Genomic DNA, 72,089 nt, shown 5'->3' with positions numbered 1-72,089 from the left:
ACCCTCAGAAACCGAAACGGTTTCTCTCCTTCGGATGTTATGGTGACCCACGTCGCCCAGGAGCAAAAACCGGTGACCCATGTCGCCCCACGGTGACGTGCCAATGCAAGGACTGGTGCTCCAGCCGGTTGACCGTCGGCGATGGCGACCCACTGGATGCTCAACGGCTTGACTGAGCAGAGATAAAAGGGTACGACACCAGCAGCGACCCATGTCGCACAACGATGACTCGCATCGCCTGCCGATGACCCACACCGGCGGCCTGCTCACGGCGGAACCTCCATCGACCAAAAAACCCAGCTCAACGGTTGAAGAAGTAGGGAAGAGAAAAGGGGGTTTTCAAACCCCAGATGTCGACCATCCGGCGATCTCCAACCCCAGCAACATATCTCTGGTGACCTCGACATAGGCCGACCACCTTGCAACCCGACAGCGCAGGGGATCTCAGGCGATGACCCATGCGGTCAAGGGACTTCATCGGCGCGATGACCCATTGGTTGCTTCTTCCGACATATCGCTCCACGGCAATTATCCTGATTCCCCGACGATGGTTGTCGACTCTGCAGCCCCATGGCCGAAGAGAAAGGGGGTTTTTAATCCCCAAATTCTATGCATTGCCAGACGGATGTCGACAATCCCCCACCCCACCCCTCAGCGACGTTTGCGACGACGCTTCAGGTGATATACCCAATGACATCATGAGGCAAAAATCTGGCAACCCCCCTGCAGCTCGACGGCCACAGGTAAAACCCTCGATCTGTTTTTTTTTTTAATGAGGGTCATCAAGGCTGCTACCGCCACCGGGTTACGGTTGCTGAGAAAAGCAGTCACCCTACGACGACTGTCACCATTGTTCGGTGACCAACGTCGCCCTACATCGACAAGCAGTCACCATAGGGTGGTTCTGTCACCGATGAGGGTTGTTGCCCCATGGCAACAGTCTGTCGGGAAACTTTGTTGCCCCACGGCGACAGTAGCCATTTACTGACTACCAATGTTGACGAGCTGCCGAGAAACACTGTTGCCCCATGGTGACAGTTTTAGTCTGTTGCAGTCACCTCACGACGATAGACTGCCGGAAAAACAATCACCTCACGATGATTGTCGTTGTCAACCTGCGACTTAGGTCGCCCCACAGCGACAATCACAGCAAACGCCAGTAGGCTCGCACGCATCCACGCGCAGCAGTATGTATGATGGTGGGCCCATAACCCATTATTGGAGTTTGCTTGCATCAACATACACAGAAAGTGTAGCTGAATATGTATCCGCTGATGTCACAGAATGTGTGTGCGGGTATCCGGCATTCTCCTCATCTGATTGACGCCCATGATGAGCCCAGGCCTTAGGTCGACGGTGAGCAGAACCCTATACCACGTAAAGCCGAATGTGAAATTTGGGTAGGCCATTGCCACGAATCTCTCATCATCTTCGTAGCAGCCAACCCTCTTATATAATGAAGAAAGATGCAGTTGCTTATGTAACTATCACCCACTATCTCCTCATTGTATGATCCACTAATGTGGCCTACTAATGGTGTCAAACTGGGTCACCTAAATAGGTTGAACATAGATCCATTATGTCCAACCTAAGGTATAACGTGGCTTGGTAAGAATGATTCACCTGCATCCATGGATAGAGCACTAACACTCCCCCCCTCTCTCTCTACTAACGCGTAGAGGAGGTTTTCACTAATATAAAAAATCAGTTAGAGAGAGCTCAATTATCGACACATTTCCTTAAGGATTTCCTTGAATCAACGTCATCGGAGGATTTGTCCTCTTTCTGACTTTCCGTTTCCCTTTCTATGAATCTTTACAGCTGTCAGTGTTTAGCTGTTTGACGCCAACTTTTTTATTGTGTCTTGGAGCTGGATCAACCTTGGTGAGAGGTCCAGAATCTCGTCCTCTAACAAAAACTGTGGGTCCTCCCTAGACCCCAAAGGAGGCCGCTTCTTTGTCAGTTTGCCTCGTAGAAAGGGGCGTTGCCCCAAAAGAGCTCTCCACGTCTCCCTATTTTAAAGAAGCCTCAATCTCTCTCTTACTTTCTTCCTTCACAAGAAAAAACCTTGTTTGGATTTTTTTTCCTTCTTTATATTTTTCCATATATACAACATGGTCAATGGGTCCACACATGGACTTGATCAAGCCACACCTCATTCACAAGACGACTACTAATAATGTAATCACGAAAACTTATTAAGAAGAACAACATCCTCTTATTCCTAGCGTATCCTTGAATCCCTAACAACAAAGAGGTTCCATGAATCCGGAGAGAGCTCTTAAATCCAAAAAAAAAAAAATAGAAAATTGAGTTTTCTCAATAATCAAATTTCATTTTTTATAGTTAAAGGACTTCGATCCATATATAAGATAGAAACCTCTTATCCTACTTAATGTCTAATAAAGATATATTTAAATTAAGTAAATGTATGATAATTTTATGAAACTGATCTACCTAAACTCATGCAGCACAATTCCGACTAAGAACCGATCAAATTAAGTAGCGATTCATTTAAGAAACTATCAAAAGGCCTAGCGATAAATAAAATGTAAAAGACCTATCTGTAATTATTTGAACTTATAAAATCTGAAGTTTATGCAAAATAAAAGGCAAACTCCCATTTAAATTTTGAAACCAACCCTTGAACTTTTTACTTCCTAAAACTTCAATGAGGTTCTTTGTCTTGTCCTGCATCACTAACCTCGAATTGAGAAGTTCAAAACAAATGAGGGTGTTTTTTAAAACATATGGGGAAAATTTCATTAAGATATTCCTTAGAATATTCTTTTACAACGAATCTTTCGTAGACCTAGGCAGTGCATTAGCTAAATTGATACACATTTCTTTTATCTAAAAATAGATTGTCTGGTAGGACCAGCCTTTCAAAAAAAAATAGCACCAGAAATGCCCAATGACATTGGCTTTTTCCCCAAAAAGTGAACCTTCTGCTGCCCATTCAAGCGTAAGATGGTACCCAGTATTTTTATTCTTTGTCTCAATTAAAAACTGCTAATGATACACTCCTGGGATTTCCACCGTGGCGTCTTTATTATTAGACCATCCTTAGTCACAGAATCCCTATCCTGTCAAAGGCCTTGATCTTCGCTGACTCGGAGAACTCAGGTAGGGATGGCAGTGGACCAGGGGAAAGCGGGCCCCACCCCGCCTTGCCCCCGGGGATGAAGGGCATGAAACGGGGATGGAGGCGGGGACGAAGGTTAAAATCCATCCCCGTTCGGAGATGAAGGCGGGGATGGACTTACACTTTTTCTCGCCCCATCCTGTCCCCTCCCCGCCCCATCCCCAGTCCTTCTAAAGGATGGCAATAGACTACGGGGAAATGGGGCCCCGCCCCGCCTCATCCTTGTTTGAACCGGGGATGAAGGACATGAAACGGGGATGAAGGCGGGGGTGAAGGTTAAAATCCATCCCCGTGCGGGCATGGAGGTTCTAATCTTGAGACGGGGCGGGGGTGGAGTCCTTGTCCCCCGCCCTGGCCCATTGCCATCCATAGTAGCAGGCCAAGACACCCACACTTGAGAGTACTGGTGGCAAAATCTGACCCGACCCGCCAACCCGCTTCTTAGCAGGGTTTGTGTCGTAAACGGGTCAATCTGCCTAACCTGTTTATTAAACGGGTCGTGTTCGTGTTAGGGGTATGCCAACCCGTTTACACGAACCCGTCAACCCGCAACCTGAGTCCCGCCAAATACACGAACATGAATCATATTATGGTAATCGGGTCCCATCACCAAGACCGGCAGGTTCCTGAGCGAGATTTCGGCTGATGACAGCCCCATCGGAACTCTAATCCCCCACTCGAAGCTGACAATGGTGTGCTTCCTCACCGGAAAGGCGCTCCTCACGCGGATCTCGACACCAGAGAATAGGTCGTTGATCATGCAGGCAAATGATCCCAATGCCACCGTCGATCCATCGCGTTGCTCGACCGCAACCACTCCTCCGTTCTCGCAGAACCCTAGCCGAAGATGATTGGCCGATCCTTCGCCGCCGTTCTCCTCTAAGAGGCCGTTTACCTCCAAACCCTCGCCCATTTTCTGGTCAAAGAAGGCACCGGGATCATCGGAGAATCCAATCGGCGGCGATCTGGTCGTCTTCTTGATGGAGAAATCGTCGGCCTGGGGGCTAAACCGAACGAAGAACTTGGGGTCGCGGTCGCCGCGGAGGAGGTCGAACTCGGTGCTCATGGAGAGCGGGGAGGCAGCGGGGGAGCCGAAGGGGCCGATGCTGGTCTTGACGACGAGGCGGAAGGCGTTGGAGGGGTCGTTGGGGCGGTACGAGAGGCGAATGGAGGGACCGACGTCGAAGGCGGTTGTGAGGCTCATGCAGAGCTCGTCGGCGGAATCTTTGGCCGAGACCCGTTTATTAAACGGGTTAACCGTGTTGTGTCGGGTTACCCGTTTAATAAATGGGTTGTGTTCGTGTTTGCCACATTCGACCCGTTTAATAAATGGGTCATGTTCGTGTTGAGGTTTGCTGACCTGACCCGATTGCCACCCCTACTTGAGAGTCAGTCATCAATGAGGCCTTTGACTGGATGGTTATCTAATGGCCCGCTTTGCCCACATTAATTTAGAACAGTTGGGGGGGTTTCAAAGATTTGGCTTCCAGCCTCATGACAAAGGTGTTTTATTTAGGCTCTGTTTGGAAACTAGTAGCCGGGATAGGAGCTCGCGCATTTTGGTAAAAACTTGGTCAAGCTACCTTGACGGTGGACGTTTGGAAACTGGTAGCTGGGATGGGTGTTTATGCATTTGGGATGAGAAGTGAGGTCCTCTCTCTTCCTTTGTATTTACATTAAAATATGGAATTGATAGCTATCTGCCAACCACTTTTTCCAATGTATAATCTCCATCCGACAACGAGTTTTCAAAAGGAGCCTTAATTTCTTGATTAATGGCAGCGATCTACCATTCTCATAAAAGAATATATTTGAAGAGGACATTTCCAAGGAACCTTGATTACTCGAATCCCCATGAAGCAAGCATAGATGAATTGTTCATATCTACTGCCCAACAAAATGAGGAAAACATACTTGGACGTCAAGAGCTTCATAAACCAACAAGCAAATGAAGCCGCTCGCGAAAAGCTGGGTGTATAATAGAAAATCATTTTCTTTAATCAGATAACAATAGAGTTAAGGCTAGACAGCGGATGAGTTTTAAGATCCAGCTAGACAATGCTGACTAAAATATGCATATATATCGACTCAAGCAACGCCATCATCGCTGTTAAGTTCCGCTACAATTGAACTGTTTGAAATTGCGATGTTAATCGATCGATCGAGGTCTAATCCGTGATACCCTTTCTCGTGATGTTAAGATTTTTTTTTTAACCCTTTTGTCCTATAACACACATTTGAAACATTCACATGAAAACAAAACAAGAAAGAGACTAGAGAATTAACTGTGCATGCTGCAACAATTTACAGAGTGTGAAGAGGAATTTTATCCAGTTGTCTGCAAAGGAAAATGGTTTAGTAGACCATATGTACCATCCATTTTAAAGATGATTGGTAGATCGACAAGAGGATAGGTGCTGCAGAGCATCCTGAAGATCCGAGCTTTGAAGACGAATTAGACCCAAATATAATTTTCAAGATCCAATCCATAATGTGATCCAGAGCAGATCCAATCGTGCAGGACTATCATGATTCAATTAGATCTCTGCCAACCCAGACACATTTTGATTATCGTGCTACAATATATGAGATATTTTGCATCTTTCTCAGAGATTATATTTTTATTATTCGATTTTATTTAGGCATGTGAATAATCACGCTAAATATATTTTTATTTGTAATCTTTTTTTATTCTTTTTTAGGAGCCAGATTCTATAGATCCGGATAGTTCTAGTGTCATGTAGGATTCTTTTGTGGCACTAGAGGGTGTATGAGAAATGTGGATAGTTTTTATTTTTTTTCTTTCGCATTTGCATTTTTCTAGTGCATTTTGGTGCAGGATGCAATTCGCTGCACAATTCGGATCTGGATCTCGATCCATTTCAGTAGAGCCCTAGTTGACGCCACTTGGAGTGAACCATTTTGGACCTTATTCAAATCTCAGCCTTGACTAATTCAAGTCAAATATGGTTGTTGGTCTCTTAATAGCCTTAGCTAAAAATAGCCTTTCCAAAACTCATTTTTTGGAGCAAGACTTGGGAATGCCACACCTCCTTTATGGTGGCTCTACCCCAAGCTCCAAGGCCTTTATGAGTGGAAGTCGACCAAGAAAGAGGGAGGATGATTCTATTTGACAAAAATTATGTTGTGTGGCTTATTCATTTCAAGATTTTTTGTGTGGCTGGTTTGAAGAAAACTCCTTGAGGTGAAGGTAGAACTCAATCTCATCTTTTGAGTATGGAAAGTGATCTTTTGAGAAGATCGACCTTGGTGTGGCTGTGTAACCAATTTGTTCGTGAGTGTTGAGCTTCAAAGAGGGTGCTTGATCTGCTATTCGTGAATCCCCATTGGTGTTGGTTGCTTCCCAACGACACCCATTATCATCTTCATTCCGGATAACTAAATCACTGGTTCATTAGTTAGAGTCCATTGTTATTTTTTTCTGTTTCTTGTTGATTGTGCTTGTAGTTGTAAGTCGACTATTGGTTGATTATTAGAATGAATGTTTGAAACATTTTTGTTATCAAGTAGTTTTTCTGTTCACAAAATATCTAGTTCATATTGCTATGGCATAATTCGGTTTCTTGTCAAAACCCGGATTCCCGAATCCTAAGTTGTCAGGAGCATTTCCAAAAAAATGATCGTATTGGCCTTGATATTGATTTGTTTCCATCGTTCTTTAGCTTCTCAAAAAGCTAAGACAATTATCTACAACTTTATAGTTGAGTCCATTTCGTGAATCGGCCGTTTGTGTTCCTGAAAAGTATTGTTAAAGTATCGGACTGACAGGAATCCACTCTCACTTGTTTGTTTCAGAACACTCCTAGTGGTGTTTGATATTTTTTAATTATCTGGAGATTCCCTACATGAAAAATTGTTTTGTTTGATTATGTGGAAAGCTAGAACCTAGATCTAAAACTTTTATGTTCAAAGTTTTGGTTGAATCGTTGTTTAAGTGTTCCAAAGTTTCAATCAATCTACTGTTACTGAAATCATGATTTGAAATCGTAGGTTTAATATCTTGATTTTAGTTTATCGAGTTTTCTTGATTTTTGGAAATTTCCTGCATGTTTTGTGATTCTGAAACTTGGAATTATTAGTTGAGATCCTGATTATTATTAGCTCTATTCTGACTTTCTCTTAATTCCTATGTTTTCATGTCGAAAAATCTTGCAAATGTGAATGTATGTGTTGAAAACCTATCACATTTATCATCTAGAACACCTACTGTTTTTGGTCGTTCAAAAATCTGTAGCGATTCGTAGAGAGCTCAAAAAATTCCAATCCTTAGTTCGTTGGAAATGTCTGGATCTGACCTACATTTTTTTAGTTGGTGGTTTTCACAAAATCTACTGTTTAAGGGGTTGAAACCCCCTGCAAACAGACTGTCTGTGGAATCTGAAAGTCTATCATAGACTTGCTTATCAGTCCTGATTCTGAGTCTGTGTAACGGACACCACTGAACCGAATCCAGTGATTTCAGATTCGTTGGAAATATGTGTGAGTCGCACACAACTTTTATTTGGACTGCATCTATCGAATCAAAATGTTCGGGTCCCGAAATTCCATTTTCCCAAAATCCTCTTCGGAGTCATTGTCGTATAAGCTTCCGCGCATGTTAAGATCTGTTTGGATCTTGGATCATGAATCGGTGTGTACCGAATCCATATCGTGTTGTTGCATCATTTTGGTATCAGAGCTAGGGTTACCGGATTTTTTAATCTGACACAATTCTTGGTGTTGTGGGGAGTCCAAAAAAAATTAGGTACCATTCACCATGGCGGGTCGAATGAGCAGTCGAGGTCAAAATAATTTTAATAGAGAAAATAATGAACGTGATCATCGATATGAAGTGCAGGATTTGCAAAGACAACTTACCTAGGCTAATCGCCGAGTTGAAGATTTAACTCGTCAAATGGCTGAAAATGCTAGAGTTAACGATCGACGAGCTGAGCAAAATCCACACAGTTCTCGAGAAACTTGTAAGACTCATTCATATGATTCTGATGATGACTTCAAGTCACACTAACGAATTCCAAAGAGAAGAGATAGCCTACAACCTAGGAGATCCCATTGGAATTCGGGCTTGTGATTTGATATCCTAGAATTTAAGGCGATTGAAACTTCTGGAAAATTTTTAGATTGGATTAGCGAAGTTTGTGAAATCCTTGAATTTAAGGAAGTCTCAGAGGATCATCGTGTGTGATTGATATCCCTCAAATTAAAGAGTTGAGCTACAACCTGGTAGTGACAGCTCAAGCAAATGCGCAGACATCAGGGATGTGCCCCGATTGAGCGTTGAGAGCACATGGAGCAGAAACTCCATGCTCAATTCATTTAAACTATGACCGAGAACTTTATCAGAAATACCAAAGCCTTAAACAAGGAACCCGTTTGGTGGATCAATACACCAAAAATTTTTATGATCTCATTGCTTGGAATGATATCCGTGAAAGCAAAGAATAGTTAGTATCAAAATATATTAGAGGTCTGAACTTCCAATTACAAGATATGCTTAACTTCGTTGAGTGTTGGACTGTGTCCAAGGCTCATCAGAAAGTGTGTCATACTACTAGACCCTCAATGCGGACCCAAGTAGTCCCAAGTGGAAAGGTTGACCCACCCCAATGTGACTAACCTGTCTTGGGTTACGAGTCAGAATGCTTCGATAGAAACCCAATCTCGAACTTCTAGTTCCAATACCCCCATCAAGTGTTACACTTGTGAAAAGTTGGGTCACAAGTCCACTGAGTGTCGTGGCAAAGCCTTGTTCATTGAAGGATCGCATGTTGAGGACGATTCTAGATTGGATCCCAAATCCAATCTTGTTTATGATCAAGATCTTGAGGATTTTGAGGAAGATCTCGAAAAGAAGCATGTGGAAGAGGTGTTGTTGCCTAATAGAGGTGAAGCACTCATTTCAAGGAGGATATGTTTAACCCTGCGTCAAGAAGTGAATGACCATTGGCTTCAAACTCACATATTTGAGTCTGTGTGTACCATCAATGGAAAAGTATGTTGATTTATCATTGACTTTGGTTGTTGTGAAAACATGATTTCGATCGAAGCCATGACCAAGTTAGGTTTGAGTTATAAGACTCATCCTCGTCCCTATCAGATGTCGTGGCTCCAGAAGAGCATTGATGTTCATGTCGACCAGCAGTGTTTGGTCAATTTCTCGATAGGCAACACCTACTTTGATCAAGTTTGGTGTGATGTGCTTCCTATGGACGCGAGTCACTTTATTTTAGGAAGACCTTGGCAATATGACAGAAATATCATACATAATGGTAGGACCAATGTCTATTCCTTCACTTTTGAAGGAATAAAGATCAAGTTGCTTCCTTCGAAAGATCCGCCTCCTTTGTCTTCCGCCTCGTCATCCGTTGTCCAATCCACTATTCTAGTTGTCATTTCTCCATCTTCTTATGTTATCCCCATTTCTCCTCATGAGTCCCTTAAAATCGCTGCATCTCAAATCAAGGGACCCAGTGTGTTCATCGTGAGGCATGAACTTCAGGATTTGTTGAAATCCCATTCTGTCATGAAGGATTCCCTAGCGGACCCTTCTCCTGAATTCAGTAGTGATCCTATCATTGAAGTTAATAAGGAAGTCGTGAAGGAAACCTCACCTGAATTTGAGGATGTTCCTATGAGTGCATTTATTTCTGATCCAGCCTTTGAAGCGATGAATGCAGAACTCACCCTCGTTAGAGAGACCAATGAGTTGTCTAATCTTCCTCCGCTTTTTGATATAGAAGATCGTAAAGAGTTGTCTCACAATATTTTTGACAACCCTTTATTCATGGAGAACCCCAAAGGTTGTCTAAGCTTGGTCGAGGACAACTCCATCTTTGAAAATCTACTCTTCGGAGAAGTTGGTGAAAGCATCAAAGATGAAGAGACGCTTGTATATGAAGATGTTGTTGATGACTTCACACATGTCAATTATACCCCTATTTTTTAGGCTGATGTCGAAATTGAAAAGCTCAATCCAAGCCTTAGTGAGTTTGTGGACATCCTTGTCAATGAACCCAGCATTTTTGAAAACTTTCGTAGTGAACCCATGGGTGTTACAGTTTACCCCCGTGTTGCGTCTGACATGATTGTCGACATTGTTTCGACAAGTCTCATTAGTATATCCATTGTCGAGTCAACTATCAAAAAAATGAATTTTATTGATGAGAATCAACAAGACGTGTGTGTCAATGAGTGCTTAGATGTTGAAACTTTTTTTGCGGAGTTGAATTTAGAGTCTCAATTTAATCGTGACGCAATAGGTCTAGTTGGCATTAAAGCCTTAAATCTTGTTTATGACCATTAGGGTTTAGTAGATAATGTTGATTTTGTCTCTTTGACAAATTCCGATAGTAAATTTGGTCTATTGTTACATTATATTGCTTGTGACTTATCTTGTGATTATCAAAATCTTAGTGCAAAATTTGACATTTTGAATTGCATGATAAATAGTCAATTGTTATCCATTGTTGACCCAAATTTTGTTATTATTTGCAGCGTGTTGATGCAAGGTAAAATTATTAAATATAATGTCTTAGATGCTTTTGAGATTCAATTCTATTATTCTGCTTTGAATTTATTTGAATTGCATTTTATAGAGCATATTGCATTACATTGCATCACATATTCTTATCATTCTTATATAGAATTTTCTGCCTTGTTTAGTTCTCTTTTATTTGCCTTAAACAGATTCTACATTGATTACATTTTGAATGTGTGCAGGGATTATAGAGTGACATTTGAGCAGAAACAGATGCTGAGGACGAAGCCTTTCGACCCAGGAGGGAATGATGCAGAGCATTTTGAAGATTCGAGCTTTGAAGATGAATTGGATCTAAATCTAATTCCCAAAATCCAATCCAAGATGCAATCCAATCATGCAGGACTATTAGGGTCCAATTGGATCTCTGCCAACCCAAACCCATTTTGATTATCGTGCTACAATATCTGAGATATTTTGCATCTTTCTCAAAGATTGTATTTTTATTATTCAATTCTATTTTGGCAAGTGAGGAATCACGTTAAATATGTTTTTATTTGTAACCTTTTTTATTATTACAAGGCAAATTCTACAAATCCGGATAGTTCTGGTGACCTGTAGGATTCTTTTGTGGCACTAGAGGGTGTATGGGGAACGCGGGTAGTTTTTTTTTCGCATTTGCATTTTTCTAATGTGTTTTGGTGCAGGATCCAATTTGTTGCACGATCCGGATCTGGATCTCAATCTATTTCAGTGGCGCCCTAGTTGGTGCCACTTGGGGTAGACCATTTTGGACCTTATTCAAATCTCAGTCTTGACTGATTCAAGTCAAATACTATTGTTGGTCCCTTAATAGCCTTAGCCAAAAATAGTCTTTCCAAAACTCATTTTTTAGAGCAAGGCTTGGGAAAGCCACACCTCTTTTATGGTGGCTCTTCCCCAAGCTCCAAGGCCTTTATGAGTGGAGGTCGACCAAGGGGGAGGGGGGCGTTTCTCTTTGACAAAAATTCTGTTGTGTGGCTTATTCATTTCAAGAATTTTTGTGTGGCTGGTTTGAAGAAAACTCCTTTGGGTGAAGGTAGAACTGAATCTCATCTTTTGAGCGTGGAAGGTGATCTTTTGAGAAGATCGACCTTGGTGTGACTATGTAAGCAATTTGTTTGTGAGTGTTGAACTTCAAAGAGGGTGCTCGATCTGTTGTTCATGAATCCCCATTGGTGTCGATTGCTTCCCAATGACACCCATTACCATCTTCATTCCAGATAACTAAATCATTGGTTCATTAGTTAGAGCCCATTGTTATTTTTTTATGTTTCTTGTTGACTGTGCTTGTAGTTGTAAGTCGACTATTGGATGATTATTAGAATGAATTTTTGAAATATTTTTGTTATCAAGTGGTTTTTTTATTCACAAAATATCCAGTTTAGATTGCTATTGCATAACTCGGTATCCTGTCAAAACCCGGATTCCCGAATCCCAAGTTATCAGGAACATTTTCAAAGAAATTATTGTATCGGCCTCAATACTGATATGTTTCTAGTGTTCTTTAGCTTCTCGAAAAGCTAAGACGATTATCTAAAACTTTGTAGTTAAATTTATTTCATGAATCGGCTGTTTATATCCCTGAAAAGTGTTGTTAATGTATCGGACTGACAGGAATCCACTCTCACTTGTTTGTTTCAGAACACTTCTAGTGGTCTTCGGTAGTTTTTAATTATCTAGAGATTTCCTACATGAAAAATTGTTTTGTTTGATTGTGTGGAAAGCTAAAACCTAGATCTAGAACTTTCATGTTCAAAGTTTTGGTTTAATCGTTGTCAAAGTGTGTTGAAATTTACAATCATCTACTGTTACTGAAATCATTATTTAAAATCGTGTATTTAATATCCTAATTTTAGTTTATCGAGTTTTCCTGATTTCTAGAAATTTCCTACATGTTCTGTGATTCTGAAACTTGCAATTATTAGTTGAGATTCGATTCTGATTAATATTAGCTCTATTCTAAGTTTATCTTAATTTTTATGTTTGTATGTCAGAAAATCTTGCGAATATGAATGTATGTGTTGAAAACCTATCACATTTGTCATCTAGAACACCTACTGTTTTTGGTCGTTCAAAAATCCATAGCTACTCGCAGAAAGCTCAAAAAAATTCAATCCTTAGTTTGTTGAAAAGGTCTGGATATGACCTACATTTTCTCAGTTGGTGGTTATGACAAAATCCACTGTCATAGACTTGCTTATCAGTTCCAATTCTGAGTTTGTGTAACGGACACCGTTGAACTGAGTTCAGTGATTTCAGATTCGTTGGAAATTTGTGTGAGTCGCGCATAACTTTTATTTGGATCACATATGTCAAATCAGAGTGTTTGAGTCCCAAAATTCCATTTTCTTAGAGTTCTGTTCAGACTCATTATCGTATAAGCTTCTGCACGTGTCAAGATCTGTTTGTATCTTGGATCATGGATCAGTGCGTACCGAGTCCATATTGTGTTATTGCATCAATAGGTGTTACGATTTTTTTGTTTTTGAGGACCGTGAGATGCTTAGGATGCAGACTAGGCAAGCTTGTCGGGCAGAAGTGGCACATTGGAGCAACTCGGGAGCTACGCAAGGTGGTGCTTCAAGAGAAGGCACCGAGAATCAGAAGCAACGTGCCACTACATAAGAATGAATGCCCAATCAATGATCTCGGCACTTGGGAGGCCCAACGAGACTAGCGGCTCGAGGGCAAGCAACAATCTCGGAGAAATAGTCACATGTGAACCCCAAAGGCAAGCAATGTGACAGACAATCACCGACGAGTATGAACAATCTGCAAGCAACACAAGCAAGCAGACAAGTGGTGTGATGAGGCACCGAGCAAGCAAACGAAAGGGGCGAAGGCACAATGTCCAAGAATTCAACTTGTATTCATAAGTTGGTTAAGCAATACTTAGAGACGCAACACAGAAGCTACACGTAGACTCACTGTGGGACAATGTGTGCTAGGACGGTCTTGGAGAATGGGCCTTCAAGGGGAGCTCTACCTACCAACGAGTTTTCCTCTAAAGGAGTTATGGGTGCTGACCCCCCAGGGATAGGAAGAATCCCAAAAATACTTGGAAAACTATAAAAATTTCAAAAGAATTTTCTCTATCCATAGGGAGCAGCATGAGCACACGTTGGCATAGAGCTCATGGCACCACATCTCTCCCTAAGCTATTTACAAGCCCACAATGACCCATTGAGCCACACATGACTTTAATTAAAGGCTATAGAGGATTAAAGAAGCAAAAAAGATGACCTAGCTATGTCATGGCATGCACGTTCCACGGTTGCGTATACGGGAAGTGACATTCTTTCCTACCAAAAATGGCATCGCCCTCAACGACTACTACAGCGAATCGAGGTACTTATCGAGCTTTGCTTGAAATTGAGAGAGCTTCTTAGGGTTCTCCTATGTTGCTACAACTTTGGGAAGGTCCTTACACTTGACAAAAAGTTCTTTGTAGCCACCGTGTGAGTTCTTGCGGTGGTTAAGGATGTAGTTGACTTCCTTATTATCAGTAGTTCAGAATGGCATCAGGGGACATGTTGGTTGGATTCTACTAGGGTCTTCACCATCAGAATAATAGGGCTTGAGTTGACTGACATGAAAGACTAGATGCATTTGGAAGTGTGAGGGGAGTTCTACCCTGTAGGCGAGATTGCCTACCTTATTCGAAATGGTAAAGGGACCTTCATACTTACAGACAAGGCCCTTGTGTAGCTTTTGAAAGGCACGGATCTGTTTCACACTTAGCTTGACCGTCACCTAATCACCAATGTCAAAAGTGAGGGGTTGACGTTTAGGATTCACCCACTTCTTCATGTGCATAGCTGCCTTCTGCAAGAATTCCTTTGCAAGTTTTGTTCTTTCCTGCCAGTCACAGACGAATTAATGGGCAAGGGGGGTCTTGTCCGAATAGCGGACAAGTACATTGTGAGGTGTCAGGGGCTGGTGGCCGGTAGTGTGTTCAAAGAGTCTATGGCCTATAGATTCAATTTTCTGCAAGTTGAAACTGAATCGGGCGACAACTAATAGTTTCACCCAATCTCTTTGGTTAGCACTGATAAAGTACCTTAGATAATCTTCAAGCAGTATATTCATCCTCTTGGTCTGCCTATATATCTGTAGATAAAAAGCATTTAAGAAATAAAGTTCCAACCCCAAGAGTTTGAACACCTTAGTCCAGAACTTGCCAGTGAAGCAAAGATCGCGATCACTGATGATATCTTATGGTAGTCCCCAATACTGGACCTCATTCTTGACAAAGAGTTGAGCAATATGGTTTGCAATGCATGTAAGCAGAGCAGGGATGAAGATATCATATTTCAAGAACTGATCCACCACTACGAATCGATTTGAATCCATCGATGATCGGAAGTACTAAGATGAAGAATATGGAGATGCTCTGTCACAGACGATTGGGGATCAACAGAGGCTGAAGGAGACCCCAGGTTTCTAATTGATGGACTTGTTCTGCTAACAAATGAGGCAAGTTCTCACATATTTCTTAACATTGTTGTGCATGTGGGGCCAATAGTAAGCCCTTTCAATGAAAGCAAGAGTGTAGTGCTAGCTATTGTGCCCAGCCCACTTGGTGTTATTATAAAACCCATAAATTTTGATCATTTTTAAAATCAATGAAATTGAACTTAAATCAAGATAAAGGTAATAATATGTTATTATTTGAAGGCGTTGGGTCCAACTAGACCCTGGATCCAAACCAAATCATGTGGAACCAGTAGATAGATCTGGAGCTAGCAAATGGATTTGGATCTCAAATGGATCCAAAATCCAGTTGAAATCAAATTGGACCTCTAGAGGCCCAAATATTTTATATATACATAAACCTAGTTAGGATCCGAGAAACATTTGGAAGGTTGTATAAACTCATAATATTCGGTAATTCAACCCAAAATCCGAGATCCATTAGTGAGCCGTATGTATATAAATAAAATTATGTAGTGATAATTGCAATGAAAAAATGAAGTGGTGTTGTAGAGAGGTTTATTCCCTCTATTTGTGAAAAAGAAAGACGGGTCCATGAGGTTATGCATTGACTATAAAATATTTAACCAGGCAACAGTGAAGAACAAGTACCCATTGCCATGCATAAAAGATTTATAAGACCAACTACAAAAGGAAAAGGTCTTTTCGAAGATCGATTTGAAGTCTGGTTACCATCAGCTGAGAATAAAAGATAAAGACTTTCCAAAGATGGCATTTCAAACAAGATATGGACATTACGAATTTGTAGTAATGCCATTCAGACTCATAAACGCCCCAGTTGCCTTCATAAATCTGATGAATCAGGTATTCAGGCCATACCTGGACACCTTCGTCATCATTTTTATTGATGATATCTTGGTGTATTTCAAGGATGCGGAACAACATCGTGAATATTTGAGGATCGTCTTGGAAACCCTTCAAGCACACTAATTGTACGTAAAAATTTTGAAATGTGAGTTTTGGCTCGACGAGGTCATGTTTTTAGAACATGTGATATCAAAGAATGGAGTCTCGGTGGATCCAGCAAAGGTGAATGTTTAACTCTATTGGAAATTTTCATAATCTACTTGAACCACTCTTTTTATTGAAAATTTAAAATTTTGAGTGTTTTAATAGGTCAAGATAGTAATAAATTGGGCACAACCGAAGAATGTCAGTGAGATCAAGAGCTTTTTCAAACTGGCAGGGTATTATAGGTGATTCATACAAGATTTTTCTAGGATTGCTATGCCTATGACAAAACTCCTAAGGAAAGGAGTGAAGCTCGAATGGAATGAGAAATGCGAGGAGAGCTTTCAAAACCTCAAGACAAAGGTAACAATAGCACCAGTACTAGCATTGCCATCAGGAAGCAGTGGATTTATGGTCTATACTGATGCATCTGGTACCAGCTTGGGTTGTGTGTTGATGCAACATGGCAAAGTCATCATCTATGCATCACAAGAGAAATTATTTGACCCATGATTTGGAGCTGACAGCAGTAGTATTTGCCTTGAAAGTCTAAAGGCATTATTTGTACAGAGAACAATTCAAAGTATTCACAGACCATAAGAGTCTGAAGTATTTGTTCTCATAGAAGAAACTTAACATTAGGTAGAGAAGGTGACTTGAAATCACAAAGGATTATGAATTCACCATTTCCTATCATTCAGAAAAATCCAATGTAGTGGTTGATGCTCTTAGTCGCAAGGCTGGGGGTACTTTGGCCAATCTAATGAATATAGGGTAGAACTTGGTAGCCAATTTCGTGGAATGAAAGCCCTTTTCAAATGATCGAGTTACGATCAAGGTGGCAAGTCTGACAAGTCGACCTAAATTTCAAGAGAGAATTATAGTTAAGTAGAAAGAAGACCTGCGGTATAAAAAATGGAGGCACTGGCCCAGCAGGAAGATACTGCATTCCAACGTAAAGAGGATGGAAGCATATGGATGTGGGAGCGACTTTGGGTGCCAAATGACTCAGAATTGAGAGAAGAATTGTTAGAAGAGGCATACAAGAGCAAGTACATCATCCACCCGGGTAGTACCAAGATGTCTAAGGATCTACAACGCGGGTACTAGTAGAATGCATTAAAATGTGATGTCGTTAGGTAAACGAAATCTTGAATAAATGCTATGGATTTTTAAGTAGTTTACCTCCTTGTCAACTCAAATTAATGATATAAAAATTTAATTGTGCTTTTAGATATGTCGCAAAATGCTTAACTTGCCAACAAATCAAGATTGAGCATCAGAAATCTGGGTGAACAATGCAGTTGATGGAGATTCCTCAATGAAAATGGGAGAATATTACAATGGACTTCATGATGGGTTTGTCGCAAACCTGTACAAACCATGATGCTATTTCGGTCATGTAAACACCCCAAATGTTTTAGGTCTATTCCAAACATTCTTTTTCACATATGCCGAATCCCTGCAAGGCGATTTAGAGTCTCACCTCCTAGGTCTACTCCAGTCCAGAGGTCAGTCTACCTCATTCGGCCAATAAATTATCATTTTACCATTAAGTCACCCTTAGACCTTTCGTCAGTTAAGTTTAACCAAAACTCACCTCAAGTTCAAAGAAGTTAAAATATTTGTCATTTCTAGCTCTTCTAAGCTCACGAGGAGCGAATTCTGATCATTTCTGACCATTTCAGCTAAAGTTAGTTCAGTTCTTGCAAAATAAGCTCATTTTTAGCTTGAATCTTAGTCAGTCTGTCCTCGAGTCAGCCAAATCCATTAGATCCTATCCCTAGAAATCTAATCTGAGTTCATCAAGAGTTTGAATGGTCCAGTTCTAGTTCAAAGTCACTTTTTCACACTTGGGCCCCCATTTTAGCTCATTTCGGCTCATTTTAGCTTATTTGAGCTCAATTTAATCCAAATTGAGCTAACCCCGGCTGGTTGAGCTAGTGTCTTAGCTCCAGATTTAGTTCACCTAAGTATAACTAGCTTTAGATGCAGTTCATTTCAATCCATTTCAAATTAGTTCAAACTAGTCCAGTACCGTGTTTCTACCCCTGCAGGGCGAAAACAAAAAAATAGAAATTTCTTTAGGACACTGTTTCTGACATTTTTTGAAACTAGGACAAGTCCCAATTCGGACTTGGATCAACTCCTTCATCTAATATCTTATCAATATTTGAGATCCAATCCATTTCAGTTCGGATATTGGATCCAATGTTAGATCTGGTGTCCAATTCTTATCCCGGACTTGGATTTTTTATCTAATTCATTCGGAAATCCATATCCAAAGTCCAATTTATTCATCAAACCTGGAAATATCTCATCAGATATCCAGAATTCAATTAATTATTTTGGATCCATTTCAGTATGGATCCACTTTCCGATCCATTCAGAAGGTTAATTGAATCAATTTCTGAACTCAGATTCACCTAACATCTGAGATCCAATTTTCACTTCTTGGATTATGATCCAGATCCAAGATTCAATTACATTCTTTGAACTAGATCCGAGATCCAAAATCAAAATCTAAATTTTCATTATGAATTTGGGGTTTTTCCATTTTCAATTCTTCAGAAATCCATATTCAGGGTTCGATTCCCATTTCGAACCAATTTCCTTCAAATCAAGATTCAGATCCAATTTTTTTCAAAACCTCGGATCCAGATCCTTTTCAAAATTCAATTTTTATCCTAATTTCAAAATCAATCTTTGGATTTTCAAATTCAAATCCATCATTTTGTAAAATCTTTTGAAAAATACCCTAGATCTAGTTCAAAATTCAATTTGGATTTCAAAATATCAAAATAGACCCAGATCCAGTATCAAAATTCAATTTTTATTCAAAATCAATTTAGGGATTTCAAATTCAAAATCAAAATCCAATTTCAAAAATAATCTTTGAATTTCAAAATCCAAAATTAGTATTTTTACAAAATTTCTCAAAATTCAATATGGATCCAGTTTTTACCCAATTTGGATTTCGTAAATAAAAATTAGATTTTTGAAACCAATTATTTTCAAATTTCTCTTTTTATTTCCCATATTTTATTTTCACTTTTCATATTGATTTTAAAAATCAAAAAGCAAAAAGCATTTTCAAAGAAGGGGCACCACTTGGTATTTTCGAAAATCAAAATAAAAATAATTTTGAACAAACCTTTAAAAACCCTTTTGCTTTTAAAAACCCACATGAGCATCACTTACAAGGTGATGTCATATGTCAAAATTTCAATAAAATACCTTTTCTACCCATCTACAAAACCAAAAAAAAGATACACATGGGCACCCTCTTGCAAGAGGGTGCCATGTGTCAACCCTTTTGGCAAAAGGACAACTTTACCCCTTTTGAAAACAATAAAGTACCCACATGGGGTTGGCGCCAATCCTCATGTGAGCCCCCTTTGCCACATCAGCCCTAGGGCTTGAAAATATCTCAAATTTGAGATGCCCAAAGTGGGCTATAAATAGACTCCTCGGGGTCTTTCTTTTTCATAAGTTAAAATTTTGAGAAATTGAGAGAATAAAAAAAGAATTCTCTTTTTCTCTTCTCTTCTCCCCTTTCTCTCCTTCCTTCCTCCTTGGAATTGGCACCAAATAAGGAGAAGAAGACCTTCAGCCCAAAGGTAAGTCCTTCTTCTCCCTTTTGATTTTTTGATTTCTTTTCCTTTCTTTTCTTTTGCCATTTTTTATTTTCATAAAGTAGATCTTTTCTTCTTTTTATTTCTTTCTAATTTTAATATAGATATATCTTTTCATTTTTATGTTTTGATCCATTCAATTAGAATTATGAGATTTGAGGCACCCTATAACTTTTGAGAAACTTTGAGTATTTTTTAAAACATTATTTCATAAGAGTCTTTTTGAAATATTTAAAAGTTTTAGACAAAGGGGGGGGTCCCATTTGGAGTTTTTGTCCAAGATTTCTGAGAAAACCTCCATCCCAGCTCCGCCAGCTCCATCACCTAACTTTCACCTCCGTTTCGTCGCACCGTGAAGTTTTTCGGGTGTTGCGCCGCCGAGGAGTTTTTCGGGCGTCACCATCTTCTTCCTCTCCATTTCTTTTTTTTGTTTTTTTTTTATTTTGTGTCAAGTTTGTTTTTAATTTCTGATTTTTGTGTGCAGTCATTACAACAACCATTGGAGGAGCTAATCTTCGCACCGAGGAGATTTTCGGGTGCTATTCGACTGAGGAGCTTTTTTGAACCTTCACACGAGCCGAGAAATTTTTCTGGCTAGCGCTTCTCTCCCATTTATCATTCTTCGAACCTCCATCCCCACTCTGCCATTATGTTGTCAGAGGTTGCGGACAATATTAGAGGTTAAAGCAGACCGTGAGAGGCCTCAACTCATGGATTAACCGGTTGACAAGCAGTTACAAAGTTAATTTCGTTAAGCGTGAAAAAGTTATACTTAGTGAAATGACAAAAATGCCCTGCAATCTGGAGAAGGTTTTAGCAACCTACTTTAGGATTTGTTTTTAGTTAATTTTTATTTTTAGTCTGTAACTTAATCATAATTGTAGTGTTTGATTAATTGTAAATAATTATTATATTAATAAAGTAAATTTTTTAAATTTAATCAGAATATTCTCCCGTTCTCTGAGGATTTGACCTATACTCGTCACAAAAATGAAAAAACGATTTTTATACTTTTGGTTGACGATTTTTCAAAACTTTTTATTGAAAAATATATTTTAAAAATACCACTACAAAAAGATTAATCAGGAGCAATATGAAGTGAAATAATCTTGACAAGTGAGCCTTCAAGGAGGGCTCTACCTACCAAGTTTCCCTCTAAAGGAGTTAAGGTGTTGAACCTCCCCCCCACACACACACACACACACACACACAAGAACCTTGTAGAATAATAAAAATTTCAAGGTTATCTCATGGCAACATGACCACACGTTGGCATAGAGCTCGTGGCACATCTCACTCTAAGCTATTTACAAGGCCACAATGGTTTATTGCAAGGTTGTTAAATGCGATGAGGCGAAGCGAGGCGTTGAGCCTGTTATGAAGCTTCATGATCAAAATGTATCTTCTGAACTTAAGGTAGCCCTACAAGCTACATTCTGGCAATATAAAGAACTGCTAGTGTCAATTGCTTATCGAGAAGGATTGTCAGTCTTCCTCTGCCTTCTCAGAGTACTTTGAGTACTTGGCAGTATTGGAGGTGCTCCAGATTGTGCACTCTCATCATTATGTTCAGTTCTTTTTTCAGATACTACCCTAAGCTTTCCTTTCTTTCCCCATGGCAGCACAAATCACCTACAGGAGCTCCTGTCGGCTCCATGACTGTAGAAGCTCTGGAGCACCTTTTGGCCATTTTGAGAGTTCATACACTAGCTCTTGTTTTTCTTCCATGGTCAGTTTGCTACATTTTGAAGGATCAAGAACAAAACCTACAGGCATAAGCCCAACATTAGTTTAAAGAATCCCCACATTTGCAATCCAACGATAATCAAGAACTCGAGATATAGACTAAAACAAAAAATATTTTTTTCTCTGACATTCTGTAGAATTTTTAGTACCATCTTCCAGAACAGCATCAATTAAAAACTGGAAGACATGAAATAAAGATTTGGTAGCTAATGAGACATTCAAAAATTAATGAAATTGTGCAGTATAAAATAATTTGTTCAATAAACCAGATAGAAGATAAGTCTGCGTAATAGAAAAGGTACTTCAAGGATCCACAAACTCCATAATTTAACTATGTGAAGCCATTGATTTCCCTTTCACTTAGACAAGCTCTATTGGGCCTCATGACCATTGGTTCTTCATATCTGATTTAGAGAATGCTTAAAAGGGGGAAATATCCAATATTAAAACTAAACACGAATGAAACTATCACATTGACTTCACTTGAAGCTGAAAGTCTTAAACAAATACTAGATCACTCGGGCAAACCAAACGGATGAATTAATTCGATAGGACAGGTAGGAATTTGCAGCATGTTCATTCTGTTGAGTGCTCTGCGTTTCAGATGGCATAACTAAGCAAAAGAACAAATCCGGATTTCTTGTTCATTTTCTTGAGTCGAATTGGACAAGTTGGTTGCTTGTTTGAATCACACTATTCATTTCAAGGCATCTTGCAATAAGTTGCTTGAAGTCTTTATTGTACTGAAAGATATTATACTAAAAAGGCTTATTTTTTTCCAAATACAATGCTATTAATTGTAGTGGTGCAGCAACCACAATGTATTATAAGACACCATGTCAATGGAGAAGCAAATTTTGTCAAGATAATCCTCCAAATTGTGGATGCAGCTGAATCACTCTGATATATCTCAACATAAAATTGATTCCCACATAAAGCATGACATTCATGAACCATTTTAACAGAAAAAGGAAGGTACAATAAATACCCAAAACATAAGAAATCAGGTACCAACTCTAATATGATTTGTATATGATCTAATAAGAACAAAGAACGAACACTTGTACGCGAAAAAGGAGAAAAGTAAAAGGTTGACCTCCAGACAGCAACCAATAAACAGTAACATCATGCATGAGGAAGTGTCTGATTAACTGCACCATTCATGCACCATTCATGCGATGGAGCATTCATGCAGGAGCTAAAACTATATAACCCTTTAAAAACAGAGATTTTTCTCTTCAAAAACAATAGATAATGGTCAACAAAACACATTGTAATCCAACATAAACACCCATATCGTGGAACCAACATAACAAAAGAAGACCACAACCAAAAAAGAACAGAAAAGAAAAAGCAAAGAATAAAGGAAACCCATAACCATCAAAAGAGAAAAAAAAACATCCAGCATTGCCAATGTCATGCAACCTTGTCCACAAGCACGCAAATACCACATACACCATCATTTTTTAAACAAAAAAAAACACAACCAACTCATGCATTCACCCAAGAAAAAACAATGGAAACAAGCAAGGCATCACCCATCAAGCATTGACATTGAAGAAAAAACAAAAAAAAAGAAACCAACAAAAAAAGCCAAAAAAGCAGAGAGAGAGAGAGATTGAGAGGCGCCATGAGGGACGACAACAGCAGTGGCGAGGAGGCGATGAAGAGTGGAGGTCAGCGATCAATTCCATGGCAGCGGAGGCGACCACACCTTCCCTCACAAAGAATCGTAACGACGACGATAGTCACTCTGACGAAGACTACGGCGAGGAGGCTAAGCCGAGGCCACCCAACCCCTACAAGCTGAAGGTTATACTCTTTTCCCCTTCACAAATTGCATTGATGCGCACGCCTTAGAAGCGAAGCGCGTTTCGACTTGAGGCATGCGCTTCACATGAGTGAAGCGTGCGTTTCAAGCCTGAAACGCTTCACTGCAACGCTTCAATACTTTGAGTGTGCGCTTCGGCTCTGAGGCGTACGCCTCTCACAACACTGGTTTATTGAGCCACACCGAGTTTTAGGCAAAAGCTATACAGGGTTAAAAAATGAAAAAAATAACCTATGCCATGACATGCGTGAACCAGATTGCACATTCAAGGTGCGACAATAGGGCTTGTATGGACCACCATCACTCAAGTGCAAACAGATGGTGGTGTGAGGCCCAAACGTGTTCTGGCTAGGCTGACAGAAAGAAGTCCTCAGAAAGGCAATTCCAATCAACTCGCCTATTTCCATGGCGAAGATGACATAACAATCCATCAAACTTCCCTTAATGGCGCCATTATATCTGTGGTGGTGTGCCGGCACACATTTAGTTTACACATAAAAAACACAGATATAATGGAAGAGGACAATAGAAAGCTGAAAAAGGTGAAAACGTTTTTTACTAATGAATATCCCAAAGACGGTGAACATTAAAAAGTTCTGAGCTTACCGAACCCATCATTAACTAAGCAACGAAACAGGCAAAAAGGGGAAAGTTTATGCTTTTTATGCACGTATGACCCAAACCCCAAGTAGTCAAGATAAAAAAAGGGGTGACCCATTACAATGAGGAAAGACGAAAGTGAAAAGAGCATCACACCCCAAACTGTGAGCTACCAGCCTGCCGCTGCAGCAGCTACTACTGATGCACTACCAACAAAACAAGCCCTCCCAATTCGTCGACTTCCAAACGACACCCATTTCCAACCCTCAGCACATCTCTTCAACCATCGAACTATCATCTTATGCTCCCTCATTGAGGAGCATCTGATCGAAGTGCCACACCCCTGCAAGAAATCAAAAGGAATAAGTTATAATCGGTAGAATAAATACACAAGCACAAACTGACCTGCAACTCATTTAATTAGAATATTTGCTTCTCACCATGTCCTTTTCCAACCCTTCTGAGCTGAGACACATACTCTGATATCTTCTTTATAGCTTCCACCTACAGAACGTTGCATGTCTCCATGAGCTTTAGGTAAATAGAGAACCGGGAAGAACTAGAATTTGAGTGGGACAAAGTTAAAGAAATTAATACCTGCTCTCCCAAAAACTCGCTCTCGATAAAGTCAGCCATCTGCGCATCATTGGCTCTTGATGCCACCTTTGTATTAAAAAAATAATAATAACTAAAAGGATCCTACAACAAAAACATCAAATGTAAAAGATGGGGGATTTCTTTTGGGCATTACATCATGCAGGTTGAGAAGTTTCTCGTTGACTAATTTCTCCAGAGACAGAGCGAGTTCCATGGCTGCAGAAACAGAGGGATAGTCAATTCACTAACTCTTTATAGGTCATTCTAAATCTAGAAGAAACACAGAAACAATAAAAAAATCCATAACACAGAACAAGATTTAATACCATGCAGTGCATCCCCTTTTTCAGGATGATCCAATTCCGTTAACGGACTCTGTATTGTCTGCAACTTGACCCTTCCCCCACGTTTGTTCTAAAGAAGCAAAAACACAGTAATTTACAAAAGGAGGAAACCAAAGAATACGAAGCAACCAACAAAAGGGAATGAAATCAAAGATCCAGATCTCTCAAGAACCAAGAAAGAACACCTGGTATTCCATTAATTTCTCTGCGTGCTCCCTTTCTTCGTCACTGGATTCCTTAAAAAACCTGAAAATCGACCACATACAACTGTAAGAAAGAAACCACCCATTGACAATAGAAAAAAACATAAAATAAAAATAGTTTAGAAAATTACTTGGCGAAACCTTTGAGGGCAACGTTATCCCGATCAAAGTATGCGAACAACGCGTGGTATGCATACGAGACGTTGTACTCCACGCTGTAAAACACCAACAACAAATCGATCCATCAAATCCCCAAAACCAAGCTCCCAAAGAAAGCATAAAAAGCAACCACAACAAAAATTCTATGAGAAAAAGATAAAGAACCCACTTGATCTGCTCGTTGATGGCGGCCTCACAAGGGTCAGTATATCTCTGGCGAGCGAGGGATTGGTTGGGAGAGGTGGGGACGAGGTAAAGCTCGTTCTGCACCTCCACAAAGGGTTGGAAGACGATCCCAGTCAGGGCCTCATCACCGCCTTTCTTTGAGGCAGAAATCACGAGCCGCCTCCCGTCTCTGCCGCTCCGCTCGCAAAGAAGTCCCAAACAAGGGGTAGAAGAAGAAGAAGACGGACACACACCAGAATGGGTTCCGATCTTCAGAGAAGGAACGAATCCTGGAGCTATTAGGAGCATGGCTTACCAAGAGGGTTGAGGAGAAGATACTCGGAAATGAATGAATGAAGATGCAGTGAGAGGAGGGGGATGGGAAAACCTACGAGTTAGGAAGCCACTATTATAGTAGGAGGTCAATCGTATCTATCTCCTTTTTTAGGAAATCGACCGTCTATTTGATGACACGTGGACAGCTAAGATCAGAAGGGGAAAGGTGGAGCGTGGAAGGCTCGTGCTGTGTGGATGCTTCTGCTCCCTTTCTCCCTCCCCCACAAAATATCCAAACTGCTCGACGGCTCCTTCTTTAAAAAAACAAAATTCGTTTTTTCTTCACCTTTTTTTTCTTGAATTTCAGCGTGTTTTGCTATTTGTATTTTAGTTCTCTTTTGTGCAATTTAACTATTTCTCTTCACCAGAATAAATGGACGTTTTTTTGTAGTTTTCCTGCAGCCTCACTCAAATTTCACAATTCATCACTCGGCATCTTTTGCATTCACACTTGGCAGATGGGGTTGAGATAATCGTCCCATGGTTCAGTGTACATCCTTTGGTCTTATCCAAATGTCTCCGAGGTCCGTAGCTAAAAGGGTGAAAACTGGTAAAATTCCAGTTGCATCATGGTTGATTCGAATATGAATCCAACCTTGGAAACAGTAGGTCCCAATCTGAATCCGGACCCATACTAGATTATGGAGGCGACACTGAATCCAGATTTGACTTTTGTAAAATGTGTGGCTGATCTCACATGAAAGAAGAAAAGGATTTGAAACAAAACCTGTAAAAATATTAAGAATGGATTGAACCTAAATCCGATTCCAACATAAAGCGTTGATCCCTGTCTGAATCCCACAGCATCAGATGGATGATGGACACATTGAAGTTTGATCTAAAGTTCAACCTATTCCAGGTTGGAGTCTGAAAAAGATGGCCCACATTTAAGGTGGGAGGTTTACTTCTCCTGCCATCCTCGGCTGGCTACCTTTCGTAATTTTTAAAAACTTTTTTTTCTTATTTATTTTCACGGTCCTTTATTTGATATCATGAATCAGCAACCCTTGCTACGAACTATGATGGTGATGACCATACTGCATTTCAGAACCTCTGTGATCCAACGACACAATGTCTGAGGAATCGCTTATCAGTCACAGAACCGAGGAAATCCATGTGATTTATCCCAAAGATAGTGTAGTCGTCTCCTTCCATGGGTCTAAAGAAAATTTGTTTTTATTTTCATGAAACCCTAAAACCCTCCCACTAGCATAAAATATTTTTCTTCTTAACTAAATTACCTTTTATTTTTTGTCAGGTTGCAGTCGCATTTAATGACAAGGAATGATAATAGGACATCTTATTCTAAAAAAAGAAACGGGGCTTCTGCAATTTGTGGTTCTTCTATAAAAAACAGTGGATGATCAATATGAATATTTGATTATTTCATTAAAGGTGCGAACTGCACCATTGTTTAAAACTTTTTTCTCTTCAGCTTGCCTAGTTTTCCTCACATTTGTCTCAAGTGTAGATCTCCCTTACGCTCAAGATCTGTTGCAACCTGCCTTGCATTCCCAAATCAACATTTGTTTGTTGATGAATCACCAACACATTAATGTGCATGATCATCTATCAAACGGTTGGTGGTAGGTTTTTTTTTTCAATTATCAGTGAATAAATGTGACTTCTCCATCAATCACAGAAAAAGAAATACCACCAAAAGACCCAAAAAAAAGTTTGTAAATCCTACATATTGTCCTTAGTTTTGACAAAATTTTGTTAGAATGGCACTCAATTTTGACAAAGATATTGTCATGCTATCAATTATAACAGCACAGCTGGATCAGCTTTTATTCATTTACATTTTCAAAAATCGTTTCGCCACTTAATCACAAATTATGATTTTATGGACTAATCATGACGGTAAAGAGTTTGCATGCTGAAATTGATCAATTTTTGTCGTGATTAATCATGATTAACGAGGGCAATCCCACAAAAATTGAGCGAAGGACAAGTTTGGCGGCCATGGTTAGTGTTAGTGAATGGTCCATTTCCTTTATCTTTTTCTCCTTTGTTATTTTTTTATTCTTAATCAAAAGCTATGTGCTCCCATACACACCCAAGATACGAGAGAGAGAGAGAGAGAGATCATGTTCTCCAGACTGCCTAGGAAGCTTTTTTACAAGTCCAAAGAGGATTTCCAATGTCTCTAAGCCAACTGAACTGAAAGCATGAATTAATATATATAGATCGATTTAGCTGCCTGCCACCAAGAACCCGTGAAATTTTGACCCACCCTCCGGCCTCAAGAGAACTGTACATGGAAGGAAAGCACCCTATAACGTACTGGAGCTTGTTATGTAAGAAACAACAACGGTGATGTCATCCAGCTTCCCTCCTGTATCAAGCTTCCTGAGCTGCAATGGAAAATGGGGTTTGCCGGTTCTGGTCCTGTGCTTGTTGCCTTGTAAGCACGGATATCTTCTGTGCAGTCACTTGAGGCCCTAACCCAGCTCTAATGGCATGAACAACAACTGCCGCCACCTCATTGTTGTACAAGTTATCAAACAGCCCATCTGTGCCGAAAACCACCACATCCCTTGGGGCAACTGGAAGGGTGAAAAACTATTCAAAGTTTTAAACCCATGTCCAAAATGATGATTTGTAGAGCCTGATTCAAAGTTTTTGCCCTTGCAGTAAGGGGGGTCGGGGAGCTCCCCCTTGCAGTAAGGGTTGTCGCCCTTGCCTTGTATAAATTCTTTCTTTTCTTTCTCTCTTTGAAAAAGAGCAATAAAGTTTTCCTGAGCGGTTGTGGTTTTTTACTCTTGGATTTGAAGAGAGGTTCTTCCACGTAAATCTGTCTTCGCTGTGTTTATTGTTTCCTTCAGTTGTTTCTTGCTTGCGATTTTCCTAACACAAAATGTGTCAGGAAAAGTTGGTAGAAGAAGCTGTAAATATTCAATCAATTTTCCTTTTGGAGGATAAAGAAAAAAGAAAAAGTGATTAGAGATGTCACAGAAACAAGAAAAGAAAAAACATCCACAGAAACAGGCCTAAACAAACCATTACAGCAACACTAGCCTGGGACAGCCAATCCAGGCAGAGCCCGCATATCCTATCTATTGGATGAGTAAAGCCTAATCAAGCGCCTATTGTCTGCAAAAAGTAGCATGACTAAAAAAGTCCAGTCCTCTCGTACTGTTTGTTTGCATAAAACACAACGGCTGACCAATATGAACCCCCTAGGCTTGAGGTTCAGCTTAGTAAGGGCTCTGTCCTGCAAAATAATCTAAACGAAGATACCAGCAGTTGGGGACATCATTGTGCACCCATAAATTGTCGTTAGGAAAAAGCGATTGGGTCGCAGCCAATAATGCCATATAGCAGGAGGCTACCCAGTATTGTCCTGATTTAAATTTTAAAAGTGTCCCAAAATAATCACATCAGATTCACTCGTACCGTGCTGGGATTGCAATATCTTCAGACAGTGAATCTCTAAGCTCATTACACTCCATACAGCTCCAACCCTAAGTCATACCAACAGTCCCTCTCACAGCCCCGTTTTCTCCCTGATTTGCTAAAAACCCCAGGAATAAAGAAAAAAGCAAAGGTATATCCAGCAGCCAGGGATCTGGATAAAATCTAGCAAAATGACCTTGCCTATTTAACCTTGATCATATCTTGGAAAACTCACAAATACCAAATCCAGCCCTCTTCCAACAAGTCTTCGATCCATGTCCACAGCATTTAAAAACCCCATACTTGTTCCTCATAAGGCTCACCGACCAGGCGTTTCTGAACACAAAGACGTAACCACCAGTTCAGAATAAGCACGATGATCATTTTTCACAGGTCCTTCACACCCAGCCCTCCATGTCTGGGCTGAGTAGTTTGCCAAGAAATGAAGGGAACACCCCCATTCTTCCTCTATCCCTTCCAAAGGAATTCTCTGAACATTATATTCAGTCTCTTTTCAGTCTTGTCTGGCAAATAAAACACCACCATCAAATAGGATGGAACAGAGGATAAGACATGCTTAAACAGAACTAACCTGCCAGCTACTGATAGATAGTAAACATTTAAAGCTTGCAGCGTCTTAGCTCCGTGATCCCCCACCACTGCCCAGTGTGCCTCTCAAGAAATCCCCTTTATGCGCATCATACCAAGGTAGCTGAGGGGTAAGTCTCCAAGGGCAGAGTCCAAGAGAGAAAGAGCCATGTACTTCAAACTTTCATCAGAGTTGTATAACAGCATCTTACATTTTACAGTGTTCATGAATGTTCCCAAGGAATCTGGGAACACCTTAACAACAGCGAAGTCTTCAACAGCTCACCATCTCAACTTTACCTATGATTAAGCGATCAGCAGCAAAAATGAGATGTGTCAGGCTCCTTTAACCCACAAGGTTTATCCCACTAATCACACTCAACTAGACTGCCTTCAATAGTAGTCTGCCAAATCCTTTGCCCATTATATCGAAGGGCAAAAATGGGATAGTGGAATCCCTTGCTCAAGATGCCACACCAGTTTGAAACAATCACCTCTTTTACCATTGCTGGAGATGACAAAAGAAACCCATAGTAGAACACACATACAAAATGTTCATCACTCCTCAAATTCCATTTTTTCTGAGCAAAAGAAAAGCAAACTGTAATTAACCAAATCAAATGCCTTAGTGTTAGGACTCTAGCTTGTGCTTAGTCTTAACAAGGGAGAGGGGAGAGAAAGAAGAGAGACGGTAGGAAGAAGAGGGGTTTGCTTCACTTTAAGGAGAAGCAGCCTCCTAACACCCAAGACAAGAGTAAGCCCAAGTAAGCCCCTCTTCTATAGCACTGAAGGGATAAATCCTAGTCCAATTATAAGAATCAAGAAGCCTAAATCCAAATCAAGGTCGACATCATCAAAGACTCCTTTAAATTCATGCCAAATAGGTTGATCCTCTGAAACATGGAGATCTCTTGCTCTCTCACAAACCAAGACATCTTTATTCACTCTTTTAGGTATAGAAAATATGAGACCTGTTAGAGAGAAAGGCAGCAAAGGTGTACAGTCTTCCCCTGATCAATTGATCAAGACAAGTCGGGCAAAAGGGGTTTCCAACTTGCCATTACAAGCATGGATCTGAAATGAGATAATCCCCACCTGTGATTTGTGTCCAACCTGACTTATAGTTACGAAAACAAGGTCGAACTATTTGAAACCCTTTTTGTTCTTGCCAGCTGGAACTATTTGCTTCCACTGGCATACCTCACAAGCTGGCTAATAATGCACTGCCCTAAGCAGACAAAAGGCCACTCCCTCTGCAAGCATCGCCCAAACATGATTGGCATGGCTCCCTAGGTTTTTGCATAGCCAATAATAATGGCATAGAATCCTCAAGTTTCCCCCTTGCTACCTCCTTAACACCAACCTGAAGGTCATTCTTGCTAATGGTATTAAGATCGCCAAATCTCAACAAGCGATTAAAGAAAAAGATAGAAATAACCATTTCTCGCACCCCTCCACTCAGCAATGTTTTAAAACCCAGTGACTTGGGACTCGATTCTGCAGATACTGACTCGTGACTCGGCGAGTCAACTTGGTGACTTGGCTGAGTCATGTAAACTTTTAAATGTATTAATCAAATAGACATATAGCTAATTACATATACAAATATATATGATATACAGTTACATAAGTATAAATACATATATATTATGTAAAATATATACATTGTAAACTCATATAATATATAAATAAATACATAAATATGCATATGACTCAGCTGAGTCATAAGTTGGCCCAACCAAGTCATATAAAAACTCTGCTGACTCTGCCGAGTCTTGTGGAAAACCTGGTCATTCAATTTTTTGACCAGGTAGAGGGCAGAGTTAACCAAGTCAATGAGTTAACTCAGAGTTTTTAAATACCTCCACTGAGTCCTCAAAAAAAAAACCAAAAAAAAAAAAAGATCCAAACAAGCCAAACTTGATTGCTTGACATTCAGGTTTGCACTATAGGAGCTTTCTTTATAAACTCCGCATTGTTTCCTCCATCGAAAGTTGCAGAATTGCATCTGGCACACTTCTGGTCTCCCTTCGACCACAATCCTAGAGGTCTCCTCGAACTGTGTTTCAGCCATCTCCTCTTCCTTCTGGAGGTCACCAGCATTCATTCTCCTTCCTTGTCTTCTAGCCTTTTGTGACTCAAGGAATCCTCAATGTGTACACCCTCCTCCTCAAGTCCAAAAGTGACAAGATTCAGGTTGTTATTCTTAAAGTTAACTGAACAGAAAAAACACCTATCATGGATGTCACTGTTGATGGTCCAGCAATCCTGGGACCATCAAGAACCCCTGGATGAAATGAACTCCACAAATTCTTTTCCTTTAATATGTCGAACAATGACCCACTTTTGACCTGACTCCTCTGCTCGACGTTAACTTCACTACTAAGATTAACTAACGGTTGAGATACTAAAAATTTCATCCTGCCAGGTTGTTGAAATATCTTGCTAATGAGAGGTTTTACAAACTGAGCAAGTAGCAAAACTAGGTCGATAAAAAAGTAAACATGACAGCAATTGACATACCTGAGCAGAACTTGGGAGGTCCCCAACACTTTCACATCTTCGTAACGAATGATGTGTGATGGGTCAGGAATGTACTTCCTTAGCATCGACATATGAAAAACATTGTGAATGTGGGCATACTGTTGAAGTAGCTCGACACAATATGTCACTTCACCGATCTTTGCCAAAATCTCGAACGGTCCAACGTATCTAGGGCTCAACTTCTCTTTCTTACCAAAACGGAACACACTCTTGGTCGGTGAAACTCTGACAGAAACCATGTCACCAACTTCAAATGATAACTCGAGTCGTCTCTTATCGGCATAACTTTTCTGTCTATCTTGCGCTGCCTTCAAGCGTTCTAGGATCTTCTGCACCTGCTGAGTGTAGTGCTGAAGAACAATCGATGATTCTCTAGATCTGTCACTGATATCATCTCAATAAGACGGTGATCGGCAAGGTCTCCTATACAATGCTTTGTACGGGGCCATCCCGATACTAGCGTGGTAACTGTTATTGTATGCGAATTCAACCAAACACAGGTGTGAATCTCATTCACCTTTCCACTCTCCAGCTGATATGTGAAATTGAAATCATGTTGCTGAACAGATGAACGGAAGATGGTGCACCCATCTCTGACAACTATAAATCCACTATCACCAAGATTCACAGCATGTATACCCTGCAAGCAAGATTTTGGTTCAGAATTTCAGATCAAGCGAAAGAAACTGCTGTGCAGCCTACAGGAAACAAAACCCAATGGGGTATCATGGACAAAGAGTGGCTGATAAACAGGTGGCATTAAGAGGGAGACAAGTAGGCTTCATCGACCAGTGCAAAGCTAATAAGAACAAGGCTCGGGCTATCATCTTCATGTTAAATAGGCAGTGGTCACTTAAATATGAAAACAAACCTGATCTGTGAGAGCTATTATGCAAGCTGTGGAGGACCCTCTAGCTTTGGTGCTTAAGTAAGCTTTCTCTAGCACCCTTGCCGGATCAATCAAACCCTTGGGTTCAACTGGATTGCTGTCACAGAATGGGACATCAATTCCCTAGCATACTGGCCAGCATCGATCCCTAACTCAGCCCAACCATCAACACCATCTGCAACACCAATAGCTTGCTCATCAATGCATATGAAATGGGCATCCTCTCCGCCTGTTTCTTCCTTGTCTGGGTGTGGAAGGTAAGATGATCCTGACAGAAGCTTTAGAGTTCTATCACCTAAAATCTTCCTGAAATAAAATGTAGATAAGGAAAATGTTCAAATGAAAAATCATCTGAAAGTAAGAATTGCAGGCACACCCACTTTCAGCCTCAAACATGGATAATAATAGAAAAGGACCCTTTCACTTAACAATCACTCGACTTGCCCCACTACAGTTGAAACTACAGGGACATTCCTATAGCATTGAAATGGATAAAATATTAGTATCCCAGTGGAGATGGTAAACGAGCCAAGCAGCTAGTGAGCAACGAAAGTTCATTTGTGAAAAGCTTGGTAGACATCAGGAAGATGGTCCTTGCAAGCTCTAGCCTGTTTCCAAGTAAAGATATGCAAATGAGCCAGCTCAGCTAACCCCCTGTTCCCCTCAGCTTGCGCAGCTCATGATATATGCAATATAAAAGTTGATAAATACACGTCCAGATAATGCTAGGGAAATGAAGAGTATCTGCTTGTGAGAAGCTTGTTAGACCCTATAAAGAAGGCTCTGAAAAACAAACTTCAAGCCTGTTTTTTAGCTCTGACATACAAACAAGCCGAGCTTGTCCACTCCTTGCCTGGTTTGGTTGGTCTCAGCTCGTGATACATGATATAAGTCCATAAATAAATCTTAGATGTGTGTCTTAGTCCTTACATATATACAGAACAACACAGATAACAAGCATTAATCTTCATGGTCTAAAGGTAAATTAAGCATGTCTTTCCAGAAAAGTGTTATATGCACATCCAACCTTGACCAATTCAACATAGCCAATGACCACAGGAAAGTAATTAGTCTTTCAAACTCTCATTTCTACCGGAACTAATTTCACTAAGAAAAAAACATGCACATCAACAGGCAACAATTTTTCTCTTGCACTCTCTATACTCAATGTTTCCGTAGCGGCAAGCGAGTGATCGAAATGAAAGGATCGTCGCGCTGCACTGGTTTATTGAAGAAATAGGCTCGTGACAAGTGGTACCAGAGCCTCTGGAGTCGATGTCGAGAGACACGCCGACAGGCCACGATTTGTGAGCAAGACATCGTGGTGCCCTAATACAACTTGTGTAGCACCAAAGGTAAGGCAGTCGCCGAGACTGAGGAGATGGGTTAACCTCGGGGCCAAGAGCAAATGGCCGAGGCTATCAATAGACTGGTGGCTGATGTAACTTCGCATGAGGAAATGATTTCAAGCGTATTTGAGTCATTCGGAGGACTGGACGACGAGCTGAATAGCCTGCGAGAGCAGGTGAACTTGCTGATAAGACAAGTTACTTTGCTGACTACGACAGTGACCGCCTTGCAGACTGAAGTAGGAAAGCTTCAGTTGAAGAACCGCACTTTGCAGCGAACAATGACCCTAAACGACGAAAATGGCGATAGGCCATCAAAGATACATGTGCAGAGGCAAACGAAGTTCAATGGTTCAAGGGATAGCAAGGTCATAGAGAACTTTTTGTTCCAGGTGAAAGACTACTGGGACATTCAAAACGTATTGGCTGAGGACCTCAGGGTGAAGGCAGCAGCAACTCTACTTGATGGAGATGTCATAGCCTGATGGAGAAGGAAACGTAGCGACATAGAAAAAGGACATTGCATAATTGATATTTTTAAGGCCTTCAAAAATGAGCTACGCAACTGCTTTATGCCAAGGAATGCATAGAGACAAGCTTATCGGATGGTGGCAAAACTTAAGCACATTGGATCGTTGCAAAACTATGTCAGTACGTTCCAGAAGCTCATGCTAGAGGTACCCAATATGCCAGATGAAGACAAACTCAACTGGTTTATTGTGAGACTACAGTCATGAGCACAATCCGAAGTGGAAAGGAGCAATCCCGAGACTTTGGAAGATGTGTATGTGACGGTCGAGCGCCTAGTGGATACTCGGTGCAAGCTCTTCACTCCATCGACCAAGGCTGCGAAGAAGCCGGACCATGGAGGCAAGAAAGAGGATTGGTGCGACAACAAGGGTGAGGTGTTGACCCAACACCATTTCGACAAGAAACAGGACTACAAGTACAATAATAACGACAACAAAGGTCGGGTTGTGACTTGATTGTTTTGTGGCAATAGGCATATCGCAAGGCAATGTCCTAAGTGTCTCGTGAAGGACGACGAATAGGCTAATGCAGTACGGGCAGAGAGTAGTGATACTTGGGTCATGTAACCAAGGATGAGAGTTGTGTGATCGGTTAACGCAGTAAAAAGTTGCACAGTCCAAAACATACTGGTTAGCAAAGAACTCATGTATCTAAAAGTCAATGCGAATGAGAAGTCTACTACGGCAATGGTAGACTCCGGGACCACGCATAATTTTATCTCGCTGGAAGAGGCAGAGCGGTTGCGCTTGAAGCCCAGGCCAAAGCAGAGGACCATCAAGATGGTGAACTATGAGACCAAGTTCATCCTTTGTGAAGCAAGGGATGTGGCTATCCAAATTGGGAGTTGGGCCGACAAAGTCAACTTGTTAGTGGTGACCCTTGACGATTTTCGAATGATTTTGGGTATGGATATTCTTCGCAGCCAGAATGTGATGATGCTGCCGAAGTTTAACTCGTTGACGATCATGGGGCAAAACTCTTCATACACAGTACAATGCCTTAATGTTGAAGGCAAATCTTCAATGCTATCTGATATGCAACCAGTGTTATCAAAAACGCGCCTTGAGGCGCAAAAGGTGTGTCTCGCATTGAGGCACGACCCTAAGCCTGAGGCGCAAAAAAAATGTTTTGTTTTTTACAACAAGACTTCTGAGACATAATCAAAAATATTTTTGTAGGTTAATCTCATATATTTTCCAGTTATTTCAGTTATGTAATTAGTTTCTTAGTATATTACTATATTTTAACTTTTGTTGGTTAATCTCGTATATTTTTCAGTTATTTCAGTCATGTAATTAGTTTCTTAATATATTTTAACTTTTGTTGGTTAATCTCATGTATTTTTCAGTTATGCAATCAATTTTTTAGTTACTTTTATATGTTAATCTCATATTTTTTAGAATAATCGCATATGTTTTAACTTGTGTAGGTTAATCTCATATATTTTTCAGTTATTTCAATTATGTAATCAGTTTCTTAGTATATTTTAACTTTTTTTGGTTAATCTTGTTACAAAAACCGCGAGCAAGAAACAACTGAAGGAAACAATAAACAAGAACGATCAAACCAAACACAGCAAGGACACAAATTTATGTGGAAAAAACTCCCCTCAAATCCAAGAGAGAGTAAAAAATCATGGTCGCCCAGAGGAAAAACTTTATTGCTCTTTTTCAACGGTTACAAGACAGAAATAAAAGAAAGAATTTATACAAGGCAAGGGCGACAACCCTAAACCTAAACAAGTCGGGTCTAATCCATAAGAAATCGGGTCTCAAACTTAAGCCCAAGAAAAATTTCTTTTGGACCCACGCCGAGGGGGAGCCCCCGGACCCCCCCCCCCCTCCTGTAAGAGCAAAAACTCTGAATCAGGCTCCACAACTCATCAAATCTCATATTTTCTAGTTATTTAATCAATTTTTAGTTACTTTTATATGTTAATCTCATACTTTTTAGAATTATCTCATATATTTTAACTTTTGTAGGTTAATCTCATATATTTTCCAGTTATGTAATCAGTTTCTTAGTATATTTTAACTTTTGTTGGTTAATCTCATATTTTTCAGTTATATAATTAGTTTTTTAATTACTTTTATATGTTAATCTCATACTTTTTAGAATAATCTCATATATTTTAACTTTTGTTGGTTAATCTCATATATTTTTCAGTTATGTAAATGGTTTCCTAGTATATTTTTTCTTTTATTGGTTAATCTCTTATATTTTCCAGTTATGTAATCATTTTTTTAGTTACTTTTATATGTTAATCTCATATTTTTTAGAATAATCTCATATAATTTAACTTTTGTAGGTTAATCTCATATATTTTTCAGTTATTTCAGTTATGTAATAAGTTTCTTAGTATATTTGAACTTTTTTTTTGTTAATCTCATATATTTTCCAGTTATATAATCAGTTTTTAGTTACTTTTATATGTTAATCTCATATTTTTTAGTACTTATTTACGATTTTTTATTTCTTATTGGTTGTTATTTCATCAATAAAGCATTTCTTTATTTATTTGTATTTTTAGATATTTTTTTATAATTTTTTTAAAGTTTTCAAAAAAAAATTGAGGCTTACGCCTCGCCTCAGTTTTTGGTGGAGCGCCTTGCTACGCCTCAACACTTTTCACAACACTGTATGCAACTGAAGAAAGGTGTCAAGAGGGGAGAGCAGACATTCCTAGTTGTTATGCACACAAAAGAAGGAAAGGTAGAAGCAACAGTGCCACCGACCCTTGCCCCACTGTTGGTAGAGTTTCGAAAAGTAATGCCCTCAAAACTGCTGAAGCGTCTGCCGCCGAGACATGAGGTTGACCACAAGATAGAATTGACCCCGAGAGCAAAGCCTCCCGCCATGGTCTCTTATCGCATGGGACCGGCTGAATTGAAGGAGCTACGCAGGCAGCTGGACGAGATGTTAGAAGCAGGCATGATTTGCCCTTCGAAAGCACCCTTTGGCATCCTTGTGCTCTTTCAGGTGAAACATGATGGTTCCAAAAGGCTATGTGTGGATTATCGTGCATTGAACAAGGTTACGATGAAAAACAAGTATTTGTTGCCACTGATAGCAGACTTGTTCGACCAGCTAGGTAGTGCTTGTGTCTTTTTGAAGCTAGATTTGCGATCGGGTTACTGGCAAGCGAGGATCGATAACGGTGATGAGCCCAAGACAACTTGTGTCACTCGCAATAGTGCCTACGAATTCCTTATGATGTCATTTGGGTTGACTAATGCTTTGGCCACATTTACGACATTGATAAACAAGATCTTCTACCCCTACTTAAATAAGTTTGTGGTAGTCTATCTTGATGACATCGTGATTTACAGAAGCAGCATGGAGGAACATGTCGGAAACTTGTGAACAGTGTTTCAGGTGCCGAAGGAGAATGACCTCTGTGTCAAGACCACTCAAGACCCTTTGAAGTCCACACAGATGCTTCAAACTTCACCATTGGCGGAGTTATCATGCAGGAGGGACATCTTATTGCTTACGAGAGTCGGAAGTTAAAGCATACGGAGAGGCGCTACACTGTGCAGAAGCGTGAGATGACGGCCACCATGCACTGCCTCAGGACGTGGCGGCACTATCTTCTGGGTGCCCAGTTCGTCGTCAAGACGAACAATGTCGCCATGAGCTATTTTCAGATGTAGAAGAAGCTTACGCCCAGGCAAGCTCGATGGCAAATGTTCCTAGCTGAGTTCAACTTCGCTTTAAAGTATAAGGTGTGGAAAACCAATGTTGTTGTTGACGCCCTGAGTCGCAAGGCTGAACTGGCGGAGCCTTCCAAAGTTTACTTGGAGGTTGCGTTGTTGGACCGCATCCGTGAAGGAATACAGCAGGACACAATGGTGCAACACCTTGTCTCTTTGGTGCAAGCAGGAAGGACTCGACGACTTTGCCTACGGGATGACCTTCTCGTGACAAAAGGACGTGTCTTCGTGATGCGGTGGGGAAGCCTCCGAAGCGAATTGCTTAAGGAGTGCTATGATACATTATGAGTCGATCATCCAGGTCAGAAGCGTACCTTAGCACTCCTTGAGCGTGGCTACTATTGGCCACAGATGAAAAACAATGTGGAGGGGTATGTGTGAACATGCCTCTCTTGCCAGCAAGACAAGAGAACCAACTAGAAGACTGTCGGCCTCCTTGAACCTCTACCTATTCCAAAACGTCCTTGAAAAAGCATTTTCATGGACTTCATTGTTAGTCTGCCAAAGGTAGATGGCTTCAGCTCCATCCTAGTGGTTGTGGATCATTTCTCTAAGTATGCTACCTTCATCACAGCTTTCAAGGAGTGCCCTGCATAGAAGACTCTAGAGTTGTTCGTCAAGCATGTTGTGAAGCACTGGGTGTACCAAGAAGCATTATGAGTGATCACGATGCTTGCTTCATGGGCAAATTCTGGCGTGAAGTGTTTTGACTACTTGGCTCTGATCTGCTATTTTTAATAAGTTTTCACCGAGAGACGGATGAACAGACAGAGCACAACAACGGACTGTTTGAGCAGTACCTCAGACACTTTGTTAGTGCCAAGCAGAAAGACTGAGTGAAGCTCTTGGACATGACCCAATTCTGCTACAATATTTAGAAGAGTGAGTCTTCAGGCCACAGCCCGTTCAAGATAGCCACGAGGCAGCAATCGTTAACTCCACATACTCTACCCGCACAGGAGAAGGAAGGCCATTTTTCGCCTATCAGTTTGTTCAAGACTGGCATGAGGAGACCGAGTTGGCAAAGGTGTTTCTGCACAAGATGGCTAAGAGGAGGAAGAAGGGGGCAGACAAACATCGTCGGCCTGTGTTGGGGACCAGTTGTTGGTGACGTTTTACTCGGATCGCACATGCATCTTCTACGGGCGGCACCGCAGACTGATCAGGAAGTACGAAGGACAATTCACCGTCGCCAAGAAAGTGGGGAATCTGGCGTACAAGTTGCACCTAGCCTCAAACTTTAAGGTGCACCTGGTGTTTCACGTGTGCAACCTAAAACCGTTCTATACGAACGAGAGAGATCCAAAACGTAGTGTGCCATAACACGCTCTTATCCTGCAGAGGGCCTCGACAACACAACGGGCTGAGATGTGTCTCAGCAAGATTCTTTGCCACAAGGTGTTGTGCAGTGGGAGGAGACAACAGAACCGACATGGGAGTCAACATTCCGGATGAAGAGCCGCTATCCAGATGAAGTCAGGGTCTACCATGAAACAAATGGTGTCGAGGGTGGCACATGATTTGAAAGAGGAAGCCTATTCCCTTGTGACCTACTTTATACAGTTGTGTCTAGAGTCTGTTTTGCTTTGGTTGAGTCTTGATGTAAGTATTGAGTCACTTGTAACTTTCTCTGGGCCACCCTTGCACTTTGGTTCAGGTTGATCATTATCCTAAAGGGTTAGCCCGTAGAACTGAACTGTAATGAGCCTATAGGCAAAATAGTGAATGAATGCAAATACATTGAGCTTTCTTTGTTCACCCTCATTGTGATTACTTTCAAGTGATTGTAATTTCTCTCCCTCTCTTCTCTTTCGCTCTCTTGCAGTCTCTAGATCCTTGTCAGCTAGGCCCAACCAAACTCATTTTAAGCTTAGAAGAGCTAGAATATCAATCATTTTTAGCTTCCCTGAGCTCACGATGAGTAGACCCAGTTCATTTCAGCTAAATTTGGTTCATTTCATGTAAAATGAGCTCATTTCTAGCTCGAATTCAATTCAATTATCCCAGAGTTAGTCAATTTCAGTTGAACCTATTCCCCTGTATTTAACTTAAGCTCATCAGGAGTTCAACTTGTCTAACCTTAGTTCAAACTTGTTTTTCCACATTGTTGGAGTTCATTTTTAGTGAATTCAACTTATTTCAGCTAGAATTGAACTAACCCTAGTTAAACCAGCTAAGGTTTAGTGTGTTTGAGCTCTAGATTTAGTTCATCTTAGTTTAGTTGACCGCGGTTTTAGTTCAAACCCAGTGTTTTGTTCACTACACCTAGTACATTCTTGTTGCTTACTTCACTCTATAGTGAATTTCTCACCATTTCACTTAAAATTGTGTCTGTTTTCAATCATCTGGTCTGGGAGTCTAGTTGAGATAATGTCTTTTTAGTTCACCTGAGTTCAGAAACCTTAGAACCCTATTCAAACTAATTCAAACCTTATTTTCCAAGTGCACTCTTCACTCTACTTCATGCCCCTGCCCAGGAGGGCAAAATCGTCTATACTTGTGCTTATTTCGATTCAGAGGGGCAGTTCAGTCAATTTTTAAGCCACGGTAATTCCAGTCTGAACTCAGATCAATTCTTTTTCTGAGATTATATCTATATCCGAGATCCAATTCATGTTTCAATTTGGACATTTGATATTTGATCTGATCTAATGTTGGATCTAACGTCTGGTATCCATTTTCTATTTTGGACCTTAATCTTTTTATCCAATACACTTTGTTATCCAAGATCCATCTTGTTTTCAGACCTGAATCTCTACATTAGATATCCAGCGTCCGCTCATCAATTATTTACTATTTAGGATCCATTCTTCAAATCTTATTTAATATCTAGGATCCATTTCCATCATATTATTTTGATTCGTGATTCACTTTTGCAAGCTCATCATTGATCTAGGATCTAGCTTACGCTTTTACTATCCAGGATCCATTTTAAATGTTTTATCTTTAATCCAGGATCCGTCCACCATTTTTAAACATGGGTCAGACTCATTGTCTAAGATCCAGATCCATTTGTCATTTGAAACTTCAGATACAGACCCGAATTCAAAACTTTCTTCGAATTTCAAACCTGGGTTCAAAATTGATCTTTACATTTCAATCTAAAACCCAGTGTTTTACATTTGATATTTTGAAATGCCTTTTTCAGAAAAACAATATGTGCAAGATCTGGATCTAGATTGGATTTTGATTTGGATTTTTTGTTAGGCTCGAATTTCAAAGTGGATCTTAGATCCAATCCAAATCAGCAAAGACCCACCTAGGTGGCGTCACCTCTAGATCATTCTTTTCAGTTTGTTTTCTCATTTTTGTTATTTCAGATAACTAGTTGATTTAGGACTTTGTTTTGCTTTTTATCTTTTTAATTTTATCCTTCTGTTTTTAACCTTTTAATTGTTTTAAAATCAAATGTGGACCCCACTCAAATGGCGCCACATCTAGAGAGTCCTAATCCCTTCTTTTTTAAGTGTTTTAATTAGATTGAAAAAAGGAAAAGTCAAAAAAAAAAAAGAGAAACAAATATGGACTCTTCCAAGGAGGTCGATTTCTCTAATCTCCTCTATTTTGCTAATTAATTGCTAATTAGTTTAGCAAATGTGGAACCCCCTACAGTTCCTATCCTCTTTCAATTTTTCTTATAAATAGAACTCAAGGGGGGGGACGTCCAAGGGGCAAGCAAGGTCTCTCTCCCTCTTCTCGATTTTCCTTTTTTTTCTCCCCTAAGTGTTGCCTCTTCTGTCTTCTCTCTTCGTTCTTTTTATTTTCTTTTTCAGTTACAGCGAAGGAGGAGCTACATGTAACTTCTCTCCCTCTCTTTTTATTTTTATTTTTCTTCTACTGTTATTATTATCAATGTTGCGTTTTTCTTTCACAGCCATGAGAAGGTTGGAACTCGGTTTCTCATAGACCGAGTCCCTCCTAATCGGCTACAGCAAAATAAATCCCATACATTAGTTTTCTTTTTTTTATTTATGTGCATCAAGAATATTTCATCTTTTCTTTTTCTTTTATGCATGTTTAGATTATATTTTATCTTATTTAATAGCCTATGTTCTAAATCTTGATTTTGGCCTTCACGCTAGCATCGTTATTTTATGAGATATGCATCTATATGTTTACGTGAATTTGGCCAAGTTTCATTATTTTTCGGTATCTTTTCACCCGTTTTCAAAAATAAAAACCGAAACCTGTTTTTTGCACCGTCTGGCCGCTATCCGCAGCCTGGGTCAACTTGCCGAACTAATATCTCCCTAACCGGAGATGATTTTTCATATTCGTAAAAAGTGACTTCTTCGTCTGCGTGTCTAATTTATTTCTGGTGAGTTTGGAAATTTTTCATGTCTGTGTGCTATTTTATTTTAGCCAAAAACCATAACTTGTTTTTTGTACCATCAGGCTATTGTTCATAATCAGGGTCATCTTGTCGGAGTCATATCTCCCTAACCAAAGATGATTTTTTGATCCGTAAAAAAAGATTTCTTCGTTGTTGTGTCTAGTTTATTTCTAGAAAGTTAGGTCATTTAATATTTTTTTTTGTTGCTTTCCAAGAACCAGTTTTCTACAAAATCCCGTTATGCAGAAACAAGAGCATATTCGACCTTTTCTTGTTTATATTATCGTTTTCATAAATAATTTTTATAGTTTTAAAATCTAATTATTTTCCTGATTATGTCAGGATGCCCTCCACCTGATTTGGTGTCGATTTAAACTCGTTTAGCTTTTGTATTAGACATATTTCAAAACTTGTTTCGAAAACCCTGGTTTTTAATATTGTTTTTGCAATTAGTCTGAATTCCCAGAAGTATTTTGGTCCTTTTGTCTTCAATTCTAAAATTTTATTTTATAATAAGTTTAATTTTATAGTCTATTAAATCATACATTTTCATTTAGCTCATTTAGGAATTTTATTTTATGAATGTATGGGAAAGGCTTATTTCGAGAAAATCTATCCTTCAATTTCTAGATATTGTTGGATAAATCTCGAAAAGCCTGCATATTTCTACTAACATGTTTGTTGATTTTGCAGAAAAGTTCAAGATTGTATTTTTCCTATTCTTTCTTTATTTTATTATTCAATTTCTCAATGTAAATTGTAATTAAAGACCAAAAATAGTGAAAATTTACTTTTATGCATAGCTTAGGATTGCATAAGCATATAGTTTATTTTTTTAATATTAATTGCTATTGATTGTCATGTATATGCACGTTTTAAATTCCACAATGGTGAAACACGAATGGCACGTGCACCTTCTTTTAAGAAGTTAATAAACTTAGTGAAATTCGTATTTGTGGTCATAGTCAGAATACGAATGAAATTCAAGTTTATTAATCTCTTTTAAGTTACCAAAAAGCCTAAAACACTTTGGTTATTTTTCAAAGTCATGCATACTTTTTAATCTTTTAAAGTGTTTTTTCAAAACCCTTATCTTAGGATTTAACGAAATATATTTAAAACATACTCGTGGCCATAGTCATGAATATGCGGCGAATTTATTTCATTTGAATTCTATAAGGCACAAAAACCCCTTTTATTAAAAGAAATTTCTAAAACAAAGAGATTTATCAATGATTTTTATAAATTGCATTCATGCATTATTTAGAATTAGGTTGCATCATGCATGAGCCCACAAGGCAATACGCCCAATCATTTGATCTTTTTAGAAATTCAATTTCAAAATATCTTAAAATATTCTCCTTTCAAAGTATTTCCAAGAATTTCAGGCATGCATCATGTTTTCATTTACTTTTTTCAAAATCATATCATATGTCTGTTTTATTCCTTCTGCATTCTAGGACTTAGAATAATTTCTTAGACATTTGAATAAAATAAGGCATATTGTTCCATTTTTTGCTCAATTACATCTAGTTAAGGCACCAGGAATGGTTGAATCTCATACCGACAGGCGAGTCCTCTCTCTCAAGTTTTTCCACATTTTTCAAAACGGAGGCAAGTTTTCTAAAAACTTTTTCAAAAGGTCAGTTGAATTGCAAAAATAAAATTTTGCATGATAACAAGTTTGGCGACCGTGATGGGACCTGTCTTCAAATTGATTGAACTTGTGTTTTGTCTTGTTTGTTTAATTGTCTAAGTTGTTATTCTACAATGTCAACTTTTATTTATGAACCTAAGAGCCTAGAATCTGACCTAGATGACATTGGTGCATATAAAAAATTAGAAGTTCATGCTCAAAATGAGGATGAAAAACAGTGTATATGAGGGCATCACGCTTTCAAAGAGCAGTCAAGGCATCAAAAAGAAGGCACATGTCACCTTCTCAATAAACATCACCGGAGGCAACAACAATGACAATAACAATAAGGGTGGTAAGAATTATAACGGCAGCAGCTCGGGAGAATCTAAGCCCGATAAAAACAACAACGAAGGCAAAAGGGGCAATGCCTTCAAGCAAAACGACAAGTCTTTCCAGTTCAGCTCCCAGTAGAAAACAAAAACTCAGGAAAAGTCAAAGCACGATGGTTGGGGTTATGATCATAAATTTACTCCTTTAGATCAGCCTCTTGAGAAAGTTCTTGAATACATGTTGACTAAGAAAATGATCAAACTTCTGAGGATCGTCGATCCTCCTATTATCTTGGGGAGGAAGAATGATCGATTTTGCAAGTTTCACCGAACAATGGAGCACGATATAGAAAATTGTTTTGTCTTCAAGAACATTGTCCAGTACTGCATTGATAAAAATCTTCTTGTAGAAGATGAGAAGAATCAACCAAGTGTCTTCTTCAATCCTTTCCCTGATCATTCGGTGGCTATCACTATACAGCAACCATTTCAGCCACACGATCACATTCGGCCGTGTTCCAAGGATGATATCAACATTCAACATCAGGTTATGGTCCTCCATCAAGCCCAGTCTGCTCCTAAAAAGATTAACATTATCTCGGCCTTGGGCAGAATGAACTTATCAACCGAGCCTACTAAAGCACCAACCCCAATCGCCAAGAAGACTCCGGCGTTGCCAAAGAAATTTATCAAAGGAGTCTGACAAAAGAAGCAGACCCCTACAGAGGAGGCAGAAAATTTTAAAGCAGCAGAGGAATGTGTCAACCTCCTTCAAAAGCCAATCGCTGCATTGTCCAATGTATCTATCTTCGAATTGGCTTATACTTCTCTGAAACATCAGGAAGTCCTGGACAATTTGCTGAGAAAAATCAAAGTAAAACCAGGCACAACTTCGGAGGATATGGCGCAAATTGTGAATCAGGCAATGACTAATGCACCCATAACTTTTTTTTATGATGATCTGCCAAAGCTTCACACTTTTCATAACGCTATGTATATCGTGGTGAGGACTAGAGGATTGACAGACCCTCATATGCTTGTTGATGGAGGCAACAACCTCAATATTTGTCCTGAAATGACTCTCAAGGCTCTGGGAGTAAAAGAAGAAGAATATGTGCTAGATCCAATTACTATCTATGGCTTCGACAATCATGAGCAGACGACAAAAGGAAAGATCTTGTAAATTTTTATTAATTACTCTGTCCATATTGTCCTCTTCCATGTCGTCAACGTGCCGCCAACGTATAATCTCTTGCTGGGACGAACATGAATCCATAATGCCAATGTTGTATCATTCACTCTTCATCAGTGCATCAAGTGGTCAAAAGGAGGAATGATTACTACTATTTTGGGCAAAGATCTTGAGAAAATACTGCTACAGCCAATGATCCCTCGCTCGGCCTTCACAACTAGCATCCCTAGCATTAGGAAAAGTGATGAAATCGACTTAAGTGAAAGTCTTGAAATGTTGAAATTAAAGGAGCCAATGCAGAACACTACAACAGTAATTCAATGGCAAGGGCTACACTTTTTCAAGCTCGGAGGTCGCATTGATTGTAACACCTTCAAAGATCACCCTTTTTTTCCCAAATTTTCAAAATCCAAGGGTTTGATCTTTTGCTAAAGCATGGCTTTCAGCCTTTTAAAGGTTTGGGAAAGAACGAAGATGGTAAATTGGTACCTATCAGCCATGTTCATCATTCGGTGAATGCAGGATTGGGATTCACGAGCAGGAGATCTAACAAAAGAACTGTTTTTGTCAAGGGGATGAATTAAGAGTTGCAATGCCAATGTTTTTCCTGCTTTCTTCTTTCGTTTTTGTCGCTTTGTAAGGAAAAAGTAGCCTCAGTTCCTTTTTGTGTTCTTCATAGTTTGTCACTTCATCGGACAATATCAGTCCAGAGTCATTTGTTAACATTTATTCTTATTTATCAATAAAGTATTGATTTTCTTCATATTTTGGTATCCATTTCCTTTATCTTTATTTTCCCAAGTGATTTATTATCATGGCTTTTGCGATTTGTAATTTCTCCTAAAGTCTCTCTTTTCTTCTAGAATGCCTCTCAAATCGATAAGAAAGCTCATTGTCAATCCTAATCTTTCTCGCAGTACTTTCTCTCCCATTGTTTCAAAGCCGGTAAGGATCCACCGGGTAAAGGCAAAAGTAGAGGTTAGCAAAACAACAGAACAGTCAAGAGAGCCTGCAGAGTTTGACCCAACTATTCAAGAGTTGCCAGAGTTCACCCAGATTCAAGGGCAAGACGAATTGTCTTTTTTGGTCAAGGATCCAATAGAAGATATCAATATTGGTTCAGAAGACAGTCTGAAAATCCTCAAGATCGGCACTAGCCTAAATACAGATGAGAAAGACAGGCTCATCCATTTTCTCAAAGAACATCAAGAGGTTTTTGCTTGGACCTATAAAGATATGTCAGGATTGGACCCCAAATTGGTTGAGCATCGTCTTATTTTGAAGTCAAATTTCAAGTTGGCCAAACAAAAGCTAAGGAAGTTGGATTCTCGAATTGAACCACAAGTTAAAGAAGAACTTGAGGATTTGCTAAATGCAGGATTCATCCGAACTATTGATTATCTTAATTGGCTGGCAAACATTGTTGCAGTTCCCACGAAGAATGGCAAAGTTCGAATCTGCATTGACTTCAGGGACCTTAATAAGGCTACTCTAAAATATGATTATCCACTCCTCAACATTGATCTTTTGATCGATAACACGGCAGGTCATGTTATGTTTTCTTTTATGAATAGATATTCCGGTTATAATCAGATCAAGTTGGTTGTTCGAGATCAGTCGAAAACTTCTTTTACTATGCCCTAGGGAACCTTTTGTTACATAGTGATGTTGTTCGGACTTAAGAATGCAGGTGCAACTTATCAAAGGGCAATGGCAATCATTTTTTATGACTAGATGCGTAAGATCATGGATGTTTATGTTGATGATGTCCTGATTAAGTCCAAAAAAAAAGATCATATCAGCACCCTTGGTCAGGTCTTCGAGAAGCTCATTCTCTCCAAGTTGAGACTCAATCATCAAAAATGTGTCTTCAGAGTAGAGTCAGGCAAGCTGCTCGGTTTTATGGTCAGAAAAAAGAGAATAGAGGTGGATCCTGTCAAATCAAAAGCCATTATCGATATGACATCTCCGACCAATCTTAAAGAACTTCATAGGCTCCAAGGACGCATTCAGTCCATTAGTCGATTTATCTCCAACTTGGCAATGAGGTGTGAACCTTTCAATCATTTATTAAGAAAAGGAGTAAAATTCAAATGAGGCCAGAATGTCAGCAGTCATTTGATCGCATCAAGCAATACCTTCTTAATCTACATGTTCTGAAGCCACCAGAATTGAGAAAGTCACTATTGTTATATATCCCTGTCAATCAAACTGCTTCTGATGGTTTCTTGGCACAATATGAAGAAGGCAGTCGAATAGAGCATGTCATTTACTATGTGAGCAAAACCTTCATCGATTATGAAAAGAGATATTCTCAGATGGAGAAAACATGCCTGGCTCTGGTATGGATGTGTCAGAAACTAAGACATTACTTGTTGGCATCCGAAGTTAAAGTCTTATCTAAGCTCAATCCTCTCAAATATATTCTTGAACAATCGTTTCTCAGCGGTCGGATTGCTAAATGACAGGTTCTTTTAATGCAATATGACTTGGAGTATGTTTCTCAAAAGTCAATCAAAAGTCAAGTTATTGCCGATCAACTGGTAGATTTTTCCCTGGCAGAGGATGTAAAAGCAGAGGATGATTTCCCTGATGAACGCATTCATAGTGTCCAGCAATCTCCAATTTGGAATATGTTTTTCGACGGCTCTAAGAATATGGCTGGCATAGGGATCGGGATACTATTAATCACACCTGAGAAGAAAATGATCCCAACTCGATTTTCAGTGTACTCACAATATGGCCGAATATGAAGCTCTAATACAAGGCCTAAGAGTTTTACAAAATTTTAATGTTAAAAGAGTACATGTCTTTAGTGATTCGTTGCTTGTCATTAACCAGGTCAAGGCTGAATGGCAGGTGAAAGATCAAAAACTAATTTCTTACCAAAAGATTGTCTTAGCTCTCATCAATAGCTTTGAGAAATTTCAGCTTTATCATATCAAGAAGGATTATAACCAAGTAGCTGATAGCTTGGCTAGTTTGGGCTCCATTATGTCTTTCAAAGATAGGGAATCATGTCGTTCTTTTGAAGTAGGCAGACTTGTTCAGCCTACCTTCATCCCAACCATGTAAATAAACCAGGCAAAACAAAAGAAGAAGCCTTGGTATCAGGACATTAATAATTATATTGAAACTGGAGATTTTCCACCGAAAGTACCAAAAAATGAGCGACGAGCGATCCAACGCATGAATGCAGTTAAACCATAAACTCAGTGCTCAAGATGGGGAGATCTATGAGGACCCGAAATATTATCGTCGCTTAGTTGGGATGCTTCAATATCTTACTTTTACGAGGCCAGATATTGTATATGCAGTGAATTAAGTCTCTCAGTTCATGCACGATCCACGTACAGAACACATGAATGCAGCTAAAAGAATTTTTCGGTACTTGAAGGGTACTCTTGGAGATGGGCTTGTTTATCGTCAATCAAAGGCAAAAGGAGAACATAGACCACTAGAAGTGTATGCAGATGCAGATTGGGCAGGAGACCAAGACGATAGAAAGTCAGTCTCTGGGTATTGTGTGTATGTTGATGAAAACTTAATAGCATGGAGTAGTCGGAAGCAACGTGTTGTTGCGCGTTCAAGTACAGAAGCTGAGTACTGATCCATGGCCTCTGCCACTGCCGAAGTTACATGGTTAAGACATTTATTAACAGAGATAGGAGAAAAAGTGAAGGTTGCGAACATGTTTTGCGATAATCAAAGTGTCATTCAAATTGCTTTCAATCCTATCCACCATGGTCGAACGAAACACATAGAGATCGATCAACATTTTGTCCGACAGAAGGTAGAGGACAAAGAAGTTATTCCAGTCTATGTACCAACAGAAGATCAAGTTGTTGATCTACTTACCAAAGGACTTACGAGTGCGCGGTTTTGGTATCTCAAAGGCAAGTTGTCCATAGTACAGGACCATGCACAACTTGAGGGAGGGTATTAAGACTGTATCATAAACTGGATCGGGTTTTCCAGTGTGGGTCGGGTTCTCCAATGTAACTTGTAACTTTATGTCTGGGTATGGATCCAAATATTTGGTCCAACCCAGTTACTGTTTTGTATATGTATATATAAACATAAAGTAGGCACGACTTCAAGTGAGAAGTCCCCCTTTGTTGCCGCAGCTCTCTCTCTCTCACGCCTCATTCTCACGTTCCAGCAAGATCGAGTGGGCCATTCTCACACCTATCCTCTTCCAATTTTTCTCATAAACATAACTCAAAGGGGGACGTCCAAGGGGCAAGCAAGATCTCTCTCCCTCTTTTCGATTTTCCTTTTTTTTTCTCTCGTAAGTGTCACCCCTCCTTCTTCTTTCTTCTTCGTTCTTTTTCTTTTATTTTTCAGTTGCAGCGAAGGAGGAGCTACGGATAACTCCTCTCCCTCTCTTTTTATTTTATTTTCTTCTACTATTATTATTATCACTATTGTGTTTTCCTTTCACAACCATGAGAAGGTTGGAACTCAGTTTCTCATAGATCGAGTCCCTCCTTCTAATCGGCTACAGCAAAATCAATCCCATGCACTAATTTTCTTTTTTTATTATTTATGTGCATCATAGATCTAGGTTTGCATTATTCTTTGCATCCATATAGAATCAAGAATATTTCATCTTTTCTTTTTCTTTTATACATGTTTAGATTAGATTTTATCTTGTTTAATAGCATATGCTCTAAATCTTGATTTTGTCCTTCATGTTAGCATCGTTATTTTATGAGATATACATCTATATGTTTACGTAAATTTGGCCAAGTTTCATTATTTTTTTATATCTTTTGACCTGTTTTCAAAAATAAAAACCAAAACCTATTTTTTGCACCGTCTGGCCGCTATCCGCAGCCTGGGTCAACTTGTCGGAGTCATATCTCCTTAACCGAAGATGGTTTTTCACATCCGTGAAAAGTGACTTCTTCGTCTGCGTGTCTAGTTTATTTCTGGTAAGTTTGGTAATTTTTCATGTTTGTCTGCTATTTTATTTTAGCCAAAAACCAGAACTTGTATTTTGTACCGTTAGGCCGTTGTTCATAATCAGGGTCATCTTGTCGGAGTCATATCTCCCTAACCGGAGATGATTTTTCGGATCTGTAAAAAGGGATTTCTTCGTTGTCGTGTCTAGTTTATTTCTGAAAAGTTTTGTAATTTTTCATGTCCATTTGCTATTTTATTTTGGCCCGAAACCGTGACAGATACAGAATATCCTGTTCTGCAACCTGTTTTCACTTGTTAATTTAAATTTTTTTTTTAGTATTTATTAAATTTATTTTTCGATTGCATGTTGTCTTTAGGGTTGTTAAGAGTGTTCATGTCAATTTTCAGAATTTTAGAAGGTCATTTAATATTTTATTTTTTTATTTTCCAAGAACCGATTTTCTGCAAAATCTCGTTCTGCAGAAACAAAAGCATATTCGACCTTTTCTTGTTTATATTATCGTTTTCATAAATAGTTTTTATAGTTTTAAAATCTAATTGTTTTCTTGATTATGTCAGGGTGCTCTCCGCCAGATTTGGTATCGATTTGAACTTGTTTAGCCTTTGTATTAGACATATTTCAAAACTTGTTTCGAAAACCCTAGTTTTTAATACTATTTTTGCAATTAGTCTAAATTTCCAAGGGTATTTTGGTCCTTTTGTCTTTAATTTCGAAATTTTATTTTATAATAAGTTTAATTTTATAGTCTATTAAATCATACATTTTCATTTAGTTCATTTAGGGATTTTATTTTATGAATGCATGGGAAAGGCTTATTTCGAGAAAATATATTATTCAATTTCTAGATATTGTTGGATAAATCCCGAAAAGTCTACATATTTCTACTAACATGTTTGCTGATTTTACAGAAAAATTCAAGATTATATTTTCCCTTTTCTTTCTTTATTTTATTATTCAATTTTTCAATGTAAATTTTAATGAAAGACCAAAAAATAGTGAAAATTTACTTTTATGCATAGCTTAGGATTGCATAAGCATAAAGTTTATTTTCTTAATATTAATTGCTATTGATTGACATGCATATGCACGTTTTAAATTCCACAATGGTGAAACACGAATGGCACATGCACCTTATTTTAAGAGGTTAATAAACTTAGTGGAATTCATATTTGTGACCATAGTCAGAATACGAATGAAATTCAAGTTTATTAACCTCTTTTAAGTTACAAAAAGCCTAAAACACTTCGGTTATTTTTCAAAGTCATTGCATACTTTTTAATCTTTTAAAGTGTTTTTCCAAAACCCCCCTCTTAGGGTTTAACAAAATATATTTAAAACATACTCGTGACCATAGTTATGAATATGCGGCGAATTTATTTCACTTGAATTCTATAAGGCACAAAAACCCCTTTCATCAAAAGAATTTCCTAAAACAAGAGGATTTATCAATGATTTTTCTCAAATCTTTCAAAAAGGAATTTTTATAAATTGCATTCATACATCATTTAGACTTAGGTTGCATCATGCAAAAGCCCACAAGGCCACACGCCCAATCATTTGATCCTTTTAGAAATTCAATTTCAGAATATCTTAAAATATTCTCCTTTCAAAGTATTTCCGATAATTTCAGGCATGCATCATGTTTTCATTTAATCTTTTTCAAAATCATATCATATGTGTGTTTGATTACTTATGCATTCTAAGACTTAGAATAATTTCTTAGACATTTGAATAAAATAAGGCATATCGTTCAATCATTTGCTCAATTAACCTTGGTTAAGGCGCCAGAAACGGTTGAACCTCGTAACGACAGGCGAGTCCACTCTCTCGAGTTTTCTCACATTTTTCAAAACGAATGCGAGTTTTCTAAAAACTTTTTTAAAAGGTCAGTTGAATTGCAAAAGTAAAATTTTGCATAATAACATTAGTGCCAAACAGAAAGACTGGGCGAAGCTCATGGACATAGCCCAATTCTGTTACAATCTTCAGAAGAGTAAGTTTCAGGCCACATCCCGTTCGAGATAGCTATGGGACAGCAACCGCTAACTTCGCATACTCTAAGCGCACAAGAGAAGGGAAGGCCATCATTCGTCTATCAGTTTGTTCGAGACTGACATGAGCAGACCGAGCTGGCAAAGGTGTTTTTGCACAAGACGGCTAAAAAGATGAAAAAGTGGGCGGACAAACATCGTCGACCTACTAAGTTTCGTGTTGGGGACCAAGTGTTGGTGAAGCTTTACCCGGATCGCATAGGCATTTTCTGCGGGCGGCATCGCGGACTGATCAGGAAGTACGAGGGACCATTCACCATCACCAAGAAAGTGGAAAATCTGGCGTACAAGCTGGACCTACCCCCAAACTTTAAGATGCACCTGGTGGTTCACGTGTGCAACCTAAAATCGTTCTATGCGGACGAAGAAGATCCAGAACGTAGCGTGCCACAATGCGCTCCTATCCTGCAAAGGGCCTCGGCAACACAACAGGCCGAGAAGCATCTCAGAAAGATCATTCGCCAGAAGGTTAACTACTTGAGCGAAGCGAAGAAGTATTTTGTGCAGTGGGAGGAGACAACGAAACCGATGTGGGAGCCAACATTCTGAATGAAGAGTCGTTATCCAGATGAAGTCAGGGCCTACCATAAAACAGATGATGCCGAAGGCGGCGCATGATTTAAAGAGAGGAGTCTCTTCCCTAGTGACCTACTTTGGTTCAAGTTGATTATTATCCTGAAGGGTTAGCCCGTAGATCTAAATTGTAAAGAGCCTGGGAACAAAATAATGAATAAATGCAAATGCGTTGAGTTTCTTTGTTTACCCTCGTGATTACTTTCAAGTGATTGTAAGTTTTCTCTCTCTTCTCTTTCGCTCTCTTGCACCCTCTAAACTCAAAGCATCCGTAGCGGCAAGCGAGCGACCGGAAAGGCTTGCTAGAGTAAGGAAGGATCGTCACGCCACACTGGCCTATTGAAGAAATAGGCCATAGCATGGCCAATCCCATGGATTAACATAATTTCTTGCAATTTCCATGCACTTCCAGCAAGAACTATGATGGCGCTGTTGCATGATGACTAAAAATTTATCTTCTTGGCTAATTCTCAAACTTGTGGGATCCTCATGTGAGCTATAAGATAAGCAAGTCTACCTATGTTTGCTTCCATTTAGGATCAAATAACAGATAACTTACACAGTGATGCATAGAGGTTAAAAACAATCCAGAAAGAATCAGCCAATTTGGGGAATTCACCAAAGTCATGACCCACCCAATCCAAAAAGCCGGGTAACTTAAGAGGGTCACCAACCATCATCCTAAGCACCAAAAATATTTTATAAGAATGAAAAGGGATCTCTCATGAGGGGGCGAAAGGGGAAAAATAACATACTGGTCCGGAGCAACTGCAGAGCTATATATCCAATCCTCGCGCGCAACTCCATCGAAGGACACATCAGGTGCTGCCCCAGCTGAATGTGCTGCAGAACATGAAGAATTGAAACTCCGCGCTTCTGGACTTGAGAATGGATTCAAAGCACTTTCAAACCCAGAGATATCGAACAAGCTAAAATGGCACAATAGATTCCTTCCGGGCGGTTCTTGGTTTTTCAGACTTCCGGTAACTTTCCCACGATAATTAAACAGCTTAAGGGCTCCATAAGAAATCACAGGTGAATGGCCTGTACCCCATGGGCATGTTGATAGTCTACCAGGTTTTCCCGAACTCAATGTGTATATAGACATCGGAGGCGATTCAAGTCTCATCAAAGAAGAACCGATCGAAGCCATGAACTCCCTCTGATTTGTGCTTGCAGCGGCTAACCTACGACTAGCAGACTCTGCGGAGAGGTAGTCAGTGTGAAAAGAGCAACACTGACAAGAAGGACCACACAGCAGGGGAATCGAAACCCCCGTAGACAGGGGATACCGAGACAACCCCGAGCTGAGAGACCACGAACACCCTCTCCGGCGAAATAACCCAACGGGATTCTGAGTTCCCCGGATCCTAACCGCCGATTGGAGAGCAACCTTCAGCCTCAACGGACAACCCGCAAATGGCATCTTATTCTTCTCCCTGTAGCAAAATTAACCCTGAAACCAGGAAACAGACCTTGTACACAAACAGAGGGAATATCCAGCCTTCAACAATGGGCAATCTCTCATAGCTCGATCTCTCCTCTTCCACACACAAGCACCAAACACCTCTCCCACCCCAAGCCCTCGAGACGAACAGCACTAAATTTAAACGTGAACTCAACAACGGCAGGAGAGATAAAAAGGAAGAAAGTTGCTACCTCGAAGAAACAAAACCTAATAGCAAATTCACAAACCCATAAAATCCGAGACGATGAATCAGATAGGAGAGAGAATGGAAAAAGAAAGGAGGAGCCTAGAAAGAAATGGAGAAGAAAATAGGGATGACAAGGTGGGTATATCTAGGAATATTTAAGAAAAGACTTACTATTTTATTTTATTTTTATTTCAATTCAAAGTAAATACATTTTTTTTAAAATAGGATGAATATCTGATGGATGGATTTATCATTAAGAAAGAAATTCATATTTGTGATCTTCGTATTAGCCACATTCAACCTACACTCTTAGGCTAACTTTAAAAATGCATTGCATTTCTTAAAAACTCAAAAGGACTTTCTCAATTCCTCAAAAAATATCATTCAAATTCACATTCATTTATTCAATTTGCATCATTTTCAAATTCATTTCCCAATTTCACTTCAGAGAATTCAGTTTTCTCAAGATTTTCTAAGTCTTTCTCAGGAATTGATTTTCTCAAGACTCTGAATTTTCAAAGGATGTTTCAAGTATTTCCCCAAGTTTAAATCATGATTTTCCAATATTTCAACTTTCTCTGATTTCAAAATCGTAAGTCTTGCAGAAATCGATTTTCTCAAAATCCATGAATTATTTCTGAAATTGGTTTCTCAAAATTCTCAAATCTCCTTTAGAAATTGATTTTCATTTCAAATACAAATTCCAAAAATCGATTTTCTCAAAGTCCAAGTTTTTTCGAGAATCCATTTTCGATTTTAAAGATCATTTTCCAATGAAATTCATGATTTTCCAAGGAATTTCTTTTTCCAAGTATTTTCCAAGCAAACATCATATTTTTCAAATGTGCATCTTTTCAAAAATTCATAGCACAAGCTTGATTTTTTATGCATTTTAGGAAAATACAACATAATTTTGATATTTGAGTCGAGTTAAAGCATACTTTTAATCCTTGGTTCGATTACCTTTGGTAAAGGCGCCAGGAACGGTCGAACCTCGTACCGACAGGCGGATCTCATTCCATAAAATTTTCTCACGAATTTTCAAAACGAAGGCGAGTAATTTTCAAAACCATTTTCAAAAACTTTGGTCGAGTTTGACTCGCAGAATCATTTCACTCTCTCGTAGAGGAAAGAAAAAATTTTGCGATAATAACAAATCCGAGTTCTGACTCGGATGTTCTTCCAAAACCAATTTCTCAGTTGGACTTACTTTCAAAATTCAACATTGTGATAGGACTTACCTTTAGAATTTCAACTTTGTATTGGATTTACCTTCGAAATTGAGCCTCATGTTGGACTTTCTTTCAGAAGCCCACAGATGTGTCAACTCGATGTCAGGCAATCTCTTTCACCAAGGATTTCAAGAACTTTTTGCCAATTTGCTATCAAAATAATTGTTGATCTCAAACTTTTATTGCACAAAGAATTACCTCATATTACCTTCGGTATTCCTTTCAAAAGGACAAAGCTTTTAAGAAGAAAGAAGAAAATTCAAACTCTTTTTTGTTGGTCAACCAAAAGGATAAAGAAAAATCCTCGATATGACTGGCAATAGAAAATTCAATGATGTCGAAAAGTCATAAGTAAATTAATATTGATCATAGCTATGACGCATTTTTAAAGACCATTCTTCTGGCAATAAAGGCAGCTGAAATATCCTGAGTGATAAAAAGAATCCACTAAATCTCAATATCTCTTCAATCATTCAAGCTTCAATTAACTAACTGCAAAAGGGATCTTTCAATCATTATCAAGTTGAAGATTGATGGATGAGTTAGACCCTCAGGGCCAAAGGAGACTCGGATCATTTTCAAGTTGGAGTATGTAACGTGTCCTTTCAGGGAAAGTTTAAATCATCATCAAGTTGAAGGCTGATGCGATGAACCTCCCACCAATCCCTAAATGATATTTGATCACTATTATCATAAAGAAATTTTCAATCCAATGAGACAATTTTATCAATATAATTCTTGAGACTAAAGAAGACACATATCATCTCCAAGTTGAAGGAGTGTATAACGTGCCCTTCCAAAAAAAATCAAAACATCGTCGAGATGAAGGCTGATGTGATGAAATTCTCGCCAAATCTCAAGAGAACTTACTTTTCATGTCTCAAAAGAGTGCAAAAGACTATCAAGAGATTTCAATTAAAAAGACAACATCAATATAATTCTTGGAACTAAAGGTGACTCAGATCATCTTCATGTTGAAGGCTGATGTGATGAAATTCTTGCCAAACCCTAAGAAAACTCAATCTCTATGTCTAAAAAAGCGAGCAAAATGATCATCATGGGTAAATCTCAAATATCAAACTGTCAAAACTGCCAAGAATCATCTTTATTCATGTGAAATTCTTTTATCAATATCCTTTCATTAATTGCTTCTATGATACTCAGAACATATTTTCTTTTTTTTATATCAAGAAAATGGATAACTTTCTTGAAGAAACACAACAACAATAATTTGATTTTTTATTCTGGATTCTACGAAGTTAGCCCAATTGGAGGTACTACTCTAGGTAAAAGAGAATATTTTTCGCACGGATGTGCACATTTCAATTATTTTGAATCAACTGCAATTTTTATCATTTTGGTAATATTTTCTAGTTATTCCGATATGAAGCAAGAGCTCGATGTCCATTTTGACACGTCCTGGCATCATCTTATGCCTCCTTGAGAGAGTCGCCTTAGTCGTCTTTCGCATTATCGAAAGATTCGCCTCACTTGTCTCTGAAAGAATAACCTTAGTCATCTTTCGTGTTGTTAAAAGATTTGTCTCACTCTTCTCTGAAAGGATAGCCTTAGTCATTGATCATGCATAATTTTTACACATAAATTTATATATTTTTCATGCATGATCATGTCAATAATTGCTTAAAAAATGCTTGTTTGCGAAGGTTTTCAAAGTTTATCAAATTTTAAATTGAGCAATGTGAACCCTTTCTGAGCCTTTTTGAGAAATTAATTAAGTTTTTGGAAAATACTTTTAAAAAATGGAGTTGTTTAAAATATTTGAAAAATATACAGGCTCTTTTTGAAAAAAATTCCAAAACCTAATTAAACTATTATAAAAAGAGAAGTTGAGAATGAAGAGGCGTCTTCCAAATTTGAAGCTCTCTCTCTCTCTCTCTCCAGCCAACTTCTTCTTCTTCTTCTTCTTTATTCTACTCCTTTTTCTCTTTTTCTTTCCTTCCTCTACCCTTTCCCTTCACCGACATCTTCTTCATTGTCTATTGTCAAGGGGTGCAGCGTGATGAGCATAGAATCCTTCAGGGAACCAGTTGGTCGACATCTAATCCAGGGTGTTATCATCGCACAATTTTACTTTTGCAAGTCAAACTGACCTTTGAAAAAGATTTTGAAAATAACTCACCTCCGTTTTTAAAATGCGGGATAATTCCGAAGAATAGGACTCGCCTATCAGTACGAGGTTCAACCGTTCCTGGCGTCTTTACCAGAGGTAATTGAACCAAGGATCAAGAGTGTGCTTAGCTTTGCTCAACTTGTCTAAATCGTGTTTTATTTCCTAAATACACAAAGAATCAGACATGTGCTATGAATTTCTGAAAATGCAGATTTGAAAACATGATGTTTGCTTCTGAGATTTGAAATACTTGGAAAATTCTTGGAAAAGATGTCACTTAGAAAATCGTAAATCATGGTGAAAGAACATTTCTGAGGAAAAAGAAAATCGATTTCTGAAGAATCTAGAGTTTTGTGAAAATCGATTTCTAAGAAATTTCAAATAACTTTGGAAAAACTTGATTTTTCTAAATTTAAGTTTTGAAATTGAATATATAACTTAGAAAATCATGATTTGAACTTGATAAATACTTGAAATATCTTTTGAAAGCTCAAAATTTTGAGAAAACCAATTTTTGAACAAGACTTGAGAAATTTTGAGAAAATTGATTTCTCTGAATTGGAATTGGAATTCGCAAATGAATGAAATGAATGAATATGGATTTGAAAGACTTGATTTTGAGGAATTGAGACAATTCTTTTGTATTTTTGAGAAATGCAGTGCATTTTGAAGTTAGCCTAAGAGTGTAGGTTGAATGTGACTAATACGAAGATAACAAATCTGGGTCTCATTCGTATTTTGACTATGGTCATAAATACGAATTCCACCAAGTTTGTCAACTCCATAAGAGCTTGTGCATGTGCCATTCGTATAGACCATAGTGAATTTGTAATAATATGCATATGAATTGACATACATAACAGTTATATATCAAAGTTTAAAACTATATGCAATGCAAATCCTAATCTATGCAGGAATTGAAATTCTTATTCCAAATTTAATTACAATTTACATCACTAATTGAATTTAAATAACTGAAAAAAAGTCTTCAATGTTCCTACAAAACTAGAAAACTTGTTAGTGAAGATATGTTGGCTTTTCTAGGTTTATCCAACAATATCTGTAAATGACTGGATTTTACTAGATATAAGCCTTTTTCCATGATTCTCTGATATAAACTTAATAAAATATGAAATAAAATTGAAGAAATATGAAAATGGAATTTGAAAATTTCGAAATTAGGGTCAAAATGACAAAAATACCCCTGATAGCAAGACTATGACCTTGAAACTAGGGTTTTCAGAAAGATATTTTGTAAAAATGGGGGTTTTGGAATTCAAATGAAAATAAATTAAACTAAATATGACATGACATGATTAAAAACATAAAAATTAGGGTTTAGAATTTCGAAATTTAGGTCAAATGACCAAAATGCCCCTGATAGCAAGACTTGCATTGGTGCACCACCATGCAGTCTGGAATAGGCAACCCCTATGTCTCGTGAATAACGCATCAGAGTGCATGAGGGTGCTCACGAGTATGCAAATTATCCATGGGCATCAACAGGCATGTACGGGCCCCGCTTTTGTCACCCACCTTGTCGCTCAACCTCGTACTCTCGCGAGAGGCTCAATAAGTGCATGTCGAGCGATAGTGATTCCTCTTGGCTAGGGAATTTCACTACGTCAAACTAGCATTTGGCTTAAGTTGAGGGTTGAAAGGTCTTCTCCATCGTAGCGGGGGGTTACCCATAGGGTGCACACTATGCTTCGCAAGGCCCGCTGGTATCGAAATGTAATATGCCCCTCGTTTGGTGAAACTCAAGAACTCAATGCTTACTCCAATGTCTATGATTCTTATTTGGATGCATATCTGGCTATAATGAGCCTCGACTGCTCATGCGCTCATCACAGGAAGGCGACACACCCATCCCTCATCGGTTTGAATGCTCATACATCAAAGACTTTGGCATCACCCTACTCTATCAATCTATTCGACTATGTCGCTTCGAATATTCCATTGTACTAAGCGTGCATGAACTATATATTACCTAGAATCTGCTTTAGTTAGGCTTACATAGCTCCTTGCCTAAGGCAAGTTGCGTGACGCACAGCCAAAACAACCTGTCAATCTCCCTCTCTGTGCAAGTCAGAAAGACATTGAGAAAAAGGTCATGACTAGCTCCACCGTCCTAAAACATGCATGGGACGGGTGAACAATCATCCAACAACCCGTAGCTAGTCAATTGAATTTGCCTATATATTTGTCGAGGACTTAAACTTGGTCTTGCTCTTAATTTTAATCTCAATCTTAGTCTTAGACAAGTCGGGTTGTGTTTGGTTCCAAAACCGACTATCTTTTTTGTCCATTTTGACTTAGCATGGATGGTTGTAAGACCTAAATTAAGAAATAGCCGAAAACTATAAGGAGGCGGTTACGACGACACACGTTCTAGAGGAGTCAGAGTGCGGGAGTAGTTAGTCCCATTCAGTGGAAGATGTTGTAGGCAATGGTGCCAAGTCACGTTCAAATATGACAAACACGTGGCCGACCGGTTCATCGGCCATGCCTCTGGAGGAGTCAGAGGGCAGGAGCAGTTAGACCCATGTGGGCGGAAGAAATTAGGTTGAGGCAACATGCGAAAGCCTCTCCCCTGAAGTGCGTAGCATCGGGCGGGAAGAATGTGAACATGGCAAGAGTGTTGCAGGGGGGACCGTCAGGCATGCGGCAAGTGCGCTATGAGTGGAACTGTCAGACGTGCGACAAGAGTGTTGCGGGCGGAACTGTCAGGCATGCATGCAGCAAGTGCGCTGCAGGTAGAAATGTCAGACGTGTGGCAAGAGTGTTGCAGGCGAAACCATCAGGCGTGCGGCAAGTGCGCTGCTGGCGAAACTGTTAGATGGTTGCAAGCAGGCTTCGAGCGAAACCACAAGACGTGCGGTAGTTGGACTTCAAGCGAAAGAAGTCCGAGTGAGGCATGCAGAGACCTCGCCCCCAAAATGTGTGGCTTTGAGAAAAACTGCTGCAGCATGGGGGTAAGAGGGTGCCGGGCGTGGCACCCATGAAGTGCACTCAACCCTTTTATAAACCGAATGACAGGCTTTTTAAATTAGGCACCCATCTCTTTGAAAGGGGAGAAAACAGTTTGTAATTGGCTTAAGTGTAAAAAAGTTTTCGTGAATAGAAAAAGAGGAAAAACCCCGCTTTGGGGAAAGCTTCGGTGTGTCCTTCTGAGTTTGTTGAAAAAAGGCTGTTAAGTCTCTATAAGGTTTCCGAGAACTTAGGTCGTGCAAGCTTTAACTTAAAATTTTTTTGCTTGATTTAACCGTTGAGGCCAAGATTGTCCTAAGGTCAAAGTTCACCATCAGGCAAGGAGTCAAGGGTTGCATTATATGATCGTCATCATTATCGAGCCTTATTCTAACTATATGGTGTCGCTCATATGTGTCTAGAGTTTCATTAACGTTTGCCACCAACACCAACCCATTTAAATTTAACCCGTTTATTACAAACTCAAATGAGGGCCATATTTCTGAGATAAGAACCAGTGACACCGCCCATCCGGGTGGATCAAGGGCCGGGTGCCAAATCCCCCATTCAAAAGAATTTTGGGGGATTTGGCGTTCGGTGCAAGACAACAAAAAATATCATTTGATCCAAAACCCATATTTTCATTTTTGAAAGGCAATCCAAAACCCATATTTTATTTACCACAAGTTTTTTTTTTCTTTTTTTGAATGCAAGCAAGGAGCTACTAATTGGGAAGTTTGGCCCGTTAATAAAGTAACATGAAAATGTGGACGTCATGGTGTAGCCAGTCTAAGGCGCCTTGTGAAGGAGCACCTGCGCACCATGCTGCGGTTGCAAGGTCATCAAGAGCATGGGTGCATGCACGTAAGCAGTAGCGACGTCGAGAGAGAATCGCTGCAAGATCATGGAAAGCACGACCTTGGCCTCAGTCATGGCCAGGTTCTGGCCGATGCACACCCTGGGTCCCAACCCAAAGGGGAAGAAAGCAGTACTTGAGGTGCTAGACCCAGAACCAGCATCGAAAAACCTCGCCGGGTTGAACTCTGACACATCAGGTCCCCAGTACTCGGGGTCGTGATGGACGGCTAGGATCGGCAGGTATAGCTGCGTTCCGGCTGGCACGCTCAGGCTGCCAAGCTTCACGTCAGTGCAAGCCTTTCGAAGGGTGAAGACCGCTGGGGAGTAAAGGCGCAGAGCTTCTTTCAGGACCATCTCCACCTGTTTCATCAATGTAGCAATAAGCTTCTTCTTCTTCTTCTCTTGTGAATTGAATCCATGGCCAGTGGAAATTAAACAAAAAGGAATTAATAACTCACAATTTTGAGTTGGTTCAAGCTCTCTGCAACCGGATGTCCATGGTGTCCACAAACACTAATGACTTCCTCGTGGGCTCTCGATTGCCAATCTTTGTGTAATGCAAGAAGAAGAACGCTCCACGTCAATAGATTTCCGGTGGTTTCCTTGCCCGCAAAGTAGAAAGTCTTGCACTCGTCCACGATTTCCTCCATACTCATCCTCTGATCCTCCCTTTCTTCGCTGTTTGCAGAAAGCATCAAGCTCAATAGGTTCGAATTCTTCTCCTTCAATTCTGCCTTTTTCTCGGCGATCAGCTCTCGCAACAAGGACCTAATCTCGTTTTCAAGCCTCCATCTCTTCTTGTTCTTTTGTGTAGGGATGAATCTTCAAAGAAGAATGCATATTGAAAAACAACACTTCAGAAAAAAAAGAAAAGAAAAATTGTTTTCAAGACCATATATGGTTAGAAGTGTGTGCAAGAAGCAGCAGAGTGTGAACTGCAAAGCTATTCGTTCCGAGCATCACGTACATTCAAGACTAGCAAAATTAAGGGCTATTACCTGAAGCCAGGTATGTAGACGCTGCGCAACGCTTGTGATACTAGCGCCGTTTGTTCTTCTTGCAAACTGAAGATGTGTTTTCCTTCCTCATAGCTGCTCCCGAAAGCAGTTCTTGAGATGATGTCTGCTGCCAAGATATGAAGCTCTTTGTGTACTTCCACCTCCTTCCATCCATCTCCGGTTCCCTTCTCCCACCCTTCTAACATGACTTCGGTGCTAGCAACCATGGCTGAAACCATACCCTATTTATATCATGTATTAATTGAAATTTATCAGGTATCTTACATCGGAGTAAGGTGGTAAGGCCATAAAATGCAACACCTCTTCCGCGTGCAGTAAATATCATTAGAATAATATTTATATCTTCCAGGGAGCCGTTTATTCTAGCATTAGGAACTCATAACGTTACTATGGGCATACTAAAGTTTTCCGCTTGGCTACATAAGCCTGGATGCTCGAACGGTGAAGAATATTAACTGGATTGAGCTCTGTATTTTCCATTTTTTGTCCCCCTTCTTTCACCCTCAATGCGTTCACATCTATTAGTAGGAGTACTAGTTATCCCGCCCATAGCGATAAATGGAACTGGGAAAAATCATACTGTAGTAATATGGGATTAAAACTTAAAAAGTAAAAATTATGAAAAAATAACAGATTGAACCCAAAAAGAAAATGCATAAAGTTTTAATTTAGTTATAATTTCATAAATTGAGATCACAAGACAAAGTATCTGTGAGATTTTTTTTTTCTTGACATTGAAACCAAGGAATTGAAACCAAAGTATTCGAACCCAAACCTAATAAAAATTGAATGAAATCTGATATACCATGATACACAATTCTTAAAGAACTTTTTGTGTCTTAAACGGGAGATGTATCCAGATGGTATGGAATTGTTGTGTATTCTGTTTTCTATTTTCAACTTAAAAAGAAAAGGAAAAATCCTAAACTAAACTTTAAAAGAAGGTTTGGGGATACACTCATGCCGTCTAAAACGTCCATCACACTGTGGCCTAAGTTTCATGCACCACCATGGATGACACAAAAGCAGTGGGCCTAAGTTTCATGCACCGGCATGGATGACACAAAAGCAGTAAGTCTAAGCCACCAGATTTTCAAGGCAAGTGGCTCAAGTCATGGTCTCATCCATTATGAACGCCCGTCACCTCTCTCTCTCTCTCTCTCTCTCTGAATCAGAGCCACAATATTGGATCCCTTGCAAACATGGATTCGCTGATTATATGTAACATAGAATGTGTTACGAGCTTACTTTTTCAATAAGCCTATGCAGCGCGATAGTTCTTTCTTACCATCGCAAGACCTTCTATCATTCTGTCATGGGCATAGAATGCTTCACAAACCTGCGATGCACCAAGCTGCTCAATCTGGCCAGCCTAACGGTCAAAGGCTGCGTACTAATACTTTTTCATGTGCTGAATCATTTTCATTGTTTCTACACACCACCTCGTATGCAGCTGCTTAGCGAAAACTAATCAAACACATTTTCAAATACGAATTCCATATAATTCATGTCGCTTAGTGTATAGTTGTCTCATATGATCAGCTATCACTTCCGAAAGGGGTACAAATGTGCATTAACCTTGCGTGCCATGGAGAGTATTGCAACTCCATGTGCATGCTACAACAGAACCTCACCACTGAAAGAACAAAACTTTTTAGCCCTCAGTCTAAAGCCCAGTCGATGATTGAACACCATAGCGAAGAACACCACTCAGACTCATTCACCGGTGCCTATACGTTCACTCGCCTAGCTCCGAGTCACCATACTCGATTAGAATCACCTAATGTGATTCTTGGAAAAACTATCCTTAACCCACATGTACCCTCATGCGTCCAATCGTGAGACATCCTGCAAGCCGAGAGGTCCTTAACCAAATCTCAAAAGGCAACATCCTTTTATCCGTTGGCACTCTTTAACCAAACAATGTTTCACGTCTGTGCCACAATACAGTGATGCACTAACAACCATACCGATGCCTGTCGCGTGTCGTACTACCACCGCACATCACCGGTCAAGCGAATGCATACTACGTATTCCTACACTCTCGATGCATTTTTCACTAAATAGAGCTTTGTACTGGACATGCCCCATTTCAAAAGCTTAGCGCGAGACACAATGGATGCGAAAACTAAAACTAGGGTAGACTCAATTGACCCATCAAGCAATAACCGGTATCACCATCATCGCCACTTTAAGGCAGATTCAACTGTAGGCCGGTCTAAAAAAAACGGGATTTGTCTAGGAAGGGTGGATGAGAACATCTGAGGCAAGTGGACCGAACGAAGTTCACGGCCGTAAGCAGTGATGATCTGGTTCGTGTATTTTATTATTTTGTTCGTCTTTTTCTTCCATGCTGACCTACAAATGCTACCATGCGTCACATTGTAATTTTACATTTCTATATCACTGATTCGTCAGATCAGATTCAATCCTCACCGTAGGTCTCACGGTGGGGATAGGATATAACTGACTGCTGTAATATACTGTACGACGTGATCTGATCTGGATTTGAAGTAGTTGAGTTATTAATAATGAGCACCACAACCAAATAAAGAATAAAAAAAGATTGTCCGCGACTATGAAAAATTGAAAATGACGCCCCCCGTTTCGTCGTCTAAGCAAATTATTTTTTACTCACCCACCCTTACCCTCCCTGTCTAGGCAGGCACTTCCGGGGGGCGTGTTTCTGTATCAGCTAAAGCATAACCAAGTTCGTGAACTTGGTCACCTAAATGGTATCTCCAGCTTATCCCATGGCTTGAAATTTAAGAACTTGCAGAAAATGCAAGGGGCAGGGAGAGTACCTTGACGTGATCCATATGAAAGGCAGGGTTGATGATCTTCTTGTGGCGCAGCCACTTCTTGCCCTTGATCCCCACGAGGCCGTCTCCGATGAGTTGCTTGGAGAGGGGGTTGAAGTCGAGCCTCTCGAAGAAGCCCTTGGCGTTGAGGAGGACCTCCCTGATGAGGTCGGGCTCGGGGACGGTGAGCCGCGGGTTGCTGCCGAACCAAAAGAGGAAGCTCCTTCCGTAGAGGGAGGTCCAGTGCAGGTAGTGGGGCAACACCCTCCCCACGATGTCATGGTGGAAACTGGGCATGGCCTTCGACTGCGCTTCCCTGATGAACCCAACGATCTCCCCCGCGTTCCCGAAGGGCGGCCTCAAGGGGGGTCCCCGGATTCTCTGTCGCCGGAAATGCTGTCGGACCCTCGCCGGAACCCACACGAAGACGTATATACATCTCCAGAGCATCGCCAGACACAGAGGGAGGAGGAGGAGGAGGAGGGAGGCCATGGTGGGCTTTGGACATTAAGTCAAAAGGGTAATTCACGATGAGGAAGACGTCTATCTATCTATATATAAAAGGCAAGTGGGGTCAGATGCAAAGAACCTTGTCCCTGGTCCATAAGTACTATGGTCAACGACACCAAAATAAATGAGTGCAGATAAAATCCAAGGAACGGTGGACGGGAAATGCAGCCCTGGTTCCTGAGTCTATGTCGTTCATCGCCAAGATGAACCACACCAACAAAGCCACCATGCTCTAACGAAATCGTCCGTCCATTTTGCAATCATAAACGCCATTCATCTTGAATGTGGACGGCATAAAAAGAAAAAAAGAAGAAGCTTTCAGAGCCTTTCAAAGTGGGGAGTGGGGACCCTTCATTTTGAGGGTGTCTAAGCGTCGTACATCTTGTAGATGAACGACATCTAAAGAGTACGTGAAAAAATTATTCTCTTTCTGAGTTCAATAAGCTAATTCCATTGATATCAATCGTACTGAACATTCGGTTTCAGTAAATGCAGGTCGTAATTCAAACATGCAGGTAAGGTGATGCTCGGTTGTATCATGGAAGTGGTGTTGCGAAGGAACAAGTTCTTAATTATGAGTAACTACTGCTTGAAACGCAAATAATTAACGTGTGCGTCCAAACCAACATGTTCATGAGTAGCTTATTGCCTCATATCAACCTTTGTAACAAACAAGCCCTTTTCATCCTTCGTCTCCTCCTCGCCGTGGTTGAGGAGCCATCTTTTTCTTTTTCTCCTCGTGAAGCCTTAGATGAACCATCACCCTCTATTTCCATAATCCCCTTTCCTCCATTTGTTCTTGCTAAAGGGAGGAGGAGGAACACGCTCTAGCCGTCAAAGGGTCTCTTAATTTGATGGCAAAAAAGGGTTTTGGTAGGTCGGCTCCCCTCCGCTCCTATTATGAGTTGGCCTTTTACTCCAGTTATGGTTTTCATGAACGGAGTAGGTAAACGAGCACCACGAACCCACCGTGAGAAGACCACACACAAAGGATGGAACACCCAAAGATAACGTGGTTCGGTTATATGAACCTACATCAACGGAGACACTCAACGTGAGGATGGCCTTCCAGTATGATAAATATACAAGAGTGGAGGAAACCTTGGCTACTATCAACACGCCTGTCACGGGACTAATTCCTTCAATAGGCCAGCACGACGTGACGGTCCTTCCTCACCGCCACAAGCCTACTTGTCAGCTCGCTTCGCAATCGCGAAAACTTGTAATCAAAGTGCAAGAGAGCAAGAGAGAATAGAGGGAGAAGAATTGCAATCACAAGAAACAATCACAACGAGGGTGAACAAAAGAAAGCTCAACACATTTAATTCGTTCACAATTTTGCCTGCACGCTATTACAGTTCAAGCATACGGGCTGCCCCTTCAGAGTATTGATTCACCTGAACCGGGCAGCTTACATTAGACTCAACAAAAGCAAAACAGACTCTAAGCGCAACTTTACAATATAAGTCGCATGGGAACATGCTCCCCCCTTCAAATCATGCACTGTCCTCAGTGCCATCTATTTTATGGCAAGCCCTGACTTCAGTCGGGTAGCGGCTATTCATTCATAGTGTAGGCTCCCATGTTGGTTCCACTGTTTCCTCCCACTGCACTAGATATTTTTTTGCTTCGTTCAAGTAGTTGACCTTGTGACGAAGAATCTTACTGAGGTGCTTCTTGGCCCGTTGTACTGCCGGGGCCCTCTGCATAATGGGAGCGCATTATGGCACCCTGTGTTCCGGATCTCCATCGTCTGGATGAAACTGCTTGAGGTCGCACATGTGAAACACCGAAGTCTAGGGGCAACTCCAGCTTATACGCCAGCTTGCCCACCTTCTTTGTGATGGTGAAGGGTTTCTCATACTTTCTGAGTAGTCCACGGTGCCGCCCGCGGAAGATGCATGCGCGTCCTGGATATAACTTCACCAATACTTGGTCCCCAACTTGGAACCCAGCAGGCCGGCAATGCTTGTCCGCCCACTTCTTCATTCTTTTTGCCGCCTTGTATAAGAATGCCTTCGCCAACTTATTTTGCTTGTGCCAGTTGCGAACAAACTGATAGGCGAAGGATGAGCTTCCCTTTTTTTTTTGCAACAAGAGTGTGTGGGGTCAGTGGTTGCTGCCCCATGGCTATCTCAAACAGGTTGTGGCCTGAAGACTCGCTCTTCTGCAGATTGTAACAAAACTATGCCCCGTCAAGGAGCTTCACCCATTTTTTCTGATTGGCACTAACAAAATGCCCAAAGTACTGCTCAAGTATCCTATTGATGCGCTCTGTCTGCAGATAAAAGCTTGTTGAAAACAATAAATCAGAGCCAAGTAGCCGAAATACTTTACGCCAGAACTTGCCTGTGAAGCGAGCATCACAGTCACTCACAATGCTTTTTGGTATGCCCTAGTGCTTCACCACATGCTTTACGAACAACTCTACAAGGCACTCCTTAGAAGCTGGAATGAAGGTGACATACTTTGATAAACGATCCACCATAACTAAAATATAACTGAGGCCCTCTACCTTTGGCAGACTAACAATGAAGTCCATGGAGATGTTATCCCAAGGACATTCTGGAATTGATAGAGGCTCAAGGAGACTGACGACCTTTTAATTTATCCCCTTATCTTGTTAGTAGATGAGGCATGTCCGCACATACCCCCTCAACGTCGTCCCTCATCTGCGGCCAATAGTAACCGCGCTCAAGGAGTACTAAAGTCTGCTCCTGACCAGGATGACTGGCCTATAGTGTATCATGACACTCCTTAAGTAGTTCTCGGCGGAGGCTTCCCCACCACTGCATGAAGATGCATCCCTTTTTTATCATAAGGAGGCCATCCTGTATCCAAAATCGCTGAGTTTTTCCTATCTGTGCCAGAGAAATAAGGTGTTGTGCAGTCGAATCCTGTTGCGTACCTTCATGGATGCGACTCAACAATGCGCCCTCCAAATGCACTTCAGAAGGCTCCCCACGCACAACTGTCAGTTCAGCCCTATGGCTCAGGGCGTCCGCCACAACATCAAACTTTCCAACCTTGTACTCCAAGGCAAAGTCGAACTCAACCAAAAATATGCCACCGAGCTTGTTTAGGCGTCAACTTCTTCTGTGTCTAAAAATAGTTCATGGCTACATTGTCTGTCTTGACGACAAACTTGACACCCAAGAGGTAGTGCCGCTAGGTCCTGAGGCAATACACAATGGTGGTCATCTCACGTTCATGCACTATGTAACGCCTCTCTGCATCCTTCAGCTTGCGAGCTTCATATGTGATCGAATGACCATCTTGCATAATAACTCTGCCAATGGCAAAGTCTGAGGCATTCATATGGACTTCAAAGGGTCTCGAATGATCGGGCAGTTGCAACACTAACTCCCTCACTAAGGCTTTCTTCAAGCCATCGAAGGCATCTTGACACACTTTTGTCCAAAGCCATACCTGATTTTTCTTTAACAAATCGGTGAGGGGCGCAACAATGAAACAATAGCCTTCGATGAAACGCCGATAGTAGTTTGCCAAACCAAGGAATGATCACAATTTTGGTACTTTACTTAGCGAAACTCATTCTTGGATGACTTTTATCTTTTGCCTATCCATACGCATCACACCACTCCCCACAACGTGGCCAAGAAAGTTGATCTCCTCTTGCCCGAAGAGACACTTCTCTCATTTGACACAAAGGTCATTCTCCTTCAGCACCTGAAACACTGTTCGCAAGTGTCCGACATGTTCTTTCATGTTGTTGTTGTAGATCACGATATCATCAGTGTAGACTTCCACGAACTTGTCTAAGTAAGGGTAAAAGATCTGGTTCACTAAAGTCATGAACATGGTTGGAGTGTTTGTCAACCCGAATGGCATTACTAAGAATTCATAAACACCATAGCGGGTGATGCAAGTTGTCTTTGGCACATCACCTTAAGCAATCCTCACCTGCCAGTATCCCGATCACAAATCTAACTTTGAAAAGATACAGCCACTGTCTAGCTGATTGAACAAGTCTGCCATCAATGCAAAGGGTACTTGTTCTTCACTGTAATCTTATTCAAAGCACGGTAATCCACACATAACTGTTTGGAGTTGTCATATCTCATCTGAAATAGGACCGGGGCATCAAATAGGGCTTTTGATGGGCGAACTATGTCTGCGTCCAATATCTCATCTATCTACCTGCGCAGCTCTTTCAGCTCAGCTGGCCCCATGCGGTATAAAACCATTGCGAAAGGCTTCGCTCCTAAGGTTAACTCAATCTTATGGTCGACCTCACGTCTTGGCAGAAGACACTTCAATAATTCTGGAGGCATCATCCCCCAAAACTCCTTCAATAGTGGGGATAGGGTTGGCGGCACTGCTGCTTCTACCTTTCTTTCTTCTGTGCACACAACAACTAAGAATGTCTGCTTCCCATGCTTGACACCCTTCTTCAGCTGCATCGCCGATAACACTGAAGACTTACCTTTCTGCGTAAGGCACTGCACTGTGTGGGACAAGTCTGACCCCATGATCGTCAACGTGTTAAACTTTGACAACATCATAACATTTTGACTCCTCAGAAACTCCATACCCAAAATCATCTTAAAATCGTCCAGGGCACCACAGAGAAGTTGGTTTTGCTGGCCTAACTCCCCACTTAGATAGCCACATCTCTCGCTTCACCAAGGATGGGCTTGGCCTTAGAGTTTATTGTTTTGATGGTCCTCTGCTTTGGCCCTGGCTTCAAGCCCAACCGCTCTGCCTCTTTCCATGGGACAAAGTTGTGTGTGGCCCCAAAGTCTATCATTGCTGAAGTAGACTTTCTATTCACAATGACTTTCAAGTACATAAGTTTCTTACTGACCTGCATGTTTTTAGCTGCACAACTTTTAGCTGCATTAATCGATCACATAGCCCCCATTCTTGGTTGCATGGTCTCAGTGTCACTGCATTCAATATCACTGCATTCTTCTTGCGTTGTATTAGCTTGCCCGTCATCCTTCACGAGGCGCTTGGGGCACTGTCTGGCGATATGCCTATCACCACAGAACTAACATGTCACAATTGCACCCTTGTTGTTGTTGTTATGCATTGTGTAGTTATGTTTCTTGTCGGATTGATGGCGTGTCGATGCCTCATCTTT

General features: G+C 40.1%; 3 protein-coding genes and 1 pseudogene across 4 annotated transcripts; all 4 read right to left on the bottom strand.

The window, feature by feature from the left end:
- Positions 1-3,686: 3,686 nt before the first annotated feature.
- On the bottom strand, positions 3,687-4,349 carry LOC149841587 (uncharacterized). The gene has a single exon (XM_090002169.1). It carries the CDS (start codon positions 4,347-4,349, stop codon positions 3,687-3,689), a length of 663 nt encoding a protein of 220 aa, XP_089858295.1.
- Positions 4,350-23,870: 19,521 nt separating this feature from the next.
- Positions 23,871-25,968, bottom strand: LOC149841586 (ferritin-3, chloroplastic-like). Its single transcript, XM_089998565.1, has 8 exons — positions 25,415-25,968; positions 25,218-25,301; positions 25,069-25,129; positions 24,866-24,953; positions 24,694-24,755; positions 24,540-24,605; positions 24,383-24,446; positions 23,871-24,285 (listed from the first exon to the last, which is right to left on the bottom strand). The coding sequence occupies exons 1-8, from the start codon at positions 25,717-25,719 to the stop codon at positions 24,242-24,244; spliced, it is 774 nt and encodes a 257-aa protein (XP_089854691.1). The 5' UTR covers positions 25,720-25,968; the 3' UTR covers positions 23,871-24,241.
- A 1,863-nt stretch (positions 25,969-27,831) lies between these two features.
- Positions 27,832-55,487, bottom strand: LOC149841585 (putative protein phosphatase 2C 55; annotated as a pseudogene). Its single transcript, XR_016430722.1, has 5 exons — positions 54,562-55,487; positions 33,149-33,472; positions 32,799-32,917; positions 32,257-32,287; positions 27,832-28,311 (listed from the first exon to the last, which is right to left on the bottom strand). The product of XR_016430722.1 is annotated as a putative protein phosphatase 2C 55 (transcript).
- A 6,945-nt stretch (positions 55,488-62,432) lies between these two features.
- On the bottom strand, positions 62,433-66,999 carry LOC149841584 (cytochrome P450 734A1-like). The gene is made up of 4 exons (XM_089998564.1): positions 66,476-66,999; positions 63,651-63,892; positions 63,111-63,474; positions 62,433-63,012 (listed from the first exon to the last, which is right to left on the bottom strand). The coding sequence occupies exons 1-4, from the start codon at positions 66,962-66,964 to the stop codon at positions 62,584-62,586; spliced, it is 1,524 nt and encodes a 507-aa protein (XP_089854690.1). The 5' UTR covers positions 66,965-66,999; the 3' UTR covers positions 62,433-62,583.
- Positions 67,000-72,089: the final 5,090 nt, after the last annotated feature.

The sequence above is a fragment of the Nuphar pumila genome, chromosome 3 (genome assembly GCF_984573655.1).
Source record: "Nuphar pumila chromosome 3, dmNupPumi1.hap1.1, whole genome shotgun sequence".
Taxonomy (NCBI): Eukaryota; Viridiplantae; Streptophyta; class Magnoliopsida; order Nymphaeales; family Nymphaeaceae; genus Nuphar; species Nuphar pumila.
The sequence above is the reverse complement of the archived record's forward strand: the minus strand, read 5'-3'. Positions and strand labels throughout refer to the sequence as shown.

Bases quoted from the DNA above. Each gene is read 5' to 3' on its own strand.
- LOC149841587 (XM_090002169.1), bottom strand. From the start codon at position 4,349: ATGAGCCTCACAACCGCCTTCGACGTCGGTCCCTCCATTCGCCTCTCG.
- LOC149841586 (XM_089998565.1), bottom strand. From the start codon at position 25,719: ATGCTCCTAATAGCTCCAGGATTCGTTCCTTCTCTGAAGATCGGAACC. The intron at 24,954-25,068 runs GTGTTCTTTCTT...TTGCTTCTTTAG, and splicing joins AGAAATTAATGGAATACCAG to AACAAACGTGGGGGAAGGGT. The intron at 24,756-24,865 runs GTATTAAATCTT...CTGTTTCTGCAG, and splicing joins AAAAGGGGATGCACTGCATG to CCATGGAACTCGCTCTGTCT.
- LOC149841584 (XM_089998564.1), bottom strand. From the start codon at position 66,964: ATGGCCTCCCTCCTCCTCCTCCTCCTCCCTCTGTGTCTGGCGATGCTC. The intron at 63,893-66,475 runs GTACTCTCCCTG...TGATATAAATAG, and splicing joins TTCATATGGATCACGTCAAG to GGTATGGTTTCAGCCATGGT. The intron at 63,013-63,110 runs GTGAGTTATTAA...TTGATGAAACAG, and splicing joins GCTTGAACCAACTCAAAATT to GTGGAGATGGTCCTGAAAGA.